The following is a 72,089-nucleotide window of genomic DNA, read 5'->3' as shown; positions in this document are numbered from 1 at the left end:
TAGCTATTAGGGGTTGTATTCTATTTACAAATCCAATTTCCTGCATGTTGCATCTTATTGTATCTAATCCCCTCTGGGAGTTCTCTGAAAGAATCTCAACTAATTTAACAATGCTAGTGTATTATAGCCACAAAAATTCATATATATAAGCAGAATGCAGCCAGACTTCTTTAAGTTGGCTTTTAAAAAAATAGTTAAAATATTCAAGTATCTTAAATTGAAGGCACAGGTACTGAGGCTAGATAATCTGCAATTTTGTACATTGTTACTGCAACCACATGGCACCCAGCACCCATATGGCAGCTAAAAATCATCTATAATTCCCTTTCCAGGGGATCTGACATCATCTTCTGACCTTGCAAGCATCGTGTGACACGGTGCAAAACATGCAGGCAATACACTCATACATATAAAATAAAAATAATGAATAAAATATTAAAAATTTTAAAAATAAATAAATAGGAATAGGAAGCAAATGTATGTCCTCATGTTCATTTGTACCTTATCCTACAGGTCAGTGACCTACAATGGGGAACTTGAAGGATTTTCAAAATAATGGTCAGATAAATTTCTTACTTTTCTATTAAAAATGAATACACTCAAGAAAAAGGACCAAATTAATGGAAAAAATTGAAGCAATTTTTGGAAGAATGAAACTAGAGCTTTATCTTTCACCTTTCATAAAAGTTAACTCCAAATGGATCAAAGACCTCAATGTGAAACTGGAAACTCTGAAACTATTAGAAGAAAACCTTGGCAGTAACCTATAAGATACAGGTGTAGGAAAGGATTTTCTAAATCGGACACCAGTTGTTCAGGAATTAAAGTCAACAATCAACAAGTGGACCTCATTAAACAAAATGCTTCTGTACAGCAAAAGGAATAATCAAGAAAGTGAAGAGAAAACCCACAGAGTGAAAAACCTTTACCAGTGACACATCTGACAGAGGTTTAACATCCAGAATATACAAAGAACTAAAAAATAAAGAAGCAAAAAAGCAAATGACCCATTTAAAAGATGGGCTAAAGTACTAAACAGAGAGTTCTCAAAGGAAGAAATAAAGATGGCTAAGAAACATCTTGAAAGGTGTTCAACATCATTAGTAATTAAGGAAATGCAAATTAAAACCACCGTAAGAGTTCATCTTACTCCAGTCAGACTGGCTAAGATCAAGAGGACAAACTATACTAAATGCTGGCAAGGATTTGGAGAAAGGGGAATATTCACTGCTGGTGGGATTGCAAACATGTGCAAGCCCTATGGAAAGCAGTGTGGAGAGCTCCTAAGAAACTAAAAATGAACCTATCATATGACCCAGTTATACCACTCCTTGGCCTACCTAAGGACTCATCCTATTACAAAAATACTTGTAGAACCATGTTTGTCACTGCTCTTTTCACAATAGCTAAGAAATGGAAGCACCTTTGTATGCCCCTCAACTGGTTCACAAAAATGTGGTACATTTACACAATGGAGTTCTACTCAGCAGTAAAGAAAGATGAAATAATGAGATTTGCAGGTAAATGGATAAATCTAGAAATTGTTATACTAAGTGAAGTAACACAGACTCAGAAAAACAAAAGATGTATGTTCTCCCTCATTTGTGGATCCTAATACCAAATCCTTATAAGCGAGTACATACCCTGATGTAACTGCAGGAACCAGGAAAATGGAAGGGAACTAGGGATATAAAGGGAAAGAAGGAACCTGAGAGAGAAGAATAGTAAGAGAGAGGCATCACTAAGGGAGAAGTATATAAAAAGGCGGTAAAGGGGAAGGGGGATAAGGAGGGCTAAACAAAGAACTATGGGAATAAAGGGGAAGAAGAAACTCAAAAGAAGTGGGACCATAACATAAAAATTAGCAAAGGAGAAATGGGGAAAATGAGACGTTTTAAATGGGAAGGGCAGGGAGGGAGGATAAGGCAGGGAGAGAAAAAAGGAGACACAAATAGTCCCTAGCTAGTATTAAAAAAAAAAAAAAAAAAAAAAAAAAAAAAAAACAGAGGGAATCATATTAGTTCAAAAACCTACTGAAATATTACACATATGCTATCCCTCTATGAGTTCCTGAGTATAGCTGAAGACTACATAACAAGAAACAGTGCTGGACAGAAGAAACCTTCTTTGAGTTGTTAGCCAGGGTAGTCCAAGAGACTTCCAAAATCATACAGGCTATTGCCACAGTCCTTGATTACCTCCCAGAACTTGATGGGAAGACCCTATTGCCAAAGACAGGACATACTTTGGGCAATGGAGCTGGAACTGACCTGGAAACCATCTCCCCTGAAGTTTTGCTCTCATAGCTGTGGAAAGCATTATGAAAGCTGGTAAGGAAGAACATCAATCAGTAGTCCGACCCTAGCTTCAAGGCCTACAAACAACATCAATGACCAGCACAGCAAATGACATTGATACAGTAGTGGCACTTTTATCTTGGGGGTAATCAACAGCTACCTAATTGACTTAAAGTCTATTCAGTGGAAGGAAACCCATGTCTGATACTGTAAATGTAGCCAAATACACATAGCTGGAGAAGTCACAGATCTTAGAGAAAACCCAAGACTCTCATATCCCTAGACAAATGTAATTTCTTACTATATACAAAATATGGATCCTTGAATTTACAGACAAGTATCCCAGTCACCACCCATCAAAGTAGCTTCTTTTTCAACCGACAGAGATTATTACAGAGTTACACCACACATAGGGACTGTCTGTGAATTTCCCAAGCCTAAGGATGCAACCTCTACACCTAAGACTTACAGAACACAGAATAAGTGAAGAGAACACTAATGCATTTTTCAAGTCTCATCAATGAATCTCCCTCATGCAACAGAAGACCAGGAATGCAAAAGGCCACAAATAGCCAAAACGCAGAGAATAAGAGTATGCAGAGTGTGTGTCATTGGACAGGACTCCTATATTGAGGTCCACCCACCCAGAGCTCAGAGACCATTGTGGAAGAGGGGCAGAAAGATGGTAAGAGCCAGAGAGGAGGTGCAGGACCATACAGAAGTGGTCCTACAGACGCCTGGGACCCTTTTCATACACACCTACAGTGATGGTGTCAGCTTGCACAAGACCCACGCAAATTTAGGCAGACAAAACCCCAGCACATCAAGCCCCAATCTATTTGAAGAATTATTGGCAGCTGATTACTGCTGGCTGAGGAAGAGCCAATCTTCTTGAAGAGAGACTTAGGCTGACTAAACCCCCTGTGGATGAACTTACACTGAGGGACATCTCCAGACACTAACTAACTTCATATAATAGGTCTTAACACAAATGACAGAATGTACGAACTCCAGTGGGGGAGGGGCTATGGGAGGTGCCAAAGAGGAAGGGGGAAGGGGACTTAAAGATGATTTTATGTATGAAATATACAAAAATTCAATTAAAAAATGTAGCTAAAGAAATTCCTCAGAGAATTGAGAATGTAAATTCCCTCAGACTTTGATCATGCATTCTTCTTCCCTGAAAAAGATAATGACTGAGTGACATAAAACCTTCTTTTCAGTGATTTGTGACCAAAAGCCATGCCTGACAGATAGCTGTGGTGCTGTCTTTGTTTTTCCCTGCACTAAACAAAGTTTCCAAACACTGAAAGCAGAACAACATTGTTTTATGTGCTTTGAAAAAAAAATAATTTTTTAGAAGTATAGACATTGTTGCTAAGTCATTTTGAAACTAAAGTGTCATGAAGAGTTATAAATACCATCTGTTGTGGCAAACAGCCAAGTCACCACTGGACAGGTCCAACAAAATACCTCAGCTGGCCCACTCCCATCTTCTGCCCTCTGAAGCAAGCAACTACAGTGGCAGTGTTGCTAGAACATGAGTTATCACAAATAATATCATCAAAGTGACATGCTAGCTAAGGAGAAAATATACCACAAACAAGGAGAAACCACAGGGACTGAGGCCTTTTCACACAGAAACCACTACAGGTCATGTCATTTACTTCAATTAAATGTTTAATATTTTTCAGGGAAACAGGCATTAGTTCAAGGAAAATTTAGTTACTGTCTATTCAGGGCTGCATTACTGTTTTTACATTTTGATTTTATATTTAGGTATCCTTTTAACTGGCTCCGTTTTTTTCAATTCATCATGCTAGAATTGCATTTTAAATCATGGTGGTATTGATTGAGACATCTGTTAAACAATGCATTCCTGAAATGACATGTTTTTCTGGGAAAAGTGAATTTACCAAACAGAGGCAGACAAAGTATTTAAAATGAAGCTTATAATCTGAACCCATTTGGGCATACCTGCCTCAGTTCAAGAGGAATAGTAAGATCCCCTTCCTTATACGGAAATGTTAAAAGGAGGAGAGGAAGGTAGGTATTGTAACCCACCATCCACTATGTAATAGCAAATCTCTTGGTTTCAGGTTTCTGGAAGCTCATAACAACATGAAATGTTCTCCTATATTCGTCCCTGCCTATGTTTCTAAAGTCTGTGTATGTGCATGCATACATAAATGGTGACACAGAAACAGATCATTGAACTCATCTTGAAGTTCAACCCCTTTCCTTATTGTTTTGGTAAAGGCTAATCTTGAGCCTCCTTTTTTGCTTGTTTAAGATTATATTTAATTTAAAGACTGGAGATAATCACAACCATTCCACTTTCTGATTCAAATGCTGAGATTCAATAATGAACCAGAATATAGACTTAATGTATTAAAAACGTGGCAGGTAGAAGCCAGTGTAACTAGAATTGAGATGAAACAGAACACGGCGACATTATTTTTTAATGTAGGAGAACACCTGAAGATGCCCACACATAACTTGTAACCATTGAATTGATTCCAGGTATTCCAGATAGAGTTAATGAAAAGCTTAGTTCTGTTAATACCTTTACATGAAAGTCACCTGACCCCTCTTAGCCTCTAATCAACCTCTATCTGCTCAGTGTGTGTGTGTGTGTGTGTGTGTGTGTGTGTGTGTGTATGTGTGTGTGTGTCTGTGTGTGTGTGTCTGTGTGTGTACATATATATTTATATATGTATAAATGAATGTTTCATAAGAGAACTCAGCCCTTCATAAGAGAACTCAACACTTGCCCTTGCACCTACAAAGAGCACAAAGCACCTGGCAGTAATGGTGTCAAGATGCTGGGGCCACCCAGGACTTTCTTTTGGACATCCCTACCTTGCCTGTTCTCCACAGGAAATTCCTTTGTTTTGGGCCCTTCTTGTTCAACATCTGTGGCCCCTTCATCAAGACTCTATCCTCTAGTGTTCTAAGAAAAGTATATGCCAGCATCATTGTATATGGTGGCATTCAGTGACTACTACATGTCAAGTACTGTGTGTGACTCATGAATTAACTCACAGAATCCTCACAGCCTTGAGGAGGTCACAATCATTAAACCAAGGTCACAGGTAAGGGAAAGTTGAAGCACAGAAGAATTAAATAACTTTCCATAAAGTCACTCAGTTGGTAAAGCAGAGAGCCAGAACTTGAAAGAAATGGTTCAAGCTCATAACCCCTCACCTGTGAATACTGGAAGTTAATACACTGACCTTCTAAGGTGCCTTGTTTCTCTTTCTACACTAGTATAACACAGTTTATTTATTCTAAAGGGAAGCAGTTAACACCATATTAGATCATGGTGGAGTTAAGTCAGTAGAATTATAAGCAAATCTCCAATCAGATGCCATAAATATATGCTGCCATAAAGTAGCTACTCTCGAGAACTCCTTGAAAGTCATTGAAAAACTGTCTTTATTAAAAACAACTGCCTTAAAGAATGATAGTATTCTTCAAGTAGCTAAGTTCTGGAACCCAGAATTGTAAGAAAAGATTAGCAGGAAAACAACCAAGGTGCTCTACAAGATTTGAGGAGAAAATCCATATGGCAAATGTACTTATTTAAGGCACTGTTTAGGCAAACCCTGTGTCAGTTTCAGTCTTTGTGACAAGGCATGGACAACTAGTAAAAGTAGTTAGAGTGCCAACTATGGTGCACAATGAAAATCAAAAAGGGGAAAATGTGAGAGTCAATGTTTGGACAATTGATATAAAAAAATATGGATACAATGTGGCAGAAGGTGGGGAAGGTGGTGTCCCCTGCAAACGCAATATGCTCAGTGAAAGAATGTTTTGTGTGGGCATGTCAACAGTCAGGCTAATCTGAAAACCCAACCATCAAGTGCCAGATGAGGAGTGCAAAAATGCCAAGAAACATATCAAGAGGTAAAGAGATTCAATTAAAGAAACTTTCATCTTGTGGCAGTCATATGAAAAGGATTTACATAGAAATCAAGGGCTAATAATGAGAGCATACAAATTACTGTAGAAAATGATGATTAGTGATAATAATTGTTCAAGAAAGCATGTGTGTCACCTGCCTCTGAATGATAATTTAGTTCTTGCTAATGAATAATTCAAATTCCTAAGCTTAGGGCCAACCCTGTTGTCACTATGTCCCTAGCTAGACTAAAAAGAGAGGTTAGCAACTGAATAGAAACCCACAATGACTCATCCCTTACAAGCAATTGCTTCAGTGCCACTGATTGCCTGGTCCTTCATGTTAAGGCCTGAAAACCTTTCTCCTCCTCTTTTTCCTATCACTTCTTGATACCTTAGTGATTTGCAGCAAAGCAAGGAACAGTGAGAATGAACAAATAGAAAGAGAAGGGAATATCAGGACAAGGAGAAAGGGAAGTGAAAGGAAGGAAGGGAAGGAAGAAAAAGGCCACCAGGTAAGAATGTGTCCTTTCTCCAAATGTTAAAAGCCTTAAGTTCACTTTTACTCCATTGTGTAAGTGTTCATGGAGTCTCACCAATTAGATCTTAAAGGAAATTTTTTTTGTTGCTCAATGTTAACTTCTCAAAGTTTGTAAAATGATTGAGCAAATTAAGCAGCACTTAGACAAGGTTATTCAGGGACACTGATTTCAAAAATAATTCTGTTTTCTCCCTGTGGCTTGACAATTCTATAGAGAGCTTTTCCTTTTCTTACTAATTTGGTATCTCTAGGAGGCAGAGAAATACTCTGTTAATATGACACTATGTCAGATACACAATATCTGATAATATCACATACTAATTCTAAGGTTTGTAGAAGCTAAACATGTACTCTATGACAACTATACACCCCCTTCTATCATATACTTTTCTACAAATTATTGAAAAATCAAGGAAAGCCAGATAGAAGGAAGGTTAAGAAAAGGGAGAAGTTGGAACAAGCAAAGAAAACACTTAATGCACTCCAGTTAATTTTCTCTAGCTGCAGGTTTTCTGTTGCTTTTGTTTTTCTTTGAAATTTTCATACATGTAATACAATTTACACTGATCATACCACCCTCCCCCAACTCTCTCCCTCCAACTCCCTCCTGGAGTAACACCCCCAACCCAGCACATCTCCTTCCCAAATTTATATCCTCTTTTTTTATATAACCCACTGAGTTAGTGCTGCCCATATGCACAGTGGGGGGGGGGGCAACCACTGGGGTATGGGCAACTTACCAGTGGCCACCCCCACAAAGAAAAATAACTCTCCCTTACCCAGAAAACATCAATTGCCAATAGTTTTGAAAGGGGTTGGACTTCCAAGCCACTCCCTCCATGCTGAAATTTTCAACTGGCTTGACCTTGTTGCAGGTTTTATGAATGTAAGCACAGCACATTTGTTGTGAATTCATGTGTGCAACAGCCATGTCATGTCCAGATGACAGCATCTCGCCACATTCTTCCTCATCCTCAAGCTCTTATACTATTTCTGTCCCCTCTTTTGCAATATTCCCTGAGCCTGGAGGTGGGGGGTCGATAGAGCTGTCCCAGCAATAAGAAGCTTCTCCGACCAGGACTGAGATCAGTACAAATCTATGGATACAAATGCTGCACGGTGTCTCTCATACATGAGTCTTAGCTTCATATCTTTTGTTTTTGTGCTTACTAGATAGCTGCCATTGCTTGTGGGGGTGGGGGGTCCGTTTAGGCAGGGTGATAGTAGAATATAAGTGAAATGAAGGTAGAGGGGGGATACTGGATACAGGAAGGTTCAAGTAGGTACTGGAGTGGTAGGAATAGGGAAAGAAGGGTCAAGGAAGGGATAACCAAAATGAAGTGCGCATGCAGTTACATGTGAATCTATGATTTTGTAACCCAAGTAAAAATTTAAATGAAGCACTGGAGAGATGGCCCAACAGTTAAGAGCAAGCACTTGAAGACCTGAGTTCAGTTCCTAGCACCCTTGTCAGGTGGCACACAACTGCCTGTTATTCTAGCTTGAGAGGCTCCAAGGCCTTCTTCAGCCTCTGGGGATACTTGCACTCACACATACACATAAATACATAAATCCATTCACATAAAAATAAATAAAAATAAATAAATAAATAATAAAAAGAGGATTGTGGAACACGTGATATGAAAGGGGGAGCTGAATACTGAGAGCTAAAGGTTTTAGCCAATATGGAATTGGGAGGGGTGGGAGATGGGATAGGGGATGAGTTAACCATAACTAAGGATGTATGAAGAAGACTTATGAAATCCAAGTAGTTTGTAAACTAATTAATTTTTTAAAGGAGTTTGAACAGATGTACCTGGTGAATAATGGTGTTCCCACAAGACATGGGCTATTAATTAAAAATATGTGCCAGTCACAAGTTACCTCCTTATGAGTTATTGGTCAGTGAGATTCCAGAGGCACACAAATCAATACAGGCTATTCCCATGGCCTTGGTTGACCACCATAACTAGATTGTAAGACCCTATGCTGAAGACATTATACACTTTAGCTTTAGAACATAAAAAAGTCCATCTTGAACTGACCAGAAAACTCTCTCCCTGCTGGTTAGTCTTCCTAGTGCTGGAAGGTGGTAGGCAGGCTGCAGAGGGAAGGAAGACATCAATGGTCATACCCAGTGCTGGACCTTGGATGCTGTAATACTGACCTACCAGACAAGGTGTACCTACTGGTGCATTAGTGCCAAGACTGTTTATGGGAATAACCAACATCTCTCTTGATTGAATTTGAAGCATGCTCCAAAGAAGGGAATTCATAACTGGTACTGTAAACATGTTCAAAACTCATGACTAAGAAAATCATAGGAAGGGGAGAGCCTATTAATGTTATTAAGCTAAGTGGTCATGCTGTCAAACTTCCCTGTATAGTTTTATCTAAAAAGATGATGACTATGAACTGAGACGATGGCTTACTCAGTAAAGTGCTTGCTATGCAAGCATGAGCATCTGAGTTTGGATCCCCAGCACCCACATAAACATATGTATATGCACATGCACATGATGATTAGCTCTGTATTGCTCTAATCTGTGTCTTAGTATGTATAACACCAATGACGGAGTGGCCATACTATAGATATGAATTAGTAAAGAAATGAAAGTAAGCTTTCAATGATTCATATAGCCTTGATATATTCTAGAGTCTGTCCATAATATGCTTTCTTCTGGCAAATTTTCTTCTCCATGGCATATTGTAGGCAGCAAGCTACTCGCTACTTCTCTGTATTAATTTCTAAACTAAGTTCTGCCTTCCTCTATTGTATTTTAGTTTCCAGCTAAAAAATCTATCCAGTTATTGGAAAAGGCAATGCATTTGTGTATGTGTATTTGTCTATACACATTATAGTGAAGAATGGGTAATTATAAAAAAACATTCAAATATATTAATCTATATTACAGATAAACATATTTGTTTATTTAGTGCTTATTAAGTATTAAGCGATAAAGGGCAGTTCTTGGGCCTGTGATGTAGCTCTTCAGGTAAGCGCACTTGCTATGTAAATCTCGTAAACTGAACTGGATACTCAGAACTTATGGTGAAGGAGAGAATCAACTCCCCAAAACTGGTTTTTTGATCTCCACATCCACACTGTGACATGTATTCACCAGCAGTCACACAAAACACATGATACACTCGCACTAAATTAATAAAAAGAGAAAAGCCAGTTCTTGAACTTTTGTTGTTTATTTTAGAGAAGAGGAGTAGAAACAAAAGTCCTTCAGTCTAATGTAGATTCTATTTTTAACATGAATGAAGGCAAAGAATGATATTTGGGATCATAGGCTGTCAGGCCAGATGAACTTGGCAACTCTTCCTGTGGATGCAGTGGGAAGAATGTGAACATGTTTACTTCTGGTGGAGGCATTCCAGGCAGAGGAAACAACAATTATAAAGGTTATGAGGCAAGGGTTCTGGAGACAGAAAGCAAATGAGTGTGGTTTTAACATGGGAGAGCAGTCTTTCTAATACAAGCCCAATAATTTGAAGTATTATTGCATGTTCTTCTAAAATTAATGTCTAAGAATTAGCAACTGGTTTTCCAAACTGTCTAAATTCTAAATTTGTTTTTGAAACTTTTTTTAATTCACTAGTCTGTGTTCTGAGGATGTTAAGTTCCAGTTTTTTCCCTAACAGATTTTTTTCTGTATTTGCACTGATGACTTTTTAAAAATATTTTTATTGAATTTTTGTGCATTTCATACAATATATCTTAATTATATTTAGACCTCATCCCCCATCTGCACCTCCCATAGTCCCCCACCAGATTTCATGCATTCTGTCATGTATGTTAAGGCATATTGAATCAGATGTCCCTCAGTGTGAGTTCATGCACTGGAACCTGGTCAGCATTGCATTCATGCCTTTTTAAGCATCTAAGACAGGCCAGCAATGAAAAAATGAACCTGTGTAATTAATATGATTACTTAGAAATGACTTGAGGGTGGACAACAAAAGCAAGAGTATTTTCTCTAATCATACTCATTAGAATTAAATCTAAATGAGAAAGCTTGAAGGAACTGTGGTCTAATATTTGGACATTAACACATTCATAACCATCAAGTAATTTACACAGATGGATTTTATCGAGGCATCTAATCATCACTTTTAGAAAGCAAAGAATAGAGCCCGGAAAAGCTAGAAGACCTGGATGTGTTGATGAAGAAAATCTCAGTAAATAGTAAGTGATGAAGACAAAGCTGTATTATTCCTTTTATTCTTAAGATTCTGATCATCTTATGTAGTAGTTTTAGTGTATTTTTCATAGAAATAAATATTTCTATGCTACAACAGAATTTGAGACAACAGAATAAATGCACATTTGTCCTGTGAAATTTTACTATTTTCTTTGTGTGTACATTGTGTTTTACTACTGATTGTATCTTACTGGACAATACTCTCCCTAGTTAAAAATTTATTACAGGGTATGGGGAAATGACTTGGTGAGTAAAGTGCTGTCTAAGCATGAGGACATGGGTTCAGAAACCCAGAACCCACATAAAATTCAAGGGGCAGAGCAGCGTGCACCTGTACCTTCAGTTCTGTAGATGTGGCGACAGAAGGATCCCCAGAGGCTTAATGGCCAGCCAGTCTAGCTGCATTAAGGAGCTCCAAGGTCAGTGATAGACCTTGTCTCAAAAAAATAAGCTGAAGATAGAAAAAGATACTCAGTGTCAGCCTCTGGCCTCCACACACTCAGAGAGAGAAAGAGAGAGACAGAGAGAGAGAGAGAGAGAGAGAGAGAGAGAGCGCACGAGAGAGATTGCAATACTCAATACATCACAACATTATCTTCCGAATGTTGATTTTGAATATTATGCTATCATCTGCTTTAATTTGATGATTGCCTAATAGTAAATCTACTGTGGTTGTGGAGTAATGTGTTAAAGACCAGTTTTCAAGGAAGGCCTTCATTGAGACAGTACACATTGTTCAGCCAGGGGAAGTGGCGTTCAAATTGACAAACTGTCCTCAATTGAAAATATTTCTTGTGGTTTTTTTTTTTTTTCAAAAATACCATTTGGTATATGTTTCAGAAATAGATCCCAAGAACAAAATGGATGAGAGAAAGAATGGGGGAGAAAGCAGGAGGTGGAAGAGAAAAAAGAAGCAGAGAAACAGAAAAAAGAGAAAGCATGGAGCAAAGAATCCAAATATATTGTTGGAAGTGGCCTTATTCAAATAAGAACATAGTCTTCCAGATGAATGTTTTGCATATTTTGACACATTCATTTAAAATTTTAAATTTTACTTTATTATCACATGTCATGATGTATAACTAGAGGATGAATCTTTTTTCTTTTTCATGTTATCTCTTTTGTCTCAAATAGATTCTCCATATCAATACTAACCAAATTAATTGTTAAAAATATGGAATCTCATTAAAATATTTTGACACAGGGTCTCACTCTTAGTGCAGGCTGGCCTAGAGCTATCTAGGCAGTCCAAGTTGGCCTCAAATCTGAGGCTATTCTGTTATTTTAGTCTCTCCTTAGCCTCCTGACTGCTGGGACTATAGGCATGCACCGACATACCCAGCTCCTTTTGTTTTCTTTGTGTATTAGTATGGTTGGTTGATTGTCACTAATTTGAGAGACAAATTCCTTTTAATCTTTAGTATGGTGTTTCATTTCCCTACTTACCCCATTCTACTGTCCACAGTTCTCTCAGATTTTAAAAATAAATGGTCAAGGAGCATGGCAAATGTGTGTTTGCATTTCCTGTAGAGGTATGAAGTAGGAACATGAAAAGACTTTACTGACTATCATAGGGAATTCATTTGGCCCCTGTCAAGACCTTTGGATGCAGTGCAAACACAAAGCCGTTTTAAGCTTTCTACACTGGTAGTTCCATCCTGTCTACTCAAAGTTATCTAGGTTTCTGATCAAGTTTCTTAGCTATAGCTTTCTCTCTTTTTTTAAATTTTCTTAATATTTTATTTATTACTTTTATTTTGTGTGTATGAGTGTATTGCCTGCATGTATGTAAGAGGGCATCAGATCCTCAGAGACCTTTGTTAGCTGTTACGTGGGTGCTGGGAATAAAACCCAGGTCCTCTGCAAGAGTGATCATTGCTCTTAACAACTAAGCCATCTCTCCAGGTTCCAGCTTTCTCTTTCAATGGACAGCCATGGGTTCCAAGCTCACTACAGCTCTCTGTTCTCACCTGAAAGAGCTTCCACTTAGAAGTACGTTCATTCACTTACTAGCTCTGTACTTGTGAGACTCATCAGGAGGCATGGTGACATATGCCTGTGATTCTACCAGTTGGGGAGTGGGAACAGGATGGCCAGGAGTTCAAGGTCAGCTGATACACAAAGAGGTGGAGGCCAGCATAGACCATGTATATCTTTTTTGGGTGTAAGATTTAGTGATGGGGGAGAAAAGCATTTAACTCAATGCTGAGTGCTTAAAAGTTATTAAATAAATGATAACTCTATTACTTAGCTAACGAGTCAACCCCTTTACAATATTTTCTTGAAATCAACTGATATAGAAATAAAGCCAAATGAAAAGCAGTTTTTCCCATCAGCAGAAGTATACAAGCAGGCAAATTCTGTCTTATGCCTAATTTCATGGTTCCTTAAAATTATTCCTGAAATGAAAAACAATGTTTTTGGAGAGTGAGGGACAAGAAATAAATGAAGAGAAATCATCTAGAGCAGATGAAGAATCTGAGGCTCCCTCGGGCTCATAGAGGTGGTGGGGCTGTGGTCTCGGGTCCTCATCTTTGCTGGAGACTTTCTCTTGACCCAAGGCCCCTGGTCAAGAAGAGGGAGAGTCTTTGTCTCAGCTCAGAAGCTCATATTTCCCCTGGGAATTCCAGCCCACAGCTCAGTTCCTCACCCAGCTGGGGCTGGCACCCTACATGTGTCTTAGAACCTCACTGGAGTACCACTCAATGTGGAGCAACTCCAGGCACAGGCGGACAGTCAAAGGGAGGAAATAGAGCTGGAGGAAGTTGGAAGATTCATTTGCAAGGGGAAAACTCCCAGTACTTTCCTAGGGTAGCTGAGGATCTCTCTCTCTCTCTCTCTCTCTCTCTCTCTTTCTCTCTCTCTCTCCCTCTCTCTCTCTCTCTCCTTTTTCTTTCTCTCTCCCTCTCTCACCCTTGCTTTTAAGGTCCTATTTCCAGACTATGTGAAGCATCTGACATCCTCCTCCCTCAATCAAAAGTTCTGAAACCGACCAGAACCCAAACTGATGTCATTTGATTCCCAAGATTTCCCACAGCACTAGGGATCAGCAAAACAAACTTGATTCCTCTCTGATCTTCCATTTAAAGTGGAGTAAGATCTTAGAGGTCAAAACCTACAGTGCAAATTTCACTTTCCTCCAACTGAAGTGGAGGATCCTCCCCCACACCCTCCATCCAGAAGCTAAAATTTGCAACTTGAGAGGAGGAAAGTGAGTAAAAGTCAAAAGAAAATAGAGCATGCTTTTTGTGTTCCTTTTATATATAGATAGAGAGACCAACTTAGTTCAAATTTGCTTTCTAAATTTCTCCCCACATGAAATCTGTAATTCAAGCTAAAAAAGAAAGAGGAAAGGGAGGGAGGGGAGGAGGGAGAGCAAAAGTGAGTGAGAGAGAGAGAGAGAAAGAGCGAGAGAGCGAGAGAGTGAGAGCGAGAGAGCGAGAGAGCGAGTGAGAGAGAGAGAGAGAGAGAGAGAGAGAGAGAGAGAATTGGGGAGAGAGGTAAAGCAGTAAGTACCACCCATCGCAGACCCAGCCAGCTGTCATCGGTGCCTAGCTGGGAGCAGCTTACACCTTTCCTACCTCCCAGGTTCCCCAAAGTTTGGTGGTCCTATAACTACAACATGTCTCCAGGGTGGACATCATTTGTTACTCTGGACTTCCAGTGGGGGGGGGTGTGCAAATTTTACAAGGAACTTGTTTGGGAGAGACTGGATTCTATTCCCAGCTGGAGGACTCCAGGAGAATTGATAAGATAGAGGCCCTGTTTTGATTCTCTGTCCCTGTCAGTGGCCAAGGGATAGAGAAGAGAGACTATCACACATTCTGGGAGTTCAATATTCAAGTTCAGCCCTTTCTAAACCTCAGTGAGATTGGTGAGATTCTCAGCATAACCATTTGAGAAGGAAGCCCCTTTAAAAACAATGCCCCTCTGCTGAGTGTTGTAAACGGGGGAATAAACCTTGTGGTGTCTACTCTAGAGGCACAGGTTGCCAAAGCCAGAGAGACTAGCCCTGGGCTGCAGGGCCACCCTGAACTCTGACAACTTGCTACTTTTGATACTCCAGAAAGAGCAAGGTCTTTCCTGAAACGTTGGAGAGTGCTACCAGCAAGGGTGAAACCGGCATATTCCTGTCTGAGAAGGATGCTTTGGGGCCTGCTGGCTTAGGTCTGCCTTTGATAAGTTCCAGCTTCTGAGAAAAGAGCGCTCACTTTGACACCAAAAGATGGTTAGAAAAGGCTGTCCAACCGACACAGATAAGTCCCGAAGGAGAATCCCAGCCTAGAGGACTCCGTTTTGGAGGCTGGTAGAACGTGGGTATGGGTGATTATCTTTAGTACCCCGGCCTCAGGTGTGAGGTTGCCTGTCCGTAAGGAGCCATACTAAGCACCTCAAGCCGCGCCAAGAGCGACCCAGTCCATTTCCTCTGGACACAGTTTAAAAGGGGAAGCAGGAACTCCATTCAGTTCTTGCTTGGGATGCCGTGTTTTTTATACTGATTTGATTCTAAAGTCGATGGGTTTGTCTATTCTGGGGCTATAGGGGACTTTTTGGTTGACATGTATGACATGCTATTCAAAGCACTGTTGAGGGCAGCGGGCACGCCTGCGCATTTTTTAATTGAACGTGTTGGGATGTTTATTTATTGGTTATTTTACTGGTGAGATCACTTCTTAAACTTTTAAAATTCGGTTTTACGTGTTAGCGTTGTGTTTTTCTGTGCTAGGACTTATACACGGCGTTTCACTTAAACAGCTCTCAGTGCTTCCTCTTCGGTCCACAATATAGCTCTTTACAATCTTCGGTGTCTGTAAGTTCATTTTTATCGTGTATTTCTCGTCTTATCAGGGCAGTTTTGCCCTCACTCAGACGCGACAGCCCCAGTCCCAAGTATAACCAGCTGCTCCCGAGTCCGCAAGCACCCTTTCACCGGGTGCTCTCAATGTTCCATGCCCAGATAGAAAGGGGGAGCTCGTCCCATTCCCTACTTGTAATGGGCTTTCGGAACATCCCAACAACCCCGGAGAAGAAAGTTCCTCTCCACCCGGGCTTCCGGACTTATGCAACACTGTTAAAGCAAAGAGAAGTTCGGAGAAAAAAAGAGTGCCGACCAGCATCCTGTTCCCCTCTCCTTTCCCCAGGGGAAGAATTGTAAAAGCTCTTCAAAAGTGTCCCCTACCATTAACGTTCGCAAACATGAGACCCCAAACAAGCTTTCTGCGGGGGGTGGGGATTCGAGTTCAGCGGGATAACTCCCCATTCTCAGTCCCAGAGGTGGAAATTATTCCCAACCTGCGCGGCTGTCTAGGAACCGGCGACGCTTCAGACCCTTGTACCCTTTTCCAAGTCCTTGAACATGGACTTGAGTGCGTACCCATTGAATTTCCAAGCACAGGAGGAAAATCACAACATTCCTAGGGTCTTGAAATGGCTACTAATTCCTAGTGCAGCCCTGGAAAGGAAGAGTACCTGGGAAGAAAGACCAAGACATCCCATAGGGTGTTAAAAAGAAAGGGCTCAACCAGGCAAGACCCTAAGTAAGGTCAAACTGACACACTGAGTGTGGGGACTTTGAGCTCCCGAGCTGCGGGAGTGGAATTTTTTTTCAGGGCCTGCCACCTTAGGGGTGCAATCTGAGAAATAGGGAAGGACAAAATGAACAACATATTTAAAAAGGATTCCGTCTGAATTATCAAGGTCCGTGGTTTGCTTTTAACCCGTGCAGTGCTAGGACAATCTTAGTTCTCCACTAGTTTACCTAACTGATTAAATAAGTGGAGAAAGAAATAAATAGGTCATTTAGCTTATATTTTTATTAAGTGAAGATGTTTTGTGTCGCAGTTGTCCCATCTTCTGGGAACAACTTATTTGCCTGAGGGGTGAAAACTTAGAAGAAAACACAGCGTTCTTTCTTTTCCTTCCCTCTTACTGATCCAATTAAGCTTTTCAGAATATTCTTTAAAAACAAGAAAAGATCTTAGGATACTGGTGAACTTTGTTTACTAAATCACATTCTGGCCACTTTCTCTAACTAGAGCTTTGAAAGCGCTGCTTTCCTCCAGGTTAAGAAACCAAAGTTCTCTATGCTCACTTTTCAAACGCTTTCTGTATACCCTCCCTTGCTCGCCTTAGAGACTGGTGAAGGTGGTGCGCGCGTGTTTGTGTGTGTGTGAACTGTATTCGCTTAAGGTTCAGATGCATCAGAAGAACTAAGGCCCTTGCTCTACATCACTTGTTGACAGCTCTTTCCCCTTAAACTAGGGGGTTGTGTCGCTCCCCAACACTGGTTTCAGAGGAGTTTGAAACAGCGGCTTGGGTTGTTTCACTACACAGGCTGGCGCGCCAACTCACCCGCGCTGCATATCCCTTCCTGTCCACTAGAGGTCACTGGCCCCTCGCGGCTCGCCGCTCGACCTGCTGCCTCCTGCTCCTGGAGCTCAAATTAGCAGCGCGTTAATTAACACCCGAGTCCATCAAGGCGGGTTCCTCAGTACAGTACTCCAGCAGGGCTTATATAGACAACTCACAGCCAGCCAAAGCAAACCTCCCCAAACCCAACACTTCCAGCATGTCCAAAATGGGAGACAGGCGCCTGAGTAACCCGGGGCAAGGTATAGTGCCATCACGCTTTAACTTTTGTTCGGTGGGGTTGCTAAGTTGCTGGGAAGCTAGCGTTCTCCGGGAGCGCAGGTTTTGCGGGTCAGGGCTTTACACCCCAGCTCGCGCCCGCTGGGCAGCCTGTGTTCTGGCTCCGCCAGCATCCTTGTCCTTTGGGCTAATTTCTTCAGCGCCGGTCGCTACACAGAAGAGGGGCTCTGGTCTACACTGTCCTAGGCGTACACGAATGTATAGGGAGGATACTTATTTACGGTGTAGAGCACAAGGAAATGCCAAGGTGACTTTGAAATCAGTAGAGAAAAGACAGGAGCGCCGATGTTTCTCCTGCCTATTGATATGGAATGGGGAAAGAGGAGGGTATGGACACGGACAGAGATGGACACCAGGAATCGGCCCTGGTTTGAGTGAGGGGGCCTCAGGTGTCCAGGGAAGATCTCTGACTCTTGCTGCGTATGCATTTTTGTTTTTCGAGACCCTCAGGAAATTTGAAGTCTAGTTTTAATTTTACGTTATTTTTCAACCAACCCCCCCAAAACATTTCCTTCTACAGACCGGGGAGACTGAGTCAAGTCTCCAGGCCTCAACGAAATCTTCAAGAACTGCATGAAAGGAAGCCAGGGTTTATTCCAACAGCAGTGTCCAAGTTGGTCATATTTGCGAATCGCCAAGATGAGCTCCTTTGCCATGGTATCCTTCCGGGCGGGTCGCTTCAAGCGCTCTTAGTTCTTTCGGAGAAAAATATTGGAATCCTTAATTCAGATATAAAAATTTACATTCCCTGAGGTTTTTTCGTTGATGAGTAGCGATATGCTTGGGGAAAGGAGACTGTGAGCTTCCTAGAAGCTTGGGGACTCTTTCAATATGGTCCCACAAAGATCTGGACATTCAGGCCTGTGAGAGAATGGGATCAAGAATGATAAATACTTTCCCCGCAAAATGCTCAGGAACAGGCAAAAGAATCGCGACTTGGCGCTCTTGGGCATTGGGAATAAGGCTTCTCTAGGGTTGGTTAATACCGGTCGGTTAATGAAGCCATTGTTTGCCTTCAGGGAAAAGGGGCACCCTAGCTAGACTATTGGCCGAATCCACGTGCTAGGCCACCAACACTACCAAAGTCCACATCATTAGTACCCAGGGGGCGCGCGCGGGGGACGGGTGAGGGATTGCTGGGGGAATCCCCGGAGCAGGTGAAAAGTTCGCTCTTCTAGATGCCGGAGAGGACAGCTCCCGAAGCCGGCTGAGGCTGGAGCGCCGAGGTAGATGTCCTCTCAGAGAGCTCTGGGACTTTGAAAGAGTGCTTGTTTTCACAGCCCAAAAGTTTGGAAAAGTCGTCCTTGAAAGGTCTTCTCCAGGATCCAGCCCTATTTTAATCTAGAAACAGGGCAAACCTACAGCCCGAATTTTGCTCCTGTTCCCTTGCCAGTGTTCCAGGCCCTGAAGGGGCTGGAACCCGATCCCGCTCCAGCTCCCGGCACAGGTGTCAGCTTGAGCTGGTGTTATGTAATGGATTTGGCGGCCTGGGCTCTTACCAAACGGAATTAAGGAGGGTGGGGCTTTCTCTTTCTTTTCCTTTGACTACTTCTGGTGTCAGGTGTACTGGTTCTAAGGCAGCAGGTGTTATTTGAAGGAAAAGAACAAGCGAAATGGCGGCGGAGGTCAAAGTACTCCAGAAAGCTGCTGGAAGAGGAGAGCCTGGGGGCCCTGGGGAGGAGCCTGGCATCCCCTCCCCAGCCACTCTCCTAAGAAAGCAAGCTACAGCGCAGGTGCCATTGATTCAAGGAGGGAGGGTCAAAGGGGGGGCTCCCCCACCCCTGTTTTATGGCCCAAACACCCCTGGTAGAAACCACCAAGGCTCTATCTTGATGATTATTTGCCTTCTATTAGCCTACTGGTTGTTTTATGAACGTAGCCAAGTATGCCTTGGATATAAAATCAGATATTTTAGCTAGCATATTCTCATGACCAACCTGGAGTCTCTAAGCAGGGCTGAGCAGAGGCAGACCTCTAAAATTAAAGCTAAGAGAGCCCATCTCCAACCTTTTCTAAGATGGAAGGTCACAGTGGCTCTCCCTAAGTGAAATTCATTTTCTTGATAATCTGTAGAAGGGAATTCAAAGACAGCCAACCTGTGTTTTATTAGGCAAGAAGAAAGAAATTTTAAGAGTGGTGACTTCGGACTCCAGTGTGTCAATGGACTTGTGGACCCTGCATTATTGCCATCATGAAATCTGAAAATAGCAGCTGGTTTGAAACCTTGGATAATTAAAAGAAGCATTTGAGTTTTAAAAAGTCACAGGCTGAATTTGGGGGATTGGGTTTAACTTTTAATAATAAAAAAAAACAGTGTTTAAATGATGAATATGAAATCTAAATTTGAATTTCCCCATTGACTCCTGAAGGGAGCAGTCATTAAAGATGACCAAAAAAGTTTTAAACTAATACTAGGAGAATTCTAGCAGAGCTATGGTAACAGGGTACAGAGACCTGTGTACAGTGATGATTTACAGGGGTGGGGCATGTATCCTAACTCCTGAGATGGATTTAGAAAAAAATTTACAGGTAACAAGACTTGAGTCCAAACCACACAAACAAAACCCTGACTCTGTAGAGTGGCACCCATTTGCAAAAATGCTGCCAGGAGTGTTGGCACTATTGATATTTACATGACCTGGAAATGCCCTTGTACCTCTGTGTTAATTATAGTATAACCCAATGGTAATGATTACCTGTAAATGAAAAAGAGTGAAGTCTGTGAGAGATAGAGAGAATACTAACATCTGTAGGGGAAAATAAAGTTTCAACTGGTCCCATTAAATATGTCACAGTCAATGTTGTTTGGCGGTAAATTATTCTTGCTTTTCTAGCTGCTGCCAAAGTCACTGATTGTTACAGAATCACTCAGTGAAAAGAATCCACAAACAGCACTTCATCACAGCCCCTAGTTCTGAAACACATATGTGTTCTTGCTGAATCCCAATTCGTGATCTCCTAGGCCAGCTGAAGATCCTAGAATGATTTGGGTAAACAACTTCAAGATATAGCTCGCCCCTGGCAGAACCTGAAGATATAACCACTTTTTCTTCCTCTTCTTTTCCCTCTTCCTCTTCCTCCTCCTCCTCTTCTTCTTCTTCTTCTTCTTCTTCTCCTTCTCCTTCTCCTCCTCCTTCTTCTTCCACTTCCCCCTTCCCCTCCCTCTTCCTCTTCCTCCTCTCCTCCCCCTCCTCTGCCTCTTCTCCTCTTCCTCCTCCTCCTCCTTCTTCCTCTTCCTCCTCTTCCTTCTCCTCCATCTCCTCCTCCATCTCCTCCTCCTCCTCCATCTCCTCCTCCTCCTCCTCCTCCTCCACCCCTTCATCACTCTCCAATAGAACCAAATTATTTTGCATGAGGCAAGTCATGTTTTCTTTTCCTGTGCTTAACAGACTAATTTACTGAAGCCACATTCCCCAGTGCCAGGGCCACAGAGCCAACCATAGTTTGAGTCTTTATTTGATTCCTCATACCTTCTATACAGGCAGGTTGTGCATCTTTTGGGACACCAGTGGATATCTGGTATCTTATTAGAACCTTCTGGGTTCATCTCGTTAATAAATTCATGCAATTTTCTGAGATTGAGGACAAATTAAAAGGAAAAATACTGTATGTAATTTATGAAGTTGTCTCAAGTGTAGAGAGGTTTTTCAAACTGCTGAGACCTTTTTAAACAGGAGTCATGATTTCTTTTGGCCACCTCTCTATAGCTGATAATCAATTACTGTCATTTACAATTGGTCTGTAATTCAAAACTGTGCCTGTCCCTATCCCTCTACCTCCTCTGTCAAACTCACTCTTGAGCCCTCATTAGAATCAAGGAATATCCAATAATTTCAAAGACAGATAGTCAGATTATCTAAAAATGTATTCAATAAGCAAGGTAGTTTAATTATTGTGCAATTGCTATAAACGATGAAAAATAGTAAAGGTTCTGTCTTCACCATGTCATATAGTCTGAATGTTGCCCTAAAACAAGCACTCACTTCGAAACATGTGGCAGATCCCCAAGATCCAGAACTTTTATCCTTGGACACAGAGTGCTTAACAGCTCGGTAATGTGGGTAATGTGCGGGTGCGCAAGGTATTCCTTTTCTGAATCGCGACCTACTGGGGCTGTCTGGGCTCAGGTCTTTGCATTTTCCATTTGCTCTCCTAGCACTGCTTTCCAAAAGAAAAAAATTAAATTCCATTCAGATTGGTAAAATATGACCCTTGCTTAGTATAGTTCATAGCCAGGTCTTTCTGCTCAGGGGAAATCTTTTTATTTGCCTTCAACTGACATAATTTTTCAAAGAACAACTTCATTTGTTCTATTTTCCTTCAAAACTATGTTTGGCACAAACCAAGATTTCATCATTGCTATTCTGAAATAAGATTTGGCAGGTAAACAGGTCCTAAAACTTGCCAAAATGTCGAACGATTTAATGTTCAGGAATTTTTTCTGCCACAGGATAGGTGCATAGCTGTACAGCAGTAATAATCCCTTAACTGAGCATGCAAATTTGTAGTGCATCAAACCATTGGTAGTCTTGCTGGAATGGAAGAAAGGAGATGGTTACTGTGACATCATTGCTATTATTTAAATTAAACTGCTGTGGGAGAATATAATTGCTAATAAAAGGCTTCTTCTCCACGCCCCTCAAGGTTTCCCTTCCCCCTCTGACATTTTATAACTTGCTATTCAGACGAATGCAAGTAGAATTATGTGGAACCTAGCAACCTACTGTACAAGGTCGCATCTACAGGTCAGTAAGGAAATGAGAGGAAAAGAACCTAACTATATTTAGGAATGGTTTGAGAAAATGCATTCACGTGTTTGGATGCCGATGTTTAAACTTTTTCTCTTTATGAATGCGTCTGTGTGGGCATACAGAGTTTTGTAAATGGACTGTGTGCACTTTTTACGGTACCCCTGTGTTTGTACATTAAAGGCTGCCGTGTAATCATTCCATGAGTCTGGCTTAATGCATTTAACAGAGAACTAATGGGTCTTCTATGTCGAAAAGCATGCTCCCATTTTTAATCCCGTCACGTACTAGAGCTGTTTTGTGCAAATTTGTGGCTTCCACCTTTATCCACCGTGGATGCTCCTGCTCAAGAAAACCCTTCCAAACACTTTTAGCTCCTGACCAACACCAAAATGTACTTCTTTCTCTGCTACTGTTTTTTTTTTCCTTTGTGTTTTAACCTATTTTCGTCATGCTGAACAATAATAAATGATCTTTGCTCTGTAAAACCTCAGCTGAAATGATTTGGTGAGCTGCAGCCTTGTTTCTTGCTTCGAAATTCATCTCAGAAACCGCGTATAATCTAACTTGTTCTTGTCTGCAAGCTGCAGGAGACCAAAGATACTTTTTGTTCCGGATTTTACCTTCTTTCTTGCCTGGAACGTGCGCTGCGCGCGTATATACACACGCACTCGTGAGCGTGTACACACACACACACACACACACACACACACACACACACACACCCTCCGTAAACAAGATGAGGTGAGGGAGGGAGTGTCCCAGTGTGAACAACGATGCTGGGTGCGGACTTAACTCCGGCAGTGAGGAAGCGGCAGGGTGAGTGGCCTGGGTAGTAGCCGCCAAGGCCGAGGTGTGGGGCACCAGAAGGAGCGTGCAGAGGTTGTACCAGCCTCCTGCACTTGTCTGAGATGCGGGCCGGAATGGCCAGGCTCCTGGGAATGAAAGCAAAGTTCCACTGAGCTCGCAGACCCTAGATAGCCACCCCTGCGAACGCTGCAGTTGGAGCCCACCGGTGGCTCGGCCCGGGTGGCTGGGCCGGCTGGGTGGAAAGTCCTAGCAGGGGGTCGGGTGGCTCTAGAATTTGTACCGCCCTGCCTGCCTTGGCCAGTCGGGAGCTGACGCACTCGCTCCCCAGGGACGCTGGGGGCGTCGCACTGCAGCTGGGTGGGGAGCAATTTATTTCTGGCGGTCGCATCCCAGCCCATCTTCTGTTACTCCACCCTACCCCTCCCATCCCTCCACCTCTTCCTCCTCCTCTACCAACGCCTGCATTACCCTCTGATTCTTCTATTCACCCTGGATCTCTCTCTCTCTCTTTCTCTCTCTCTCTCCCCTCTCCTCTCCTTTTCTCCCTCCCTTTCCCTTCGTCCGTCTCTCTTTTTCTCTCCCCCTCTTCCTCCTTACTTCTTCCGTACCTCTTATCTCCTCCCTCTTCCCTTCCTCTCTCCTCTGAATAAGCGAATAAGCAAGCTTTTGGCTCTAAAAGTCACAAGTAATGAGAGAGAGAGAGAGAGAGAGAGAGAGAGAGAGAGAGAGAGAGAGCCGTGACTTGAAGCAGGAAGACCAGAGGGAAATCTGGTCCGTCTGGGAGACGAAACTTGCTGCTCTTCTTGGCCACCATTTGCCAGGGCCTCGCTTTAGGTGAGTACTCTGGGGGCCCGCGGAGTTCCTACCTGGAAGGGTCCAACACCCCCCGACCCCGCCCAAAGCCCTGACACCGGCGGTATTCAAATAGGGATGAAAACGTTGATGGGGTGTGGGTCTGAGAAGGAGGGTCCTGAGCTGAGAGGGTGTTGCTCACAGAGAAGGAGCTCCATTCCCGCGCGAGGCTCTCTTCCTAGCTAGACTGGAGAACGGCGACAGCTGGGTGGCTTCCAAGCGCTCCAGCTTCCCTTCCTGTGCAGAGCATTGAGCAGCGCCTCCTTTACACACCGGCGTTCACCCGGCTTTCTGGCGGTCAGGAAGGGAGACCGTGCGCCTCTCTCAAACCTTGAAAGGGGAAAGTTTGGCAAGGTGGGGGCTCTGAAATTCTACTGTTCTCTGGAACATAGAATTGTGCAGACAATTGATAATTTCCCCCTTTTCCTTCAAAAAGAATGACTTTAATGAAAAGCTGTATGTAGGTCCAAAAGATTATTGGATTACCATATGTGATCAGCTGCTGCTGACCTGCCAATAAGCGTTTTAAATACACACGCATATTCATGCGTGCCCCCTACACACACACACACACACACACACACACACACACACACACACCGGGGGGGGGCTCTGTACAAGGAGTAAGGTAGTCCTAAGTTACTAAGAATTCAGATGGAGTCGAAAGGGCTTTTAAATGTTGCGTACGTGTCCTTGTGTGTAGAGAGCAGAGGGAGGGGGGCCGAAGGAACACGCGTTGGCTGGGCGTTTTCTCTGTGCCTGTGTGTTTCGTGTGTTGTCAGCTGGCTCTGGTTTCTAAGCGCTGAACGTTGCCAAAGGCTGGAGCCAGTATCCACCATCCACCTCGGCACCCTAGTGGCGAAACAGGACTCATTTGTTTGGTGCAGAGTGGTGACGACCTAGAAGAGACTGGAGTGTAGTTAGGTCGCCCCCCTGCCATCCATTACACCTGCGGCAGATGGCTGGAGTGGTAGAACCGTTTGTTTGCCCGGATCAAGAAGGGAGGGGGAGGAAATACAGCCTGCCCACTGAAAAGAAGTGCCATAAAGAGTCAGAGAAATTCTGAAAGAAGCCATTTCCACGCCATCAAAAGCAGCACTGCTGCCTCCTTCCCCAAGTTATCCTGGGCAGTAGGTGACCTTGATGCTTGGTCCCAATGGATAACATGGCAGAATTCTGAGACAAATTTTTTCAGATGTTTTTGATCAAATGGTCCCTTACACAAACACACACACACACACACACACACACACACACACACACACACACCTTTCTCCAAGTAGATGCACACAGGTGTCCTCAGAGCTCTACTTCTTGAAGTCAAATGTCAGTGAGCCCCTAAAGATTTCACTGAGGCTGAAAAGAAAGCCACTCAAAATGCAAGAAGCCTCTTTTCCTAGCACCAAGAGCTTCATTCACTTAGACTTCCAGCTTGCACACATAAGTGCTCCCTCCCCAGACAACCACCTAGCTGGGATTTAGTCAGGGTTCAAATATAGCCTCTCATTTTCACATACAGTAATGTTCCTTTCTGGTCAGTATTCTCATCTTTACATCCTTTCCTTCAGGTTACTCAATAATCAAGGAATGAAGGAAGCACACCGTCCCTTGGTGACGGTAAAGCAAGGGCAGATGTGACAAAGACCCAGTCTATTAAGTTTAGTCTGTTTTCAATTGTTTGATTATCTTGCTAAATAGGAGGAGCTAAGAGAGAAATCTATCAAGGGATACTCAAACACACCCTAGCTTTGTCTCCACCCTTTCTTCATACACACATGGTGATAATCACGCACAGACACACACACACACACACACACACATTGTTATAGATAGCAGATATCTTAAAATTTCTTACAAAATAAGAAATTATTTTGCTGGCCTAATTTTCTGTTTTAAATCAAGAAAGTTCCTTCACCTAGGGTTTAATGCATTAATGCTTTGCAAGTGATTAGTATGTAGAGAAATTCCACCATTTTGACACACACTCTATTTTTCTACATTTTTAGCATTAAAGCCAAAATAATGTTTAGCATTAAACCAAAGATGATGAACCAAGAATCCATTCTAGCTATGGTTTTGGAACGACAAATAAAGATCACACAGAAAGAAAGGAACAACTACTTTCATTTTTCAAGGTGCTTTCAGTACCTAAAGAGCCCTTTGAACTAGGTTTGGCTGACTGGATGCCTGTATGCCCAGTGTAATTTAATTGTTCTGTAATCATTTTCCTTTCCCATGAAGGTTTTCATTTTTCAAGGAAACTTGGATATGCAGCAGAATATAACATTCATTGAGAAAATGCCATAAGAATATTGCTCTGTTTTGTTCATTATTAGTAATATGAATTTATTCACACATCATACAAACTGCTAAAGGTCTGTTCTAAGATGTGAGGTCACATATTGTCAGAACACACTCATTCACTTGCAGGAAAATTAGAACAAGAAAACAATACATGCAAGACTGAGTCAAGGATCAGGCTTCCTGGGCTTCTTAGAGCTTTTTTAATTAAAAAGGAAATAGGTATAAAACTGATTTAAAACTCCTGGATTTTAAGGACACCAAGAGCTTCCAATTTTATCAAAAGAAAATAGAAGTAGCAGACTTTTGCAAATATAGAGAATGAAGAGGAGTTTGGCCCTAACCAGCCTTCCTCCACACCGACTACCTCACACTCCTTATTAAGACACATAAGACCCTGGTTCCAACCAGTGTTCTAAAGCTCAGAGGAAGAACTTCGAAGATGAACTCTTGACCTTTGAATTAACAGGTGCTCTTTAATTTTTTAAAAGGGATTTGTTAGTAACATTTTGAATTGAAATCTCAAAGATTCAAACTAATTCAAATATCTCCCCCTGCCCCGTTTTTAGGGGAATGAACATGCCTTAACATTTCAGCAGGTTAGCATTGGAATCCCAGTGAATGAGGTTTCTGAGGTCCATGCCAGAGCAGAACTGGTATTTCAAAAGGAGACATATAGGGAACAAGGTAGCTGAGGACTTTCCTTTCTCCATCAGCAGCTGGGACCACCTACGTCACATCTTTTCACATGAAATGGTTATTGCTTTTACAGAAAAGACTCATAAGACAATCTGGAATATACAATTTGTATTGGGACATACATTTTACAAAACAGACATAATTTATTTAAATTACATATACCTTAACATATCTACTTTAATATATATGCTTTAAATATATATGTGTACAGCCTTAGGTCTCAAAAATATCACCAACACTCTCAGTTTGCCTTAACTTGGGGAGGAATTAATATTTTGATTCTTAAAGAAAAAGGTACCAAATGTCAATCTCTGGGTGCGTTGTGAGTGCCCTAAAGATGCAGACCCTGGACCAAGAACCAGGAGGACTCAGCCAATCCCCATGCCTACTGTCATTTGTAAAGATATGGTCTTTAGTAGGCGTTGGAATAGGGTAGTGGTGAAGAGCGTAGGTCATGAATCCAAGTGAGTTAAGAGTCTTGACCTCCGCTCAGTCTCATAAAACCAAAGGACTATGTAGTCAACTGTGTCTGCAGGTTCCTAGGGTTCCCAGATGAAAGGACCTTCTTTGGAAGGTGTGTGCATTGCCTGTGTGATCAAGTCTCTTCTGAAGACCCCCTCAGGGTTCTCTAGAAATTGGGTCTTTATCTTCCCTGGTGAAGCAAGGCCTGGAGAGGTCCAGAGAGCCTTGAGCACAGGGCTCCTGAAAGCACCACAAGTCCAGAGGGTGCATCATCTCCAGCCTAGGGCCTCCCCGACGGCCCAAGCGCGGTGCTCAAGCGGCCAGTAGGTGTCGCTGTTTCCCTGCCGGCAGGAGCCAGGAGCCCCGAGCTGGCCCCAAGCACCACTATGCTTTGGGCACCGGGTGCCTTCCCAGAGTCTTCCGAGCTCTGAGGACGTGACTGCTCCCTCATGCCGCTTCCCGAAACCTTGTCCGGGCTCACCTAGTCACAACCACAGTTACACTGGTCGGCCTAAGGGAGTGCCATCGGGGAAAGAAAGGAGAGATGAATCTGGTAGGGCTCGAAGCCGGCTCCGACGGTAGAGGCTGGTAGCCGGCTTCTTCTGCAGCGGCCAGCTCTCCCGCCCTCCTCTTCATCTGCCAGGGGCAGCTATTGAAGAGCATCCTTGTTAAACTCCGAATTGAGGGATTCAATCAAGGTTCCACTTTGGCTTTAATAATAAAAATAAGCAAGAGGTTGAAATTCTATCTTCACTGGAGCTATTCACAGTGTATTTGTTTTAATATGGGGGGAGGGGGCTGGACACATTCCTGAGCTACACTACCATTTTGCACACACGTACACTCCCAGAAATGTCAGGTGATGGCGATGGCCCAGAAAGCAGATTTTGGAAAGGCGATTTTGAGATGTGCTTGTCTCCTTCCCAAAGCACTGTTTGTTAAGTATTAATCTCCTTCTGATAGGGTTAGCTTATCTTTGAATCTGTATTTAAATTCTAAGTATTGAGAATTCTGTGCCTTTCTCTGGCGTCCTGAGGCTCCCTGACTTTGGTTCAGTATGCCGCTTAGGAAATTTTTAATCAAAGGCATTCTTTTTGTGTTTGGGGGGGGGGGCGTTTGGCTTATGAATTCTAAGAAGGACATTTACAATGGGAACAGCCTATAGGTGACAGGAGATTTTATTATGATTCAGATTGTTTTGCATAAGGAAATCACTTCTTTGATTAGAAGGTGGGGAGGGAAGAGTGCATGGAATACCCTTAATCCACAATCTTGTGCCATTGAAAGAGTTACTATGGGAAATGGAGCTGGCTTTGTATTTAAATTGACTTTAAATTTATATCTCCAATCAAAAATTTGCTATACATTTTAAAAAGCCCACACTTCATATCTTTTTTTTTTTTTGTAAAAGTAAGGCATTCATTCATAAGGAGTAAAAATGTAACATATCAAACCAGGAAATTAAAAAAAATCTCGTCTAAGTTCCTAGTGTATTGGAATACATTTTTGCATGTGTGGACTCTGGGCTGAGGCCTCGCTATCTTAGAGGACCCACAGCCCAAGGGGGGATGTTTTCAAGGGGAGGCTTCATTTTTAACTTGAGGTGGCAAATATCTTCATAAAATTGGTTCCTTTCTGTTAAGACCTATGTCTGTTTTACAGTTCTAAATAATCATTTCTGATTGAGGCAACAAAATAATCATGGGTGCGTGTCCAGTTGGAGGTTGTGAAGTTCAGTGAGGTGCTATTTTTAGCTTTAAATGTTCAAATTCAGATATTTGGATATTTCTCCCCGTCTCAGCGCTTCTCCCATTTCCCCTCTCTCTTTCCCTCAACCCTTCAAGTGCCCTTTCTCTCATCGCTCTCCTTCTAGCCTCTGTCTTCCTCCTCCCCTCTACAGCGCCTCTCCTTTTCTTTCGCTTCTTCCGGTCCTCTTCTCTTTTCTTTCTCCCTCCCTCTATCCTATAATTTATTGTCTGGTTCTATCAGTCAAGTTAACATAAAAGTAGCAAGTGGGAGACCCAGCACACTTATCTGGCTTTCTCCCAGGCGCGCGTAGGGAACTGTGGGGAGGTATCGGTCGCTGCCAGGTTACCCGCCAGAGTGGTGGCCCTTGATGCGGGCCACGCTCCTTGCGGTGGAGTTGGGGTCTGCTAGGGGTTGCAGGGCTTATTCAAATACCGCCCGCTGCTGCTGTGATTCGCAGGGACTTGGCCTCCATATGGTAATGCGGGGCGGGGGTGGAGGGGAGGGAGGCGCAGAGAGGAGGGGAGGAGAGGATGGGGGTGAAGGCGGGAGGGAGGGGGCTCCGACACCACGCGCTCCGCTGCTGTGCTGGGACAGAGCACCCGGACCCGCGGCAGTGGCGGCAGCGGCGCTACCTACCCTCTACCACAACACCTAAGGAGCCAGGGAGCCACCAAGCCATGGGCCCTCGGGGTAAGCCACAGCGCGCACAGGGCAGCGAGGGTGACGCCAATAAGGGAGATTAGAAACGGAAAGATTACAGAGAGATCAGAGATAAGAAGTGTATCTCTGTGTCCCTTGTCACACAGCGCGCGCGCATACGCATCTGTACACATATGCATGCTCAGACAGCAATACATACCACATTCCTTGCCACTGCCATCTAAATACATGCACCGACACTCTATGCCCTGGGATGTGGCCGATGTGTTTGTCCTGATCCTGCATAAAAGCCAGCAGGTATGTGCCAGAACCCAGGCAGGAACAAACAGCCAGGCAGAGTTCAATTGCAGCCAAACTCAGACATTCAGCCTGCTGAATTGTTTCGTTCAGCTGCCCCCCCCCCCCCCCCCCGATTCTGTAATGAGTTGTGGAATTCGGAAATTATTCATAAAATCAGCTGAAAATGTAGCTTAGAAAATACTAATCTTGCTACATATGGCAAGGTAAGGGTGAACTTGAAGGATGAATGTATTTTCATTTTTAAATGTTTTACTTTTAACCATCTGACCACTTTTTATTTGGTGACATATCATATGAGCACTTTGGTGTAGGCTTGGAAAAACTACAGCTAGGGGTAAGACTGGAAATGGCATAAGAATTAAGGATGCTGAAAATGGATGCTAGAGTCCAGCATGAAAGATGGCATACAGCTGTAGGCTTGAAATGGGAGGAATACATGAGAATATTTATACAGGAAAGCCAGTGGGGAGGGCTGAGTCTTGCCCTGAGTATCTGTGTGCAGGTAAGTCATTCATAAGAAAACTAATTACCTGTGCCTGTTCTTGGATTTGTTTAATTGAAAAAGCTGCATGTGTGCACATTTTCTGTTCTTTGTGGCTATACAATTACTGATTGAGACTTTTTTTTACATGATCGCTCTGGGAAAATTAAATATATACAATGTTAATACATATATATTCAATAGTCATCATGCTGAATAGCTATATTGCCACGAAGGAAAATCCTATCCTAGAAATAAGGTTACTATCATATAAAATCCAACTCAAGGCCTGTGTATTTTAGGGCACAACAACTGGCTTAATATAGTCAACTGCTTTGTTTGTGTATTTGTTTTCATTTAAAGTCCAGAATTAAGGATGTTTTGCAATCAAGATAATGTGCTTCCATCCATATTGAGATGATAATGAAACTCAGTAAATTTTGAATGCTGCAAATACGATACCACATGCAACATGGTTGAAAATGTCTTCCTTGCAGAAGGCTGTCCATTGCTGTGTCTACACATTTTAATATATATATATATGTATATATATATATATATTACAATAAGAAATGCTAGAAAGCAATAGGTGGTAGATGCCGCATCGCTCAGCTAATCAGCACAGAATTCTTTAGAAATCTTTGGAATCACTTCACTCACACATACATTATCTCAAATGCATTGACTTCAAATTGTGTTTCTGCTAATATGAAGTTAATTAGAAAATCAAACTTTGAGCCTTGAAACGATAGGCATTATAGTCAATGGAGTGGTATGTAAGGAAAGAAATAAAAGGAATGTGTTTCTTTTATGATCAAGCTAGGAGGTTCTCCAGCTGGCATCGCATACATAACAGATATGCATATTTGTAATCTTAAATACACTGAAGTAGGGAGGCAACTGTGTATATTATCTAGCAAGAGACAACAGCAGACATTAGCCAAAAAAATAAAGACTGACAGAAAGGGACAACAGAGACAGATAGACATAATAAAACAGGAAGAGGGAAAAAAAAGAGGGGGAGGGGAATCAACAAAACGATACAACCTGAAATTTTCACGAATTAAAAAAATGCAAATATACCTTTACATATGCATCAGTATTAAAAATAATACACGCTGGACCCAACAGGAACAGGAGCAGGAGGAGGAGGAAAGGTGGTGGTGGTGGAGGAGGAGGAGGAGGAGCAAAAGAAGCAGGAGGAGGAGGATGAGAAAGAAGAGGAGGAGGAAGAGGGATAAAAGAGGAGGGAGAAGAGAAGGAGGAGGAGGAGGAGGAGGAGGAGGAGGAGGAAGAGGAGGAGGAGGAAAGAATGGAGGCGCCGCGGAGCCCTGATTATGCATGGGCTGGAGCTGCCTCCTCTAACCTGTTCTCGGAGCCGGGCAGCCGGCGGTCCTCGGCCGCCCACAGAACAGGAGCCGAAACAACCGTTCCCGAAGGCTACAGCGTTTATTTTTCTCTTTTGGGGGATTTTGGCGGTTGTTTCAGGAACTAGCCAACTGGCCCCTTTAATTAAAAGCTTCAATAAAAGGCGATCGCTCCAGGAAAGCACTCGCTCCTCTTCGCGCAGGATTTGCATATTTTTTTAATGCCCTAATTTCCTTGATGTATGTAAATGTAGCCGGACGTAGAGGGAGACAGGGAGCTGACGTCAATGGACGTGACCTCGCAGCTAAACCTTGAACGTGAAGCCGGGATGGGAGAAAACACGGAGCGGCAGCCGGCGGAGCCCGCAAGTGCGGGCGGCGGCAGCTGCGGCCGGTGTCAGGCCCGAGGTGCCCAGTGCCAGCCCCAGGGGAGGACCAGCCGCTGCCGCCACGTTTCTGCACCGCGCAGGTGCCAGCTTCGCCATTCTTCCCGTCACACTTGCAGACTCTTGTCCTGCGCCACCAAATACACGTTCTTTTCTTCCCCCAGAAAAACAACACATCTAAAGCAACAAACCAAAGGAATCCCAAGTGTTTCAGCCCAAAGCTCGGGTCGCTTATCAGAAAGAAGATTGACAATGGAACATGATTTTTCTTTTTTTCTTTTTCTTCTCTCCACAAGAAGACGAGGGAGAGACAACAGACACCAGCAAAGCATTCCTAAAACACGATAAAGCTACACATGTTCCCAGTAGGGAGAGGTAAATTGCCCAGCTATCGGCGAGGGCCTTCTCTTTTTGGTACCTATTTACCTGAGAACTCTTTTTGCTTGTCGGCCTCAATTAACAGTAGGGCCAGGAGTTTTACTGTGATGGCTCTCGAGTTTTACTGTGATGGCTCTCTCTCTCTCTCTCTCTCTCTCTCTCTCTCTCTCTCTCTCTCTCGCTCTCGCTCTCGCTCTCGCTCTCGCTCTCGCTCTCGCTCTCTCCCCCCCGCCCCAATCTGGGGTGTGTGTGTGTGTGTGTGTGTGTGTGTGTGTGTGTGTTGGAAGATGCTTAAGCTGGCGAGCAGCCAGGCAGGAGATGTGAGGACATTAAGAGGCCAGTCTTTGCAAAAGTCAGGTCTGGGACTTAGGCGGGGAGCTACCGGGTCAGGGCTCCACGGCTGGGGTTCGAGTTCACCCCGAAAAAGGCTTCCCTTGAACAGCCAGGCCCTTCCGATTGCATGTCTGGGGAAGGGGACTCGAGGTGCCAGACACCCCCTTGGCCGCTGCTTGCATTTGGCCTGGTGTTTTCTCCCGGTGGAGACCGTGGCAATGGCAGACTCGCCCGGGAGGCCTTAGGGCTGAGCTCCTGGCTCCCGCGCGCCAGCTCCCGCGTGCCCGCGCATCGGGCGGGGGCCGCTGGCACCTCCCACCCACACTCGCCCCCGCGGTAGCTCGCCACCGTCTTTAGGGCGCTAGGACTGGGGACTGAGCTGGGCTTAGGGTACAAACCCATGCAGCCACGGAAGGGGCGCTAGAGGCCGTGCTGCTAGCATCTGCAGGCCGCGGTTTCTTTCTAGCTCCCAGCCTCAGCTTTGTTTTCCTGACCTGTTCGCGGCCACTGGGCTCCACGCCCGCGAAGGGAGTGTGTGCATGTGCGTGTGCATGGGGGGCGAGCGCGCGCAGCGGGCGGGGGGGGGGCTCCCGCCAAGGGGACGCCTGGCTAGCTGTCCTCCCGCTGCACTTGGCGGGAAAGCCGGGGAACGCCGGCGGGGCGCGCGCACAAGGCTCTCTTCTCCGCCTTCCTTCTACCCTCCCACCCCCGGCCACATTTACATACGGGCCACTCGCCAGAATTTTAAATCGCACCACCCCCTCCTCACCCCCCTCCAACGCGCGCACAGGCTCCGCGCCCAGACTGCATCCAACCCCGGGTGCGCAATAGGCCCTGGGGGGCAGACAGCCCTGCGCGGGACAGGTTCCTCCACCGCCTCCTCCTCCTCCCTCACGCCCGCACCCCAGAGAGCCTTCTGCCAACGTTGCAGGATGCCCACCTTTCCTGAAAGCCCCCACCTTTCTCTTTGCACACTTCCACCTCATCCTCCCGCATCTCTGCCTCCCTGGAGCACACACACACACACACACACACACACACACACACACACGCTTTTTCTTCCCTCTCAACCCTAATGTATCTCTGGTACCTTTGGAATAACGCTGGAGTTTAGAGAAGAAAAATTCTTATAATGTATTCCTTGTCTTTAGTCAAACATATTTATACCAAAAGGCCTTTCTTTAAAAAAAAAAAAAAGTCTGCAAGTCAAAAGGTCATTCTCCAAGTTTGTAAATAAAATTGCAAAGGGACTCCCTAAAGAAAGGAAAGGAAAGGAGAAAGGAAGGCAGAAAGGCCCACAAGTTACGTAAAATGTTGCACTGGAAAAATAAGACAGGAAGATTCTCTTTAACATGTGTCTTAAGAAACCAAAAGAGGGAAACTGGAGGAAAAAAGAAAAAAAAAAAGAGAGCGAGAAGAAGATAAAACGTGGAAAGGGCAAAAGAAGTTTCCAAAGAAATGTATGCTTTGCATGCTACAATAGGAAAATGTAGCCATTGCCTTCCTTCAGACCAGACATTTCTAATTTGTTCCGTCTGTCAGGAGGGGACTATGAGAGGTTTGGGTGCAAATTCATTATCTCTGGCAACGCAGAACGTAGTGTGGAGACTGAAAAAGACCGTGGCAATGGATGAACAATAGGGCTTCAGTTCATCAGTAACAAAAGCAGTGGGGAAATTGGTTGAGTTTCAGAGCACGTCCTCCTCGGCAGAGGGGGCTGGACTAGACCTTGGACAGCCCCCCCAAAAACTTGCCGAGCCTCGCACACACCACTTCACTCTGCACTCGGAGGATCAGGGAGCAAGTGCTTGGCGTGGGGGGGAAAGTTGGCTTTTTTTTTTTCTCCTTGGTCTTTTGCGTCCTTCTCTCGCTCCTCAGAAGACCGGTATAAACTATTTTAGACGCAATCAAGGAAGAGTCACCATGTGGACTTGAGCGGCAGTTTTAAATGTGCTAAGGGAGGAAGGAATAATCTGAATTTTTTTCTTTTTTTTTCTTTCTTTCTTTTTTTTTTTTTTTTTTTTTTTTTTTTCTCTTCTTTGGAGACGCCTAAAGGAACCTGTTTGTGAGCTGTGGTTACATTCTGATGTGACTGGATCTTGTCTTCTGCCTTGGATCCTCGATTCTGGACGGGCTGGATTTAGGGGCCACAGTGCCTGGCGCGGAGAGATCAAGTGAGTATGTTGGCCTCCCGAAGGCTGCATGCAGCTCCTCCGGCTGCGCGGGACTAGCGGTGCCCGCAGTGGCCTGGCGCCCACACTAAGAGCGGCCGAGGGCCGCTCCGAGGGCCAGTCCGGGGCTTTGCTTCAGCTAATTGATTGTGTGCCTCCGTTGCCAAACCTGTTGATCTCGTGAGTTGTCCGAGCCAGGACTGTTAATTATCCACTCGCCTGACCCCCAGTTACAGAGAGATGCCAGGAAAATTTAGCTTTGGAAAAGGATGTTTTGTATGTAATTTTGTAGTGGTGGTGGTGGGACACCCCCTCTTAGATATAGTGCTAAAATCCTATTGTATTTTACGTTCTTGAACTCTGGATTCTCATTTTCAATAATTTGCCTCTTCTGAACCGTCCCAAAGTTTCAGTTACCTGGCCTTGAAGCCACGGTCTGATCAGATCCTGGTGCAAAACTTATATACAATAGCTAACCACATCTGCTGGGTTTCCTTCTTTTCTGCCTTTTGGATTTTGGAAGGGAGAGACTGCTTTACTAAGGTTATCCCAAGTTAAGCTTTATTGATATGTAACCTTCGTGGTTAGTTAGAAGGACTTGGAGCTATTCATTTTTAGACGCATCTGGTATCCGAGCGGAGCCTGGTCTTCGTTTGCTTAGAGCCCAAAACCGACTGAAGAAGGCAGAACCTTCTTTCCGTGCTTTGGAGCTTTCTGCGGAAACCTTGGGCTAGGGGAACCAAAGCAATGTATTTGCATTAGGTTCGGCCGCGTTTTCTCTTGCAAATGTGTCCGCGGTGCTTGAATGGGGCACGGTCTGGAGGGGTCAGGGCAATTCAGTGGAATTGATCAGAAGTTAGACAAGAGGCCCTGTCAAGTCACGGCCACGGCCCTGCGGTGGGGGTTGGGGTAGGGGTGGGGGGGTTGGAGCTGTGGTTGCCATTGGCCCACAGCCGTGGAGTCAGATCTTTTCCCCTTCTTCTGTTGCCCACATCTGCCCACCACCCTCCATCTCCATCTTGGCACCAGTAACTAGGGCGCTGGCTCAGGAACGAGCCACTATAGTCAGCCTAATTGAACCCGTGAAGTACTTTCATTTTGCAACACCAATAGCCCCACCCCACCAATCCAAACTAATAATAGTAATAATAAGCATTTAAAAATTATAAAAGAAAAGCAACCTGTCTTCGGGGATGTAAGATTTCTTAATATTGGATCATGGAGGTTGGGGGAAGGGCATAAAAAATCCACCACTTTACAGCAATCAGGTTTTACATTATTCATTGATTTACCGACCGAAAGAGCCAATCAGGAGCCATAGATATGAATGCACATATCACTGTGCTGTGGCCTTACAGTAAACTATTTGCATCTTTCTAATGGATTAGACATTTATCCTGGGATTCCCATTGTTTGAAAGCCTTGGAAATTCAGCCCCTTAAACATTTAGGAAATAAGACTTTGTTCCAGACTCAAAATCCTTACATGGTAGGGTTCTCACTTCTCTTTTGTATGGCATATTACAAGGTTCAAATCCCTAATGTTTCTTAAGTCTCTCTCCTTTCCAAGCTAAAAATAAAAGGAGAAAGAAAAATTAATTTCCCAAACCCCTCTAGATCCTGCATATTTTGCATTCCCATTATCATGCATGTCTCCATTTAAATGCAAATTAGCATATTTAACCCTGTAGGTGCTAAGACCCAGGATACACAGTACTGGTGTTTGAGCGACTCTCTTGGCATTTTATGGATTCAGGGTAATTGCAATATTTTAAATGAAGCCATATCTATATATGATTATATATATAAACTGTAATCATTTGTTTTCTTGACTGTTTTTCAGATGAGACTGCAAAGACACATAAAATGAATAGACTATCCAACCAACCAAAGGTAATTTAAAAATTTTTATTTGATAAAATCTGAGTGATGTGCAAAACCAAAATAGGGCATTATTTACTGGCTGACAGGCCTGCAATGTATTACAAATCTCCTATTGCAACAGATAGAATTCCAGAAAAATCTAAGTTTCAGTGTGTTCAGTTATTTCTCCTGTAGAGGAGCCTTTGTGCATATATGGAATATATACATATATATGTGCATAAAGCGTAATATAAATAAAACCTGCAACAGCCTATAAGAAAGAAATTCATATCCAGAAGAAATAGTAAGATACTTTTATTACAAATAGGCCAGTTAAGTACTTTACTTGAACCATGCGAATTGCTGTAAGTTAAATGGCTTTTATATAGAAAATATTAGTATGGACTGTACTAATAGACTATAGTTTGCATGCTTGAAATCTCTACAAACCAAGTATTTAAAAAGAGTTTGGTGACAGGCCAGTTCTTTATGTACTCTGCAGTAATATGAATGGAATTTAGAGATGCTCCAAATATTGGTGATTAGAATTGATTTATATTAGTATTAATAAAATAGCATAATTCTCATCTAAAATATAAGGAAAATCGTAACTGTTTGCTTTGGACCAGCAGAAGTTGTTTATTCCCAAGCAAACCAGGATGTTTTCAATTCACATTTCAGCCATCTGTAGACTTCCAAAAAGATCAGAAAACATGCATGAAAATCACATCCTTACTGGCTATTAATGAGAATTTATTAGAGAATAGGCAGGCAAGCCATTTTGATTTCAGTGTATCTTTCGATATGCAGATTTCAGAGTGGATATTCTGTGCTCAGCTAAAGAGCTTTTTAAAAGCAAAAAAAAAATTGATTTAAAAATGTAGGCATTAAGAGCTGTTCTTCACATGTGGTGCAGGAATCCTCAGAGCTGCACAATTTTTTTAGCTAGTCTGGGAGTGTGCATAATAAAATATATGATAAACATGGCAGAAACCTTGACAATATTCTAAATAATGAGAGTCAATATTAAGTCTTAGTGCATATTTTTTTCCCTTCTGTGCCTGAGAGGTTGATGGAGAAGTAAAATATTTAATTGACTATATGGTTAATGAACAGACTGCCCATAATCCTCATCTTGGCTCATTTCATTTATTGGGGTTCCCATGATGAATCTGTTATGAGTACCAGTCATGGAAGCCAGTCATGGAGTAGGTTGACTGTGCGTGTTGCCCTAGAAAATGCTATTTTAAGACAGTATTTCTATAGTTTCTGATTGTAGAAGCATTCAAATGTTTGGTGTGTTAGCTCTCATAATGGATACTGTTTCTAAAAATACATTTGTTAACTATGGGAATACAGTCATAACTATTTTTAAATTCACATGAATTCAAGGATAATGCACACACATACACAGATACATATATAGCTTGGCAGCTCCCACCTGGAATATATGAAGCAGGTAGATGTTCTAAAATTATCTGGAATTTGGGGAGCTCTGACTTAAGGAATTGAATACATTTGATCATATTCTTGCTTTATGTATGTAATCCATGCCAAATCACTAATGACTCTGCTGTTCTTGGAAAGCAAGGCCACAATGCTCTTCAGTCTTCCAAGCCTTCAGAGCTCATTAGGATTTTATATAATGGCCAAAGTGGCATGTGCCTTAGTGAGTAGTTTGTGTTGTGACTAGGTAGTTTAAGAACAAAAATTCTTTGAACCTGCTTTTTTGGAATTGGCCTGTAGTTTCCATGTGTATTTTATATATTAGCCCTATGCAGCCATTTCTGACTTACCTCTTGTTCATAATTTGTTAAGAAACATAGATGAGTTGTTTTTTAGTGTTTTCTAGAAAGCCAGTAAAAGAATGCTTATAAAAGTAAACAACAACAACAACAACAACAAAAATCTAAGGACAAGTTGGCATCTGCATTGCTAAATTATATCTTTAATTGGTGTGAGATCATGCTTAAACTCTTTATTGGATATTTTTCCTTACAATTCTTTGGTTTCTTTTCTTTTCCTATCAGTTTCTTCTACAGTGTTTACATATATGTACTCTGTATGTGATTAGATAAACATGTTCACACTCATGTCTTAAATGAATAAGTCAGTGAATTACTGAAAGAATATATGTTCTGAAAAATGTAATTTTGAAGTTGTTTTGGTCACTGGAGAAAATAGTTACCCTATAGAATTAAGAGTATTGTGATGGACTGGTGAGGTGTGCAATGGATATTAAGATGTATTCATTCTCTTAGCATGCATTTTAAAGAATAGCAACACTACCAAATGAAATTAGTAATTTTGAAGAATTTGCCAACAGAGAAAATGCCTCTTGTGTAGATTGCCACAGATGTTTTGTCAGAGGCATCTGAATGCTGGAACTACATATAGTATAGATGCGGTAGACAGATAACCCATTACAAAGGAGAGAAAAGAAAAGGACTCCTTGAAGTGATTGTATTCACACTTTATAAACTTCTAAGAAAATGAATGAAGCTAATTTATAAATAACCTTCTTCGTCTTTAGACCGAAGAAAGATGGGGGCAGGGAACGGGAAGGAGGGGTAGCACCATGCTCTGCACATCCAGGTGTTCTATGTGCATTTTCAGGAGACAACAATACTTATGTCATAATTTCATAAGCAAATCTAGTGCGTTTTGTCCTGTGTGAAAATTGATATTTAAAACAATAGACAAAGGCTCAGCATTTTTATTACAGCAGAGTTGTCTGCAACATTAGAAACTACTGCTACAGTGTTTACCTGTGCTGCAGTCTAACGCATACACCATTTATATGCAGTCATGAAAAGAAAAAGGATGACTCTTGCCTGTTTAGAGCATTCAGTTTGAACTCACAGAACAGAATACGTTGCCCTACCGTCATGGCACATAGACACAAAATATGACTGAGCTGTGAAGCCATTAAAAACACAACACCAAAGCAAATTGTCAATGTAATCACACATCGACTCACTACGTAATACAGATCTGATTCCCAGACCCAGAAAGCGAGACCCTGCTTTAAGCAATAGTAAAGTGTCTTCCACCTGCCTGCCCATGCAATCTGCCAGAAGAGAAATGCAGGCAAAGACGTTCCCCAGACCTGAAATGCTTTTATCTGTCCTTAGAGAGAGATTTCTTCCAGTCTTTGGATATTAGAGCGATCTACACTAGCACCGAGGAGGTAAAAGGCCGCGGGTTGCTTTTCCGGGAGCAGTCGGTAGTGCTAGCGGAAGAAATGTTGGCTGAGAAAGTAGGGCTTTTTGCAATCCTGCTGCTGCCACCGCCGCCACAGCTGCTGCCGCCGCCGCCGCCGCCGCCGCAGCCTCCGCTACTCCGGCAGCAGGCGTGGGGCAGTTGGCTGATCACTGATGCATATCAATAACCATGTACTTGAGATTTCTCATGACATCATCATTACCTTGGTCTCCCGCGGTCTCGAACCTTTGACCTTGCCGGGCTGGTCCACAATTTGGCAGTGAAAGCCCCTCCAATGATGGCCCTTTTCTCCTTCTTTCAGACCGGGGGCAGCAGCACGCCAGCAAGACAGCATCTTCTCCTCCCCAGCCTAGAAGCCCTGTGAAATCGAGGATCTTCCCCCTAAAACACTCACATACAAGATATGTGCAATCAAGCTGCCAGCACTTGGTAAAAAGCTCATGATGCCTAACCCAGTGATCGGGAGCAGATCCTTGAAACGGCTGTCACTTCTCTAGAATTGGATTTTTCCCCCTTCCTCCTTAACCTGCGCTGGAAATTGCCGTTGGCTTTGTACATCTCTGTAGAGGAAGGCTAAAGTCTTGCGTGAAAATGAAGCAATTTACAATGCAAATAGAGGCCTGTGAAGTGACGGACGCTGCTGCTCAGTCTAACAGCTTTGCTGCACCTTAAGTAGCTGGTCTTATTTTCTGATATTAATAGATGAATTGTTGCCTAACGCTGCCGGAGATTACTTGCTGGAAGGGGAAAAAAATGTTTGGAATAAACTCTGAATGCAACAGATCTTATTTGGATGTTTTAGCTGCACACACACAGAAACCAGGTCATATTTACATAGAAGGAGGAATCTTAACCGCGGGCAAGTATCCTGATGGACTACTCTTGAGTAACGCCAGCCAGAAAGGACCTGGATCTGGAGTCCCGCCAGAGGAAGACCCAGCCTTGTGAGCGAAGCGAGTTGTTATCTTTGGTTATCTAGCTGTATGAGTGTATTGGTCTTCATAAAGCTAGATAACCGAAAGTAAAAACTCCTTCAAGATCGCCGAGGAATGTGCAAGAAAGAAAGACTACAAACAAGAGACAGTAAAAACCAGAAAGGTCAGGAATACTTATTGAATCTAACTTTTTTCCTCTCTTATGATTAAAAGTGGGATGCAAGGAAATTAAGTGACACACCTATGTTGAAATCTAAAGGGGTTAGGTTTGGAGAGGGATTGTAGAACTGCAAAAGAGAATTGTGTAGTATTACTGAGTGAAGATGCACGTACAGTTTGTTGTATTTTAAGGCATTTTTTTACAATAAGAGGAAGTTCCTCTTTTTTTTTTTTTTTTTGCCTTAGCTGTTGTAGTGATGTCTGATACCTATTTAAAAACGATTCTATAACTATGTAGATTTGGACAGTTCCCCTCTGAGGCCCCTCCCCCCACGTTTGAAACACGTTTGGAAACGACTTTCTATGTATTTGGGGCTGTACATCAAATTCTACCAAGTTAGGCTTTCAGAAAAGTTTTTGCTGGAAGGTTAATAATTTATACCTACTGAGGACTTAGAACTAGCAGGGAAAATGAAAAAAAAAAAAAAAAAAAAAAAAAAAAGCAAAGGCTGATTTTTATTCTTCTATTCAAAATACAAGGACAGATGCTTCTCTGTTCCAAGAGGGTTTCCTTGAGGAAGCTACTGAAGCAGAAAGGCATGATGGAGACGAGATCGCCTCCCCTCTTGTCAAAGTGTTAAAAAAATGTTCTGTCTTACTCTGTGCCTAGCATTGGAAATGAAAGTGACATTTACGCCACAACCCACGTGTGCGCCTCCTCTCTTTTTGTTTAAGGATGATCAGGTCTATCCAGGAAACAGCTCTGGCATCCCAAACTGAAATAATTAGGACGTATATAGACCTGACAAAAATGGAAAGGGGGTGGGGAATCTGAGGGTCTGTCTTGCCTAATTGATTCCGCTAAACGGAATGCAGGAGATGTGAACGGCAGGACGCTCCGATTCCCACGCTCGGGGGCAAGTGGTAAAGCGGGGCGGCAGCCTATGACAGACAGCCCTGTTGGGGGGTAGGGGTATGAAAAAAACATCAAGCGTGCACACCATACTCATCTCCATCGCTTAAGAAAGTAAAGGCATTTCCCACCCACAGCCATCTGCAGCCTCCCAAATGGCAACACCAACTGCTTGGTATCTGCTACGAACTGTCTGTTTCTGTCAATTTTTTAACCACTGTTTAATCTGACCATGATTACATTTGGCTTTCTTCTTTGGTTGAGATTTTCATTATATAAGGAAAGTCCCAGTGCAGCCTGCCCCTCCTCTCCTGTGAAATCTTGTCTGTATTTAGGACCTTGTGATAACTTTTTGGCTTTTGTTTTGGCTGCGTTATTAAAAACACATCTAGCTATAAGGGTCATTATTATGACTTCATCAGGTTGTTTACCTTAATGTGACACACTTAGGAACTTGGCCTGTTTTATGCTACTCTGGAAATAAAACTATAAAGTCCTGAGCCTATAGAAAGTTTTTTTACAATAGCAATGTGATCAAAAGTTGTTTCACAATAGTCCTAGTAGGATGTGTTTTAAACAGTCATTTTTATTTAACCTAGAACTGGACTTAGCACTAACTTTAAGGTTTTGGACAAACTCACTGCAATCCTTTTCTAAAATTCCTTATATTTTGCTACATGTTACCACACACATTTGTACAGACATTTGCACATAAATGTAATCATTGCAATAAGAAAATGTCAACTGTAGCCTGTTATCTCCCACATGGCCTAGATTACTGATACTCCCAAATATATAATTTTCCTTCAGTGACAGTACACTTTTTGTGGCTTCAACTTCTTATAAGACTTGAGACTGGAAAAGCCTGTATAACCACTCTTGTTTCATTTAGAAATTCTGAGAGAGACTTTAATAACAAAAATTCTCAATTTGGCTGCTGAACACGTGCCAAAGTTTTACTACTGTAGTGACTGTTGAGAAGACCCTTGTTTATTTACATTTGAAGCACTGTTTGTGCAAACAACCTTTCATTGTTAAGTGCCTGTATTCCTTTCATTTGCTTCATGTCCAGGGGTGCTATTTACCTAGAACCATTGTCTAACTACAATTAACATTTACATTACAAAGTGTGTGGTTTTCTTTCTCAAGGAGGTTCAATTAAGGCAATAAGATGTTTGCTGGGGAAACCTATTGTTTACTGAAGGCACTCAATGGAGTCAAATTACTGAAGCTTTTGCCTACATCTTGGTCTTTTATGTAAATATGTTAAATATAACATCTAAGGAAAATAAACAATATTAAAATTATGTGTTTGCCATTGTCATATCAAACTTGCTTTGTATCATACTAATGTTGCATAACTTATCGATCAATAAAAATACATTTCAATGTTATTTTCATTTTACTTTTTGCTGTTCCACTGTTCTTGCTGCAACATGTCCCAAATTTTCTTTTTTCTATTGCACATCAAACTTCTGACATTTTGTTTTATTTGTGTGTGTTGAAGAATACCATATCTGAGCATGGGTCTGAAGGGTGTTCAAGATAATCTCTACAATGACCTGATTATAAGGTGATATTTCTTTGAAATCTGAAATATTCCAAAGGCGTGTACATTTAAGTCAAAAGAAGTGTAAATATCAGTTAAGTAGTTCTTTGAAAGCTAGTTTTAACATTGGCAGAAACCGGATCAAGTTTATTTAGCATACCACTGCATTGTAAAACAGTTGGACTGAAGTTGCAGGTTGCGTGAGTATGCATGTTAACTAGTGGGAACCAAGCGCAGTCTTTGTGAAAGGGGAGCAGCAGATTGCTGTGCAAGGCCAATGTTAAAAAGGCAGCTGAATTTAACACCATCTGGAAGAAAAGATCCCTTCACGACTTTCTCACACCGTCAGACAAAACTAGTGTCTCTTGTTCAGAGCCCTTGTCTATGCAACCATACAATACTGAGTCATTATACTTTTGCTGAGAGAAAATTTGAGAACACAATATGGGTAACCAGTGAATGACCAAGTTTCATTGTGCCCGCTTAAGTCGATTGAAATCTACGTCTAGAGCTATGAATGGTAGTATTGTTTTCCTCACTAGGGCTGTACTAAATGTCAGCACAGTGTAAAGAAAAACTTGAAGTCTGCAAATAACTTACCAGATCTCAATTATAATATTTTCCCACACTAGAACTAATATCATTGCAAGGGGCTACATTGCAGAAAATACAAAAAAGAAACTAAAATAAGAGAGTTCATTATGGAGTTATTTTATCCAGACAAACATTTTAATTTTCTGATTGGAACTTCAGACTGCAGGTCTAGTCAAGGAGTGGAGTTCATTACTTGGAAGTTCAAGTTACAAAAATGCTTCTCATGCAATTTAACTAGAATAAAAACAAACACCTACCTCTATCTGAAACCCTAACAGACTCCACATGGGTTTTATTACCATAGTTCTGCTTAGAATTGTTAGTTGTGAATCTAACTTAGATTTTGCTTTGAATTTTAGCACACTACTCTCTCAAAGTTTGCCACTGTGATTGACACTGCAAAGAATGCTAAAGAAATACATTTCCAAAAATACACAAGAACATAATGGCACTTTCCTAGGTGGACTCTAGTGCCCTCAGAAATATGCTTCCCCTTTGTGTTGTCTAAATTTGTTTTATACATAATGTGTATCAGATCAGTTATCTCTAAAGGTAATACTCATACAATCTGTTTGACTGTAAACAGTCAGAAAAAGCTAACAAAACAGTTCAGGAAGAGTAAAAGGAACTGGGTGTATACGTTTTATTAAGATGTCTATTTTAAATATAATTGACTTTGCAATTTTGTTATTGTGTCACCAAGTGTCGCATAGTTCTTAACATGTAAGCACAAAACAATGAACAATTGCTGTTTTGCTGAATAATACAACTGAGTTGCCAGCGTCAAAGGTATTATTAAGTGTATTTCTAAACAGGACTGCTAACTGCAGGTTTTGACATCTAGAATCTTTTCATGAAAATACTCAGAAATAGGATGATAAAGTGATACATTTAAAAAGAAATATAAAGATATAACCAACTTATTTCCTTGTCCCCTTTTGTCATACTAGAAATTAACAATGAAAAGCCACTCAATAAAGTATAAAGGATGGAACTAACATAAACAGTCATATAAAATCCAACAAATGGAAGTTAAACCGAAGTTAAAAAACAGATACATAAGAAGACTTCTATAATATTTTGGCAAAATATGAATGAGTGTATTCAATGTCTTTCTCTTAGTGAAATTACTGTTAATATGCATAATAATGAGACAAGTACATTATTTGCATTCAAAATGGAATGTTCTTCCAAAATAACTTCTTGAAGTCTTCTTAAAGCACTAACTTTTGTATTAGTAGTGCTCTTCATGTTTCTTTAAAAAATGAAAATGATTTTATTTGTAAATATATGAAATTTTAATTTTATTTTGTGTAGTCTGATGAAAATCAAGAACCCTTTTAAGTAATAAGATAAAGATGAGTCCATTTCAAGCTCAAAAACATTCCTCGTATTCATAGACCACAAATAAACACTTGGGGAGAGTCTAGCATTTTAACACTTTGGGGCTTTTAAAACATTGAGAAGCAAAGCCAAAGCTTCCATTTTATGATGTAATTAGATAACAAAAGAGATGTAGCTATCTCAGGGATTTCCTATGGCTCACCTGTGGAGATACCGTTGTGATTTAAGACTATCCATACCATTTCCACCTTTTCTGTGACTTTTCCTTAATTCACTAAAGTAAAGCACACCATGTTAAGTTGTATTGGGATGGATACTGGGTGGTGATGGTGAGATGGGTGACAAGGGATGAGTTGTCCCTTGGGATTAAGAACTAGAATTAAAGTTATTGAGTAAAAGACAGCTATAATACTGGGTCGATTGTCTTTACCAGTACTTCGAGACAGTTAAATAGACCCTACAACAATGGTGCATGTAAGGCAGTTTTTCAGTGTCTCCGGATTTTAATGGATGGCTTTGTTACCCTGTTTTTCTGTTCTTTTTTTTTGTTTTTTTCTTTGAAGCACAAGTTAAGCAAGCTAGTATAGAAACCAGCAGGAGCCTCCATTCCCATTTGCTTAGAGAACTTATTTCAGCCCTTCTGGGAATTATTAGACCTCACTGTGGAATGAAGTCTAAGACAGTGAATGAAAAAAGTATATAGTTGTGATTGCTGCTAAGGAATATCTGCCTGTCCTCAATCAGGGCCGCGGGAGTTAGTGCACTTCCTTAGAAAGGTGATGACCATCTTTTGAGGTTGAAGCGTGTGGCTTTTTGCTTTGCAGCCAACTGCCAGACCACGGGGGGTAGAGCTTTAAAAAGTGCAGATAATCGACTTTATTCAGGGAAAATATGGAGTTCTGCGCCGGATCTGTTCAAAGAGAAGCACATCACTGTGCTTGGTGGTTTGACTCGGTTTTAGCTCAGCGCCAGCACAACGCAGTCTAGAGATCTAAAAATAACCAAGCTAAGCAGCCTTCTCGCAAGGTGCTCGGCGTGGGCGGTGTGCGGAGGCAACAGCAGGCTCTGACTGGTGTAGAAGTGGCTGGGCCAGGCAGTAGCAGAGGCACAGGCTGCAGGTCCGCCTCTGGGCAACACAACCCTCCCGGCGACCGCCAACAGCCAGAGTCCTCACTTGGCTGCTGCAGCTCTGGCAGCCACTGAAAGCCTGCGTCTGATTGGTGTTTCCCGGGAGACCGGCTGCCTGAGCTGCAGAAGCTGCTGCGCCGGCGCGCGCGCTCCCGGCTAGCGCGAGTCGGGAGCCGGGGACGCGCAGCGACCCGGGTGGCGGGGTGGGGGAGCCTCCCGCGTTCGCGCGAGCTCACGTGCCCGCGCCCGGCCTGTGGGCGGTGATGGGGGCCGGTGGGGCAGTGGCGTCCCGGCCGCCTGTCCTCTGCTGACGCCCTGAATGCACCCAGCAGGGCTGTTGAGAGTGGTGTGCGGATCCCTAGGCCCCGCAACCAGCCACCTGGGCCCTGCTTGTGCCTCCCGTGTCTGCGTTTGCTTGGGAATCCCGTTTGTGGATGGGGTGGCGTTGAGGTTTAGTCCCTTCTCAATAGGGGTTTGTGGAGGCATCTCTCCACCGCCGTTCCCTGCCTCCGAGCCCCTTCCTCCGCGGGGCTGCACCCTCTAGTTATGGGGCTTTTCTCCTTTCTACTCTGCCCAGGTTTCTGCCCTGGATACGTTCTGAATCGTTGGATTGGTTTAGTGATGTCCGCTTGGTCATGTCCCCTCCCCCTCCACATCCTTGTTGTTGTTGTGTGTGAACCCAGCGAGATGCTACTAATGAAAAAGGATCTCCCATTGGGAAAACTCTTGTGGGGGTGTTTCCTGGGTTGGGGTCGAGGAGCACCCACTTGGGCCCTCTCCAAGAGCCTTGTCTGTCTCTACCCCATCCTTCCATGGGGAACTCAGGGGCACCTTCCTTCTATCAGATTTGATGAAAATACTAATCTCCTTGTTGGGTGGATACAGTAGAACTTGTTCACAGATTACTTTAAAAAGAGATCTGAGTCCTAAGCACTTACTAAAGCCAGTTAATAACATCATGCATGGACATTTAAACTTGTTGTAAGTTGCAGAGAGGATTAGCGAGAAGTCACGCTGTGCGCAGCTAATGATACCATCTTAACTCTAACTGGCCTAAATCCATGTCTGGCTCAGGTCCGGGCCTTAGGCCCTCTAGTGAGCCTAGGAAAGAGGAGGGCCTTGGAAGAGGGGAGGGCAGAAACTGGAGCACTGCGCCTTGCTTCAGGTGAAGGTCAGTTATCCTGGGGGACTGTGGGTGGGGTTGGTGGGTTGGCCATATCACCAGGAAGCAGACCTAGGCATCCTGGTGTCATGATAATGACAGGCTAATGACACTGACACTGAAGGGTATTGACCAACATGTAAAACTTACTTTTTCAGACACCATTTCACTATGTAACCTCGCTGGCCTGGAACTCAGGGAGATATGCCTGCTTCTGCCTCTAAAGTGTGCCACCACCCAGAGCAAAACATTTTTTATGTTATTAAACACGATGTGAAAGGTTGTTGGAGGTGAGATGTGAAGCTTCCAGAGGTGGTGGCTTTCTAGTTACTGGTCTGTTTGTATTGCCAAAGCTGGTTATTTTCAACTTTGAAAAAATAGTTAGGCTCAATATTTCACAGGTAAATTTCTCAGAGTATTATTAACAACTTCTTGTCATAAGCCTGCTCAACAAGTTTCAAATCGATTACAATTTTAAGGCAGTTAGTGACTATTTTATGACAGGGCCAATTAGAAATATCCCTGGAAAAATGCTTCCAAAATGCTACATTATTAAAATGCCTAACAGTATTCATCTGGTTCTGTCTCTAAATAGCAGTCTGACAGAGTTCTTGTGTTCTATGAGTTTCTTTTAATAGTCACTTGCCCCGGGAAAACAAGTTATAAGAATAATTTTAACTGTAACATGGCTCTGGGCATTATTATTTTCTGTTTTGTTTTAAACTCAAACATGACAAGGTTAAAATGTTTATGTCTATATCATTAATAACTAGTCTGAGATTGGAAATGACAATAGCTCCTGATCACTGTAATAACTGGTGAAACCTGCAAATTGAAAGTTCCTTAACTTTATCACTAGAGATAAAAGTTGTGTGGAAAAAAACAACAAAAACAAACCAACAATAAGTATTTTTCCTTAAGTCACAAAAAGTGAATTGCAGAATATTATTCAGAATGTCTCTTAAATCTTTGTCTTTTAGAGAAAAAAAATCTTTCCATTAACATGTATGTGAATAAAATTTATTATTAGAATATAAGAACTTCTGACATATAAGAAACATTTACTGAATAAATATCTCAGACAATTAATTTATGTATTTATCAAACTCATTCTAATGAAAAAACCTGTGTATAATTTATTTGAAGATTATACTTCAATAGAGGCAGTAGTAGATTTAATATCATTGAAATTCAAAATCCACTGACTACCTTACTGTGAAGGCTAAATTTCTTGTATAGTAATAATAAAAGTGTACTTAGTTCTTATTTTTAATTCAGCAGGTATTATGAAGATACCCCAAAACTGTTGCATGAATGTAACAGTCTTTGGGAGGAACTGAAATAATGGATTTTAGGCCTTGTTTTTTTAAAAAGCAAATATTTTGTATACAGTAGCTGCTAAATATATACTATGTCAATGTATTAAATTATCCTTAAAATATATGCTGTACATGAAATGTTAAATTACCATTGTATGGCATTAGGAATCTGAAGTTGAGGGTGTTGAACAGCTCATGGAATAGCTTGAAAATTGTTTATAAGCTTTAAATATGAAGCTATGACCATGATTATTTCATGGCAAGTTTGAAGGGTTTGAAAGGAATGGAAGAAAAAGAAACTAAATTTTTTGAGACAGCATCTTACATTCTAACCCAGGGTGGCCTAGAATTCAATATGTGGCCTGGAATTCAAATACAACCTAGGCTAGCCTCAAACAGAGATCATCCTGCCTCAGTTTCCAGAGTGCTGGGATTACAGGTGTGAACCACCATTCCCAACTCTGAAAAATGAATAGAGCTTATTTTTAGAGCTTGTAGTATATGCTTCTTGAATGATTTCAGAATACCTAGACAAGAAAATAGGAATGAATGAAGAATTTGTATTGGCTTTATAAAGTGACTCATCATAATTTGTACACATTTAGATTAATACAAGAGATAAAAAGTTGGGTTGTTTCCAAATAAAGTTAGAAATTGCTGTGTAGCTGGAGTTCTCCCACTGAAGATTTATAATTACAGCTTGAAGTCTTAGTTTGCAGATATTACATAGGATTCCAGCAACTCAAACTGCATGGTACAGCTACTGCATCCATTTCTGCCAAAATTGTCTCAGGTGGACTGGCTACTAAGGGGGAATCCATAGCAGGACTGTGCTAGCTGAAAGTGTGCTACCTCTCCAAGGGTAACTCCATTTGCATGCTGTGCCCACTGACAGGAAAGAGGACTTGGATTTCTGTCATTATTTTGCTGGTCTTTAGTCTTATAGTCTATATTGCCGCTATAGAATATAGGAAATGAAAAATATATTTGTTAACCGGTAATTATTAAGACTGAATTATATTTGTTTCCATTGGAAATAGAAATCTGGCTTTGTTTATTAAAAGTTAATACTTAACTATTTTATTAGAGATGTCTAATTCAATTTGAATTTTTCCAATTGCATTTCTTACAATAAAGAGCTCTTCTGCATAAAATGCAGCTTGAAAAGAGAAAAATATTTATGCTTTTGTCGTTACAAGTGATCAAATACTGCAGTGCCAGATATTAGAACACCCTGTGCATCACTACATTATTAACTTAATGTAATGCTCAGAGTCATTACCACATTCATGGGTGTCTTTCTGATATCTCTCCAGTCCACTGGATTTTGAAGTGTGATTATGTAAATTTTCTACTGATAAATAAATGACTATAATTGTACTTGAAATACCACTCAAATCTTAAGACCATGGATTCTAAATAATATATTATGCATTCCTTAATTATTTATCAAGACTAATTCAAAATAACTGTAGGGCAAAGCATACATTTATTTTTAAATACCCATCCCCTTCCCCAATTTTTCAGGTTAAAAAAGTATTCCAGATGGTGAAAACCTGGGGGATAAGGAAAAGGCTGATGAGGGAACAGGAACAACTTTACCCTTCAAGGAGATATGTCTGGCTTGCCCACAACACTGTTACCTTTGTGCTATTTTTATGGCATGTGATCTTAGTGACAGTTCAGTAAGAGTATTTTGGTGATAGGAAAAAATATTTAAATTGGGATGCAAAAAAAATCCTCATCGTTATTTAACAAAGAAAAAGAGAAAAGTTAGGAAATAAAATATTTACTCATAGTTATTTTTGAAAGTCCTTTTATAAACATAATAAGGAAATTGTAAATTTTGAATAAGGGTTCTATCAATCAAATGGTACTAAATTTCAAGTATGACTTTCCTTCATTTAATTATGGATATAGAAAATCACAGTAATTGAATGGTGCCTTTTCATTGTTCAGCACTACAAGGCTGTTTTCAGAACTCTGGTTGCACTGTGCTTTTAAAGGAAGCACGTGTGTTTTACCTACATAAATTCTAATTGCAGAATCCACTCTAATCACCATGTAGAAATCATCTGAAGCCTTTAAGTTCATGAGCTACACACTTTTTCTTTTTATTCTGCAGACCACACCTTATCTGGTTGCTAATGAAATACAGGAGATTGATTGCAGAAAATCTTCAAGGGAATATTTGCTGTAGCACATATAGTAAGCTCCATTTGGTGCATTAGCATTTAGCCATTTTATGCAAATTTAGAGAAATTGACTCATGTATATGATTTAATATGCATCAGCGATAACTCATACCACCCTTATAAGAAAAAAGAAATTAAAAATTCATTAGAAAACTAGACTAGTGTCACTACATGGTTAAAACATTATTAAAGCATATTTCAGTGTTTTGCTTACACTAGTGTTCTCATCATGGTGCCACCATTTCATGACAAAGGCTGTAGAGGAGAAAACATTCAACTTAAAATGTCTGCTGGCACACATCGCTGGATTTGTGTGTCACTAAACAATGAGCGAGCATAGCCTTGAATACCAACTATTTAATTAGCACTTTTGGAAGCCATGCATAGAAAATAGCTCATTTACATGCATCTGCTTAGCGATGAGTCCCATGAAAAGCTACCATTTTTTTTTTTGTTGTTGTTGTTGTTGTTTAATATAGCGAGCATTTTACCATTCGGCCATGAAAAAAATCAAAACATATGTTATTTTCGAATCCCGAAATTCAGTTATTTAATTAAAATAGGCACAAGTCTTAATATTTCTTTTCAAGGCATATTTAAATTATTTAACCTTAAGTGTACCATAAAAGGCTGGATACAAGTAATAATTAAGAACTTCAAAGGGCAACAGAAACCCTCTAACAGTCCTTGGTTTAATTAAAGGCTATTATTGGAGAGCTCTCAAATATACAGTTACATTTAATGACAAATGAGAACTAGTAAAAGCACTATTTCAAAGTTATGGGTGTCTTATTTTAAATATTATTGATATATCCTAGGAAGTATTTTTATCATTCCATTTTGAAAACATGGCACTTATTCCTTGCAAAATCAAATTGATAACACTAAACCCCTATTAGTTTAAGATGCTTTGTTTTTCATTAATTCTCCAGTCTACACATACCTATCATGATCACAAATTAATTACATGCTTCTTTAAAATCATTCGGCCAACTTAAATGCTTTAACAAATATGTAAGGATGCATTAACAATAACACAGGGATTTCTTCACCTATTTTGGAATATGGCTTTCTTTTTTGAATGCAAATTGATATTTAGTATTACCATAATAAATGATTTTTTAGATTATTTTCCACATTTTTGTAAGCCACTCAGAAAATTAACCAGAAAAACAGGTGATTCTAAATAAGCCATGTGTAAAATAGGAATGAACACGTATGCAAGTTGTTTTTGCTTTAGTATATGCATACTTATTGGACTATTTAGCTTTTTGTAGATTTCTTTATATGAGGAATTCAGTTTAATATGCATAGGTGTAATTCAGAGATGATAAATCAATAGCATATCCATGTTTTTTTTTTTTTTTTTTTTTTCTGAGACAGGGTCGTCTTATGTCACTCTGACTAGCCTAGAACTCACTCTTAAACCAGACTGACCTGGAACTTACAGAGATCTGACTGCTTCTGCCTCCTGAGCGCTGATGTTAAAGATATGCATACATTCATTGTACATACACACATTCTTAAGTGAACTTTAAAAGTTCATTTCACTGACCTTGTTTGTTGAATACTTTAAAAAAATTTTTAAATTTATTTTTATTTTATGCGTATGAGTGTATGAAGCCAGAGGAGGGTGTCAGATCCTCTGAAACTGGAGTGATGGATGGCTGTTAACTGCTATGTGGGTGCTGGGAATTGAACCTGAGTCCTCTGGAAAAATAGTGCTCTTAACCACTCAGCCATCTCTCCAGCCAGCCACCTGTTGGTCATCTTTAGTAACTGGCTTTTAAGCACGCCTATAATTTTAAACATCACTTATAACCGCATGAAAATTTACTTTTATGAGTAATTTGTTACTTTTCAGAGGTGGCATTATTTCCTCTGCTCACTGAAGGCCACTGATTATCATGAGGTTATGTGAATGTAGAAAGATTGCATTGATTAAATGTGTGGATATAAATTTAGCTTATCTTGCTTGGTGGCTAAATAGTATGTATTTATTATACATAAATAGTTGCCTGTTGAAAGTGTGCTCCTTATGTGCCTTTCATACAGCATGTTCTTTAACATCTGTTTAATATTTTTATTTTATGTGTATGAGTGCTTTGCCTGCTTTAACTGCACCACATGCATGCAATGCCTGTGGAGGCCAGAAGAGGGCGCTGGATACCCTGGAACTGGAGAGAATCGGGGTCCTCTGTAAGAGCATTCAGTGCTCTTAACCACTGAACTATCTCCCCGGCCCCCTAACATGGTTTTTAATTGAAATTTTTTATTATATTCGTCTCAAAACCAGTATTTTTTATTTTTATTTTTGGTGACACAAGGTCTCTCTGTATATCCCAAGCTAACTTGGAACTTACTATGTATTATAGAGTGACCTCAAACTTGTGATTGTCCTGCCTCAGTCTCTTGAGTGCTACAGTTACAAGTGTGTGTCTCTACATCCAGTTGAAACCAGTATTATCCTTTATTTTCTGATTATTCTGCCCCACATTCCTTCCAAATACTCATACATCCAGAATAAGTGCAAGGTTTGTAGGGTATGGATCTTAGCTGTCCTGTGCATTTCTGGATATTTTGTATGTGAACAATATTGGACAAATAGCAGCTGTTCAAGAAGTATTTATTGATGAAGGAATGAATTCATTTTAATAAGAGATTAGTCTTTCTGAACCATCTCTTGCCCTGTGGGCTAAGGATTGATTTGCATTTGGATTTAAGTGGTTCCTCCAACATGGAAGCTCCCTTGAAGCTGCCCAGCTGTGTTGAGATTATGTTTCCTAGAGTCAAAGCAGTTATTTCTTGGAGTGAGTGACTGGAAGCAACCTCTAAACTAACTTTTAAATCTGTTAATAAGAGATATTTTTGAGATCCTTTATTGCATCTGAAAAATAGTGGTCATAGATTGGGGTTAACTGGACACCTTGGAATGGTATCCTAAAACAGAATCATGAACACATTTCAAATGAAAGTATTTTGCAGATAATTTTCTGTTCTTATTTCATTTTGATTAAAACATCTAATTAATTATAAACATGCCCTAAATGCATATAAATTTTGCAGCTAACAGAAGAAATAAATGAAGGTCTAACCTCTTTGACCAAATTAGAAACATTTTGTTTCAGGACTTTTTTTTTTTTTTTTTTAATCCTTTTGAATCAGGGTCTCCCTGTAGCCCCAGCTGTCCTGGAACTCACTTATGTAGACCAGGCTGGCCTTGAACTCACAGAGATCCTCCTGCCTCTGCCTCCCAAGTGCTGGGACTACAGGCGTGAGCCACCACACCTGGCTTGTTTCAAGACTTTTTAGTATGCTAGGCAAGTGCCCTAGTACTGAGCTATACCTCCAGGCCCTAGGACCATTTGTGTGTGTGTGCATGTCCGTGCACGTGCATGTGCATGTCTGTGTGTGTGTGTGTGTGCGTGTCCGTGCACGTGCATGTGCATGTCTGTGTGTGTGTGTGTGTGTGCATGTTCTCATGTGTGGGTGTACATTTGTGTGAAGGTGCATCTGGAGGCCAGTGGTTGACACTGGATTTCTTCCTTGATCTCTCTCCACCCTATGTATTGAGGTCAGCTCTCTCACTTAAACCCAGTGTTCATTCATTTGGCTAGTCTAACTATCCAACTTGTTCTGGATATCTCCTGTCTCTACCTCCTGAGCATTGGGATCATAGGCAGGCCTCCATGCCACCCCAGTTTTTATATGGGTGCAGAGGATCTGACCGAACTCCAGTCTTCACACTTGTATGACAAGGGCTTTGACTGCTAAGCCATCTCCCCAACCTCTAGGACCATTTTTGAAAGCTTCATTGGTTCCTTTAGAATTTTAGGAATTACAAATAAAGACATGCTATTAAATAGTACTCCTGTGACTTAAAAATTAACCTGTAGTCAAAGAGCTACATGGAGAACTTAAGTCACTGAGTATATTTTGTGTAGAAATAGGAATATATGATTTCAGATATAGGTAGTAAAACATTGACTTTTCACGTTTTTACAGAACATGGCTTCTAAATAACAAAAGAAAGATGGGAAACTCAATCCAATGAAATGTTTATTAGGTTCATTATGTTCCTACCAACAAGGTTCTAAAGTTCTTAGAAAACAACCAGTGGAGCTGGGTGTGGTGGTGCATGTCTTTAATCCAAGCACTTAGGTGGCAGAGGCAGGAGGATCTCTGTGAGTTCAAGCCCAGTCTAGGCTACATAGAGAGACCCTGTCTCAAAAAAAAAAGAAAGAACAAAGAATATAACAAGTGAATCGTTGCATTAATAAGCAGTGCATATATGCACACATGGATATATATATGTATATATATATATCCGCAAGATCAGGTAGTAGAAAAACACATAATCAAAAGTATAGCTTATTCCTATTTATGTACTATTAAGAATTTTCTTGATTGGGGTTAAATCTTTGACTCTATTAATTCTTTCAAGATTATTAACATACAATTTTAGCCTATAAATGCAATTTTTAAAGTAATGAATTTGGTTTTGGTGTTAAATGTTAATCTGACTTTCCAATTCATCTGTCTTGAACATGAAGGATAACTCTGGATTCTGCTAAAATTTGGACTGATATTATCAACAAGACTTATCTTAAATCAAAGCAGAGGACAGATGAAGTGTTCTATCTGCACTAATTTCATGTTTTTGGATTTTAATGACAAAGGAAATCTCCAATATAAAAGTGGCCCTACATTAAATTTTGAACTAATTAAGAATTTCTGAGCCAATAGAAGAATTAGGCAGCAAGTATTTCTGGAGTAACTTATAAGTATATAGTGCTAGGGGATGTCTCCAGGCTTGTGAGTGTAAGACAGGGAGACAGAAAACTTTGAATGAGGAAATTAGGAAAGTATAAGAAATGAATTAATGCACTGCAAGAAACATAGCTCTGGTTGAGAAGACCAAATTCACAAATATGAAAAAATTAATAAACACTTATTACTAATATTATAGAGAGCCACAGTAAAGATAATATAGAAAATGTAGTATCAACATCTTAAGATTTGAGTTGTGAGTTATATAATTAAGAGAGATAGAAGTTGGAGCAATATGGGCCAGAATAACAAAATGATTTATGATGACCTCATTGCATGAATAAGCAGGGCATGCCTTTAAGAGGGAAAAGAGAGAATGGTTTTACATTCAGTAATGGTGATTAATAGATTAATATTTGAATACAGGTGGGACAAACAAGATTATTAAGTCCCTGGACTTGGTCTTTGGAGATAGCCATGCTGGTGAAAATTGTGTTTTGTTACTTTTTTTTTTTTAAATTAATCTTGACTGAGCCCAGGGTCTCATTCATACAAGGAAGTATTAAACTATTTCTCTCCACACCCATCCTTAAGGCTTTTTGTTTGCTATATTTAATAAATATTTACTGAGGACATACTGTATGTAAAATACTGCGTTAAGCACTAAAAGAACAGTTGGACTAAATAAATTCATGGTTAACATTATGGAATTTGTATTATAGTAGGAAAGCTAAACTAAGTGACTTATTGTTCAATGGACTAACTACAGATATCATCAGTTTTACAGTGGGTACGGACAAGGATAAGTCAGGGATGGGAGGCAAGACTGGAAAGCTTCCCTTCAGAAATGATGCCTGGCAAGTTAAATCGAAGGAGGAGTAGAAGATGACTTAGTGAAGTAGAGGGGGACAGATAGAATTTATAAAGAAACAACACATATCAAAGTTCCCATGCAGGAAAAGCCTATTATGTTTGAGAATTTTCAAAGTAAATGTGACTAGAGTAAAGAAATACACAGAAATCAAGGTAGGATGGTATAAGATAGGTTTGGAGTGGAAGACATTGTAGGTCATTTTGGTCTTTGACGTAAGTGTGGTAGAACACACCATTGGATGGTTTTAAGCATGAGACTAGCATGTTTGAATTTACATTTTCAACTGATTCTGTTTTCAGGAGTAGGTGAAGGAATGCTCATTATGCAGCTGTGGTGTAGTTAAGAGGGGATTATGGTTGATGTGAGAATGAAGAAAGGCAGGCCTGAGAGGAATTTTTGAAGCAAAATATAACCCACTGCACAAAGTGAGAAAAATAGCATTGAAAGAAGGCTTTGCTCTTATCAGTACTCCAGTGGGTCAATGTGAGCCATCACCTGGAGGCTTAAAACACTTTGAGAAGGGGATGGAACCTGGAATTGGAAAGGAAGAAGAGATGCATTAAATGCATTTAAATAAGAACAACATATAGATTTTTTGACATAAAAATTGCTTATGCTGTATATTTTTTCATTTGCACATCTTAGATTTTAACTTTACATATTTGCATGTATGTGGGGGATCAAGAAACTAGAAGGGAGACTGTGAGAGTGGGGGGAAAAAGGCCTAAAGGGAGGGCTGGGGAGGGAAAATAGAGGGGAATAGAATACATAAACCAGGACAGCAGAGGAAAGCTACTGGAGGGAGGGAGGGGGCCAACGGAGGGACCAGGGGGCCAGGGAGGGGATGGGGGAAGATAAGCAACAAAACAAAGTTAAGTATGAAAATGCCACAATGAGATCCATTAGTTTATATGCTAATTTTAAAAATGAATAGAAATGAGTGGGGGCATGGTGGCACAAACCTTTAATCTCAGCACTTGGGAAGCAGAGGCAGGTGAATGTGAGATGGAGGCCAGCCTGGTCTACATAGCAAGTTCAAGGTCAACTAAGGCTACATGGACACTTTGTCTCTAAAAACCAAGACCAAAACCAAATGAAACCAAAACAACAAAAAGCAAGGAGCCTAAGGGGATGAGGGGCTATTGAAATAGCTCAGTGGTTAAGAGCACTGATCGATTTTCCAGAAGACCTGGGTTCAATTCCAAGCACCTACATGGTGGCTAACAACCATCCATAACTCCAGTTACAGGGAATCCAACAACCTCTTCTGACTTCCACAGACACTACATGACATGGGGTCACATACACGCATGCAGACAAAACACTCATGCATAGAAAATATTTAAATTAAAAAGTTTTTTTTATTTTTATTGAGCTTTGTGCATTTCATACATCTTACTCAAATTTAGACCCCCCTCCCCCTGCTCCACCCCTGTTAGCCCCCCACCAGATTTCAGGTATTCTTTCATGTATGCTAAGTCCTATTCAGTCAAGCATTTCTATCCAAGTGTCCCTCAGTGAAAATTCATCCACTGGAGTCTAGGCAGCCTACCTAGAATAACTCCTTTAAAGAAAATCTATTCTCCTTTACCCCACAGTAATCATTTGCCAATAGTTCCTTGGCTAGTGTTGGGCCTGCTGCCCATTTCCCCCTATTCTATACTGGGCTTTTGTCTGATTTGGCATGGGTCTTGTGCATGCTGTTAACATTGCTACAAGTTCAAATGGACAAGTTTCCAGTGGTCTGAAACTTCTGTTTCCTATGTTCATGCACCAACCCTGGCTCTTACAATCTTTCCACCCCCTCTTCTGCAATGGTCCCTGAGCCCTGGGTGGGTGAGTTTTAATATTGAAGTTCTGGCCAAGAATACACATTCTGCAGTCTCTTATTCTTTGAAACCTAGTCAGTTGTAGCTTTCTGTGTGCTTTACACTCTGTTGCATGAGGAAGTTTCACTGGTGAGAGTTAAGGGATGTACTAGTATTCTCTCTACCCCCTGTTCTGCTATGTTCCATGAGCCTTAGATGTAGAGGTTCCCCTGTAGATGTGTCACCTAGAGCTGGGCATCTCTCAGACATATTCTCTGTGAGTGACCGGTTGTGGAACTCTGTAATAGCCTCCATCTGTTGCAAAAAGAAGCCTCTTTGTTGAGTGGTGTATACTATATTTGTCTGTAAATATAAGTATCCATGTTTAGCATATGGTAAGAAATTTCATTTGTTTAGAGATATGACAGAGAGAAGTTTCTTTTTTAGGATCTATGACCTCTCTAGCTATGTGTATTTGTCTATATTTACAGTGCCACCCATGAATTCTCTTCCATTGAGAGGGCTTTAAGTCCAATTAGATAGCTATTGATTACTTCCTATATATTGCCACTACTGTACCAATAGAGATCGTTTGCTGTACCAGTCATTGTGATTATTAGGCTTTAGAGCAAGACTGGGCTGTTGATTTTTTCCCTTAGCAGCTTGCATAATATGCTCTAGAGCTACGAGAACTAGTCTTCAGGGCGGTGGCTTCCAGGCCAGTTCCAGCTCCATTGCTCCAAGTTCTGTGTGCAATATATATTCTGTCTTCAGCAGTAGGGTCTTACTTTCAAGTTCTTGGAGGTAATCAAGGGCTCTGGCAATAGCCTGTGTAATTTTGGGAATCTTTTGGACTACTCTGACGAACAAGTCAAAGAGCATTTTCTCCTGTCTGGTACTGTCTTCCTTGTTATATAGCTTTCAGGTATGCACATGCAATCATGCTCAGATATTATATTTGTATTTGTCAGGGGATTTTTGTATTAATACATTTATTTCCCTCTTATTTTTTATTGCACCTAAGCTTTATTTATATATCTCTTCTCTCTCTCCCTGTCTAACCTCTCTCTTCCCTCCCCAGTTTAAATACCTCCATTTTCCCCTTGATAATACCTGTCTCCGCCCCCTTTTTGAGTTCCATCTTCCCCCTTTCTCCCAGGGTTCCTTGTGTGTCCTTCACTTTTCCATTCCCAGTTGAATATCCCCCATTTTCCCATTTAAAAAAATAAAGTGCTTGAGGATTTGAATTCTGATCCCTAGAACCCATATAAAAAGTTGAACACATGCCTCTTATTCCAGCACTGGGGAGGTAAAGACAGGAGGATCCCTGGTGGCCAGACAGTCCAGGTGAATTGGTTAGCTCAAGTTCATTGAAAGACTTTGTCTCAAAAAATATGGTGGAAGGTCTGGGGATGGCTCAGTGGATAACATTGCTTGCTGTGCAAGCATAAGAATCTGAATTTGAATCCTCACCACCCACATAAAAAGTTGGGCATGGCTGTAAGTCCGGTGTTGTGGACTGAAGACAGGTAGATTATAAGAGAACTTTCTGGTCAGCCAGCCTAGCTGAATTAACAAGTTTCCAATTCTGTGAGAGACCCTGTCTCAAGGCAATAAAGTGGAGTGGAATTCAGGAAGATAACTGATGTCCTGCTCTGGCCTCTGCATGAACACATATGCACCTGCACACTCATGTGTGCAACACACACACACACACACACACACACACACACACCCCACAGAAATAAAGTGGAGAACTGATTGAGAAAGACAATCAGAGTTGACCTCTGTCCTCTATGCATGTGTATCCATGTGCACGTGCATTTACACAGACACATGCACATACATGAACATGTACACATATCACACACATATACCGTACAGCACACACAAATACTATAAGAAAACTAATAAGGGCATGATTTTGTTTGGGTGGGTATACATTGATATTAATGGTCAGATTAAAGTAATAAAGTATGGATTTTGCCAAGTAAAAGGTGTAAGCAGCAAACTAGCCAACAAAATTTGAAATTTGTGGAAGGAATAGCAAGTGTCACCCATGGATTAGCTTATGCCTGGACGTCCAGTCACTCAGTAATTCCCCCTTGGCAGCAACTTAAATTTTAGCAAATTTCTTTCAATTACTGAAACAAGTAGCACTCTCTCAGAAATGACTATGGTTTGCTATATTTACACTGTATAATGAGCTAAACCTTGTATAGCAAGCCTATAAACCTGGCACTCAAGGTCAAGGAAGGAAGAGTGTGAGTTAATCGACAGCACAGGCTATCCAGTGATATTCTGTCTCACAAAGCAGAAAGTGAGAGAAGATTAAGCACATATTCATATAATTCCAAAAACAATTAGAAGTTAAATAAAGCTTCATAACATTAATTAAAAATAATTATCAAATTATCCACATATGCTCAAATGCACAGAAATTTCTCTCAGAAAAACAAAAAACATTTTGCATCCAATAAGTACTCATTGAGTATTTATTGAGAGCTTGTATACCTGGCATTGTTTAGGTTCTATAAATTATAGCCCTGATATGAAATATACATTTTAGAGAGGAAAGATCAACAGTAGAGAATAAAATAAAAGATACATTAGCTATAAGTGTTAAGATAAATAAAATACAAAATAGGAATTAAATACTTGAGTACCACCAGGCAAAATTTACTTCGGAAAGTGAGGTTTAAAGTGACACCTTAAAACATGAAATTGTAATAATTACCTTTCTGTTGTTGCTGTTGTTTGCTTCACTATGTAGCCCAGGTAGGCCTCAAACTTAAAATCCTTCTGCTTCAGCCTCCCTGAGTCCTGGAATTACAAAGATATATCACCAGGTCCAGCTAATATTTATATTTTTAAAATCTACACTTATGCAAGATTATTGAACCCATTCTATTGAATAAGAACAGAAATTTTTATCACTTTCGGTTCTCTGTTAAGCATCATATAAAAGGATAAAAGGATGGAGAAGAAAACATTATGACACATACATGGCTATTTAACTGCATGCTTTGCTTCTATAATTATGCACTTAAGTTTAATGAAAAAGCTATAAGAACTAATTTTTTTCTGCATATCTTGTCTATGAGCTTCAGCATCTATTTTTTATTATTGTATTTTATGTGTATGAATGTATTACCTGCATGTATGTAAATACACCCGTGTTGTGCAATGCCCATGGAGGTCAGATGAGGACATCACACCCCCTGGAACTGGAGTTACAGATGGTTGTTAGTCTCCATGTTGGTCCTGGGAACTTAAGCTGGGTCCTCTTTAAGAGCAGTCAGTGCTCTTAACGACTGAGCCATCTCTCCAGTCCCTCTGCATCCATTTTAAAAAGTGTTTTAAAAAGATGATATTTTGGTGAATACTTTTATACTGTGTCGTGATAAAATATTTAAGAAAACTATATTATCCAATGTTAGGTATGCGTTCAGAAATTTATATCTAAATAGTTAATGTGTGTGTGTGTGTGTGTGTGTGTGTGTGTGTGTGTGTGATATGTGTGTATGGGCATGCACATGCCATGGTCCACATGTAGAGATGAGAGGGCAGCTTTGTGGAGCTAATTCTCTCCTTCAGCCTTTACATGGGTCTGGGAATTGAATCCAGACCGTCAGGCTTGCATTACCTGCTAAACCATCTCACTGGGAATTTATATTTTTGAAGTACTATTGTAGATAGTGCTAGGGGATAAAGTTATTTGCATGTAGTTATTTACAGCAAGAATAAGGAATTTTAGGTCAACCATCCCGAAAGTAATGTCAGAAAGTGAAACTTTAGGACAACTTATTTTTAGAATTTATTAGTGACAACAGTTTATGTTCATTTATAGAAATTGCCAATGATAGTTTTTTTCCACACCTAATGGTGATTTGGTACATCAATGTTTTAGGAAAATTTTAACTTATCAGGTAAAATTTGTTTTTCTAGACTTTTTTAAATATTTTATTATTTTTATTTTGTATGTATGAATGTATTTCCTACATGTGTGTAAGTTTACCTGTGCTGTGCAATGCCCATGGAGATCAGAAGAGGGTGCCAGACCCCCTGGAGCTGGAATTACAGAGGATTGTTAGCCTCCATGAGGTTGCTTGGATTCAAACCCTGTTCTTCTGGAAGAGCAGCAAGTGTTCTTAACCCCTGAGCCATCTAGCCAGTCCCTGGTTTTCTAGACTTTTCTTCATTAATTGCATTATAGTTTTCAGAATTTTGGCATTTTTCTAATCACATATAGTTTTGAGAATACACATTTCAACTTAAAACTATTATTTAACAAATTTAATTCATCAATAAAAAATGGGAGCACATAGACTTGTTTGAAGCTCAAAGTTGGACAGAGACAACATGGCAAGAAAGAAGCTTCTAGTGCCCTCAGCTCCCCTCCCCAGGGGCAACTGCACTTCCTTGGGGTTTGGAAACTTTTTAACATTTAAATTGAAATTACATTGCTTATGTGAAAGGTTCTCAATTTATGACTATATTGGACCTTGGAACATTTTTCTGCTGTTCCACAGCTTTCTATGAAACACACTGTCAAAGGCATGCAAAGATTGAACTCAAACACAGATCATTTATATTTCAAAATTGTTAGGGCTATTTTTGTGGAAGTTGGTCACAAATTAGTGTTGTTAATGTGTGCAATTTATATTAGGACACTTAAAGGAAAGTTATGAGCAATTTTTTTCCACAGAAAATTCAGAATTATGTTAGTTCACAAACATTTCCCCCTGAACATATCTTGTTCTTGACCAACTTTTAAAATACCAGGATAACTAGTGACTTTCCCACTCCAAATTACTTAATCTTTAATTTTAACTTCTCCTACCTTTTTATGAATCAGTTAAAAATCTTAAACCAGAGTGTTCTCATGGACTCAGAAGATACTATTCAATCAGGAACTGATGTCTAGTGGACTTCTGTAATCCTGATAAGGACAGCAACCCCATAGCTAACGTCTGGGCAGCTTTTCTATGTATCAGTGGAAAGGTTAGCAACTGAGATACCTATTGACCTTTAATACTTACTGTTTGTCCTCTGAACCAGTTTATGTCAAATCAGACATTCTGTGACACAATCAAGTTCATGTCTTTAGTTCAAGGCTAGCCTTCAGTTTAGATGTCTATCTAGGAGCAGGTCTGGCCTCCAGGGAACATTTTACAGCAATCTTCCTGTGAAGGTGAATGAGTAGAAGGGAGGTGGGACATTGTGCAGTTCGGTAAGTGGTTAAATGTCTTGGTTCTCTTAAAAACATATTATAAAAATTCTGAAAATCAAATATATTGTTGATCAATGTTGAAACTGGAAAATGAACCATGGATGTGATTGAGTAAGCATTTCTCTCTCATTTACGATGACTCCTATGACAGCTAAAGACTGGACAAGGACAAGAGATAAGAAGAAAAGAAATTACTGAAGCCATGGGATGCACCTCTATTGAATGTTTCATGTACATTGCTTTCACTTAATCCTGGTGAAAATGAGGTGCTTTATATCTTGGCCTCATTTTTACTAAGGATAGGTGTGGCAGTAGCTGAGGGTAGGCTTAGTCATAGCTGGGGACAGGTGCGGCTATCACCGAGCTCAGACACAGTCATAACTGAAGACAGGCATGGCTATAACTGAGGGTAGACTTGGTTATAACTGAGGCAGGGATATGACTGACGATAGGCGTGGTCATAACTGAGGGTAGGGGTGGTATAGTATGCTTGGTGAAAGCAGAGAAAAGCAAGACAGAAGGAGAAATGCTTAGATCTTACAGACTCTGGCTCAGAATCAGCTTACATTTAATCCAACAAAGACTCCAGCTGGAGAAAACCATGATTTATTTGTCTATCTCAGCAGTTAAAAAAACCTTCAAGTCAGTAAACTCACAACCCTTTAAATTCCTAAATTTTCAAAGTAGCAGATTTTTTAAGAGAAGAATGTAGGAGACCACTGAATGGGAAAGTGGGAGAGAAACTAAAATCTACCAAATGGGTATTTCACTTCAGGATCACATGCTGTGGTACATGATATAGGAATGATTTATAAGCACACATTTGATTTTTCAGATTTACATATTTACACATTTAGAAATTATATCTACATTTAGAACTATTTAAATACCTGAATTTCTTCTTAACAAAAGAACCATTTTTATATGTCAAATTTTATCTTTAACTGCATGGAAAGAAATATGCATCGAAATACTGTTTACTGCATATGATAGTATGGCTATATAAACATATTAATTCCAGTTTAAATAAGTGACAATTTTCTTTACCTTATGTTTAAGTGCGTGTGGAGAAGTGTCTGATGATGAAAAGAAAGTTAAAATTAACATAGCCCGTATTTGGTATGCAAGCATTACTTCAATCAAACATACATTACCATTTTTTCCCTTTAAGCCTCTGAATTTAAGCACAAAAATAAATGATTGGTTCTGCATGCTCTGCAGAATACCTGAGCAGGCTGTGTCGCTGCAGTTTGACATTGCCTAATTGCGTGGAAGGCAAATTGACGCCAGGAAGAATTGTGAATGAAGGGATGTTTCTACGCTGTATACCGGTAATCAATCCTTCGCCTTCTTAGCTTTTTCCCTTCACAGTGGTTTTCTCTTCCCACATCTATTCCTTCTTGAGCATTCTCAACTTCTTCTTGTCTTCCCCCTTTTAGCTCTATAAATTCTTCTGGTTCTGGGAACAGAATTGAAAGGAACCGATTCCTGAGGTTAAAATGGCTCTGTAGCTTAGTGTCTGTCTTAGTTTATTCCCATTGCTATAATGAAATACTTTAGATGAATAATTTATAGTGAACAGTTTTCTCATAGTTCTGGAGTCTAAAAAGTCCATTCCAAGTAGCCATCGGATTCAGTGTGGGATGAGGGCTTGTTCCAGGGGTGGCATCATCTCTGGTGTCCTCACAGCGTGGTGGAGTGTGTGGAAAGGCAGAGTGGAAGGAACCGGCACCTCTAGGAAGTTCTCCAAGGACACTGACCTCATGCACCAGGCAGCACCGTTCTAAGTTATTCATTTCCCCAGTTTCTCCTTCTCTTAATACTATTAGATTGAGGAACTTTTTTTTTTTTTCTGTAAAGACAGGATCTCACTATGTAGCTTGTGGCTGGCCTGGAACTCAGAAAGGTCTGCCTGCCTCTGTCTCCTGGGTTCTAGGATTAAAGGTGTTCACCACCACACCTAGCGATTCATATTTCTTTTTCTTAAGATTGAAAAATATATCTATTATGCGTGTGTGTGTGTGTGTGTGTGTCTTGTATGCACACCCATGTGAGTGCAGGTGCCCTCAAAGGTCAGAAGTGGGCATTAGATCTCCAGAAGCTGAAGTTACAGGTGGCTGTGAGTTACCTGATATGGATGCTGGGAACCAAACTCTGGTGCTCTGGAAGAGCAGCAAGCACTTTTAGGCACAGAGCCATCTCTATAGTCCTTCCAAAATGAATTTTGGAGAGATACTCATTGTAACCATAGCAGTGTCTTATTCCTTAAAATACAATATATGTTTAAGGAATGAAAATGTTTTACTTAACAGTACTCACTCAACATTATGTGTATTGTATAGACATGGACTCATTTAATCCTCACAATAATCCAGAAGTTATATTTATTTTTTGCTTTTTTTTGTTTTTTTGTTTGGTCTTTTTGAGACAGGGTCTCCCTGTAGCCCCAGATGTCCTGGAGTCACTATGGAGACCAGGCTGGCTTCAAACTCACAGAGATGAGCCTGCCTCTGCCTCCTGAGTGCTGGGATTAAAGGCATGTGCCACCGCACCCAGCTCAGAAGGTATATTCATAATTAGAGAATTTCAGGTAGTAAGCAGAGGAAAGCTTAGAAAGCACTTGATAAGCTTTTTTTTTGGGGGGGGGGATTACCACAAAATGAAAGTATTCATATGTCCAGCTCTGTTTGTTGTTACATCCATATGCCCACACCCTGTGATGCTAATTTTGAGTCCAGACCAATCAAACACAAGTCTTCTCTTCAGTCTGATGCCATGGGAGGCAGTGATGACAGTCAGGAAAGGTTCAGTTAGGACCCACGACAGAGGTTTTGCTAACATATGCCAGTAGAAGTGTTTACATCTAGGTTTGAAAATTTTATGATATATGTGTAGTTTGAATTTTTGCAAATGTTGCTGTAGTTGAAACACTATCACTTCTGTTATTAGTAATGTGAAATATTTTATATCTAAATGTTATATGTTAAAAGTCAACTCTCTTGCCTTTGAAATAGCACAGTGTGATTCCACACTATATTTTGACAGGGTCTTGCTGTGTAGCTCTGGCTGGCCTGGTGTGTGATATGTACAACAGATTGGCTTTAAACTTAGAGATCCACCTGCTTTTGCCTCCCAGTTGCTGGGATTAAAGGTGTGTGCCACCACATCCATCCCCCACTTTTTATTTTAAAAATTCCTTAATTCTAAGTTCCTTTCCATTCAAAACAACACTTTTTAAAGAAGCCCTTCTTTATAAGAATAAAACTGAATTATTTTCATTCTTTGTAATGTATTGTACAGCCAAAATATATTTCAAGAATATCATGAATTGTTTTTATTTTACATTTATTTAACACTATTTTATTATTTTTTAATTTTTTTATGTGTATGCATGTATTGCCTGCATGTAGGTAAGTGCACCCATTGTACCTGTGTCGTGTGTCGCCTATGGAGGACAGAAGAGGCTGTCGGATCCCCTGGAACTGGAATTATGGACAGTTATTAACTGCCATGTGGGTACTGGGATTCAAACCCAGGTCTTCTGCAAGAACAACCAGTGTTCCTAACCACTGAGCCATTTCTCCAGCCCCTATTTAACACTTTAGTGTATGACAATACCTAAATGCAAAATTCATTTTCTTTATGACTACTGAATAACATTCTATCAGATTCTCTTAAAAAAAAAAACACTTGTAAATATATAAAGGAATTAAAGGATTATAACATGCACAGTACCCAATGTAATTAAATTTCTACCAAAGATTTTTAGAGAATATTGAAGAATTGCTAAGAAAAATATGCAGACAGGGAAAGCAACAAAGGAGAAAAAGTGCTAACAGGAGTGTACAGATTTTAATTAGGAAATGTCAAGTTTGAATGTAAATTGCAGTAATTGTTTATGTTTCTTAAATCTCACATGACAAATTGACTGACAGGAAATATGGCTACTCTGAAAGTTATTATTATACAATAATTCCAATTGTGATTTGATTTCTCAACTGTTAATTTCTCAAAGAAGCTTGAGCAAATGGTACAACTTCTTTTTCTCTTAAATTATGGATAATACAGCTAGGCTTAAAATGGTAATTCTCAGCCCTGGTTGTACATTAGAATGAGTTCAGAAACTGTAGAAATTATGGGTGTTTGAGTTCATTCCCACAGTTTCCGGCTTAGATGAGTTCTGGGCAATAAAAAGCCAAGTAATGGAAGCAAGGAAGACAACGTGCATTAAAACATCTTCATGCAGGCAGGGTTCAGCTACCAGTCTACGTAATTCAGCCTGTCAACTATACAAATGTTAAACCATTTCTACCACATAATTTTGTCTTCTGAGTAGATTTTCTGCTCTTAAACATCAAAAGTTTAATGCTTCAGACCGGGGAGATGGCTCAGCAGTTAAGAACAATGGCTGCTCTTGCAGACAACCTGGGTTCAGTTTCCAGCACTCACATGGCAGCTAACAACCATCTGTAACTCCAGTTCCAGGGAATCTGCTCTCTTCTTCTGTGTGCTGGTTTCTGAAGGACTCAGGCACAAATGTGTACACATACACACATGCATTCAAAACACCCATACACATAAAATAAAAATAAATAAATCTTTAAAAAGTTTGATGTTTCATAAAGTTTAAATTTGACCATTGTTATCAATATGGGCTAGATTCAACATCCTTAAAATTAAAATATTTAATAAAATGCATCGCACTGGGAGGCTGGAGAGATGGCTCAGTAGTTAAGAGCACTTGATGTTCTTGTAGAGGACCCAGGTTCGGTTTGTGCATACCGACATGTTGGTTAACAACCGTCCAGTTCCAGGGGATTCGACACCTTCTCTGGCCTCTGTGAGCATTGCATGCATGTGGTGCATTTCATATATGCAGGAAAAATAGACATATAAAATAAAACAAGTAAATAAGTAGTATTTTTCAAATGTTTTACACTAAACTTATAGTATATAACTTATAAAAAGCCAATTTAGAAATTAAAGGTTAGCTATTGCTTTCTATTGTAGTAATAGTTGGAATAAGTCAGATTAAAAAGCTATGCAGCTCAACTTGTCATTATTCATTTAAACAGCAGTATTATATTCAGTGAGACATTTTGTTGTTATTGTGACCTTAATGACTGAAGCTACCCAAGATCCAGATCCCAGGAAAAATACTACACACTGATGAGTCTGACTTTTCTCCTGAACATTGCTTAAGTTCAGAAAAGCATTCACCTGTTTTGCCCTGCTTTTAATAGGCCTAGTTTTAGCACTTATTTTTACTACACAGATACTTACCAACTTACTACTCAATAAAAGTCAAATTCTATTTAATTTCTTTCTCCCTACCTACCACGAAGAATCATGGAAACAAAATTAAGGAAAATACAAATAAAAACCTGTTACTATAAGTTGATAACATAGAAAAGCATATAGGTCCACTTGTTCACTCCAAAATAGCTACAAATCAGGGACTAGGGAGATGACTTACATTTAGTGACTAACATATTTGCTGCATAAACGTGCAGACCTGAGTTCAGATTTGTAGCACTCTTAAAAGCTGGACTCAGTGGTATACATCTTTAACCTAGTGCTGGGAGAAGGGCAATGGGGACAAGAAGATCCCAGGGCCTCACTTTTCAAGTGGTCTAGCTGAATGGTGAGGTGTAGGTTCACTTAAAGATCCTGTCTCAAAAAATAAGTGGTGAGCCCAGTGTGGTGATGCAAACTTTTACACAGAAGCAAGCAGATACTCTGTGAGATGGAGGCCAGCCTGGTTTACACAGTGAGTTTCAAGCTAGCTAGCTAAGGCTATAGGGAGATTCTGTCTCAAAGGACCAATAATAATAATGATAACAATAATGATAATAGTATTAGTGTTAGTAGTAGTACCAATAATAAAAATAAGGATAATAATAATGATAATAGTAGTAGTAGTAGTAGTAGTAGTAGTAGTAGTAGTAGTAGTAGCAGCAGCATCAGCAGCAGTAGTAGTAGTAGTAGCAGCAGCAATAGTAGTAATGTGGAGGGCTGGAGAGATGACTCAGCTGTAAGAGCACTTGCTCACACCAGGCAACTCACAACTGCCTGTAATTCCAGTTCCAGGGGCTCTGTTGCCTTCTTCTATACTATGTGAGCACCATGCACACACATGGTGTACGTACATGTGGGTACCCACATATACACATAAAATAAAAAATAAATATCTTTAAAAAGTAAGGTGGAGAATGAGAGAGGAAGACACCTAATGTAAACTTTTGGCCTCCACGTGTGCACAAATGGGCATCCTCCACAATCCAGCACGTACAGCACACATGCATAAGACACACACGACACCCCCCCCACCCACCCACACACACACACACAAACACACACACACAGAGCACACATTTAAGGCATTTAAAACAAATTTATGCAAAAATCAAAGCTGAAATTGAAATATTATCTTTTTCCAAAGGAAGTTTACTTGTCAGTTACCATTCTTTAAGAGTTCTAAAACTAGAAATAAGTAAGCCTGTAGCTTTGCTATATAGACATTCCTTAAGAGGTAGCATTTTCAACTGTTGGTTTGAAGCAAACTTTGGATTTATTACCTATGGGTTAGTTCCCAATTACTATGATAGATTTACTCTATTTTTCCTGTGAACCACATAAGAGGTTACCATATTTCAATTTTTTGTGTGATTTATTATCAGTTTATCCTTTCCTATACAATTTGGATTCCAATAACATTTTTACACTTAAGAAAATAATTTGGACATAGGCCAAATAAAATCTAAATAAAGTAGAATGGTCACTAAGATATTTGACAAAGATGGGATTTAGGGGTTGGTTTGAGTTTGTTCTTGAACTTAAATGAAACTCTGAGCTCTGTGTCAAGATGGTAGTTCCCACAGCATGTAGTAGCACCAGGAATACAACATCTTCTGTAATTGCTTGCCACTAAGTGCCCTGTCAAATAAGTACTTAAAAAACCCAAGCTTCAGCTATACTTGATCATCATGGTTGCATTAATGACTTAAAGGCCTTGATATGTGATGAATTTTTCTCCAACAAACTGGAATGATTACAGAAGTAAATGAGCAGCACAGGTTTCTAACTTTTAGTTCAAAATATGCCCCCAAAATCTGAGCATTCTATTGTACTCTTAAAATCTATTATTGGGCCTGGAGAGATGACTCAGTGGTTAAGAGTCTTGGCTGCTCTTGAAGAGGACCCTGGTTTGGTTCCCAGCGCCTACATAGCAGCTAACAACCATCTGTAACTCCAGTTCCAGAGGATCGGATGCTTTCTTCTGACCTCCATGGGCATTGGATGATACAGGTGCACTTACGTACATGCAGGTAATACACTCATAAACACAAAATAAAAATATTTTAAAGAATCTATTATTTCTCATAGCAATGATAGTATTTCTGGAAACTGAACAGTTAATTTAATTTTGCAGATTATAAAATTTTAACAGGGGTTTCATTCACAAGCTGGACAAATCTATCCCATTTAAACGAGTGTGTCAATTGGAAGATGTAGGACTGTGAACATTGTAACATAGGCAGTATTAATGGATGTAGGTTTTCCTTTCATTCCTCTACTTGTCTGTCCTTCCTCTACTTGAAAACCCTACAATAACTTTACCAAGGATAGGTCCTTGGAAAGGATGGTCTATTCTCCTTAAGATGCATTCCAACTATTCTTTGTTGTCACTAGACCCATTACCAGGGTCCTATCTCCATAAGT

At 40.7% G+C, this 72,089-nt stretch overlaps 1 long non-coding RNA gene across 2 annotated transcripts; it reads left to right on the top strand.

Moving 5' to 3' along the window:
• The first annotated feature begins 23,799 nt into the window (after positions 1-23,799).
• LOC103739122 lies at positions 23,800-43,756 on the top strand. 2 transcript variants are annotated; one of them, XR_607482.2, is made up of 4 exons: positions 23,800-23,992; positions 35,182-35,300; positions 37,140-37,189; positions 40,686-43,756. It is a non-coding gene; the product is annotated as an uncharacterized LOC103739122 (long non-coding RNA). The 2 variants fall into 2 exon arrangements; XR_607481.2 differs by having other exon boundaries at positions 35,172-35,300.
• Positions 43,757-72,089: the final 28,333 nt, after the last annotated feature.

The sequence above is a fragment of the Nannospalax galili genome, unplaced genomic scaffold (genome assembly GCF_000622305.1).
Source record: "Nannospalax galili isolate Female #2095 unplaced genomic scaffold, S.galili_v1.0 scaffold918, whole genome shotgun sequence".
Taxonomy (NCBI): Eukaryota; Metazoa; Chordata; class Mammalia; order Rodentia; family Spalacidae; genus Nannospalax; species Nannospalax galili.
The sequence above is the reverse complement of the archived record's forward strand: the minus strand, read 5'-3'. Positions and strand labels throughout refer to the sequence as shown.